Genomic DNA, 72,089 nt, shown 5'->3' with positions numbered 1-72,089 from the left:
TGACTTGTATAAGATATAATACAATACATCATCAAAATATAAAATTTTCATGATCTAGCTGAGGCGAGCATTCCCATGCTCAGCTTTATAAATTCATTTCATGTACATAGGACAGATAATCGTCTGCAGTTGCATACTGGTGATTCTTCATATGTAGAGTCATCTTCCCTAGCTTAGATGACTATCTGTGCAGCTTCTGTGTACATTTGATGTCTTTATATCCCTGAATATATCACAGCCTGGATGGATGAAACTAGATCCGGGGTCTTCAAACTCGTTCAATCTTCGCCCGTTGTACAAGTCGATCCATGTGAAAATATGTTCTGAAGTCGAACATGGAAAGACATCGCCTGATTACTAGCCAATAATGTGAGCTGTTAACAGACGCGACAGGAATCACCGATAATGATGATGACCCTCAAGGTACTACAGTACAATTCACGTGGTGTGAATATATGATCCGATGTCGAACACCACGCAAAATCTTTCGATCGAAGGCCATTGATGTCAACCTGTCGCTGGAAGTGAGAAACTTGCCATTGAGGCATGCAAGCTTCAAAGTACTGAAAGGGTTGTTTCTAAGTCAACTTCTTGGATAATGAGATAATGTCGAAAAGAAGTGACCTGTCGTAGGAGGGCCTTAATGTATCCCACATCTACGACATGAAATGAAGCAAATGATTTTCTCGAGGTGAAAACTATCTGGTGATACAAGGTTCAGGAATAGTGGTCATGAAAACGGAGGTTAAAGGTATTGCAGTGGATGAGACATTAACTGGATGGTGAATTCTCGACTGAATGACTTCTCTTTAACATATCAGTGACACTGAGATGGATTGGTAGCATTAACCCCAAAAATGGATGGTGTGAAAGACCAATGGTGAAATGACCGGTGAACGGAATATCCCAACCCGACTCAATCATGGTGATGGAGTGAAAGTGTCATGTTCAAGAGCGACCTGCTACCATAAAATTCTTCAAGTTTTCTTCCCTTTTTCCCCAGTCATTGCTGACCAGTACCTCTTTATTTTTGTCAATCTTGAGGAGGATAACATATGCTTGTTCTATAATTTTCCCTTCGGGCAAACCTGTCGCTATGTTTTAGCAAGTCTAGCGACAGTGAAACTCGTTCTTGTCTTGGTGGACAAGTTTGTCGCTATTGTTTTAGCGAGTTTAACGACAAGGATAACTCGGTCCTTTTCATGTTTAGAGAGTTTGAAAAGGGATGAAAAGGAAACTCCAGCAGTTCTTTTTCGTAGCATAATCCCTTAAGTCCGAAAAAGATTAAAATAATACAAAAGGGATGACTTTTCGATCACTTTAGCGAGCCGAAAAAGACAAACGCTCGATCTTTTTCGTGAGATAATCCCTCAGGTCCGAAAAATATTAAAATATATAGGATGGATGGCACTTCCAATCACTTTAGCGAGCTGGAGAGGTCAATAGCTCGACAATCTTTTCATATTTAGCGAGTCTGAAAAGGGTTTAAAGAGGACTCATTTTTTAGGAACGAGTGGTGTTTAGGGTAGCAACTGGTTTCGAGTAAGCTTGGAACTTCTCAAAACATGGTGATGTGAAGAGGTTGATTGTTGAAACCACTCATCACATCTGTTCCTCAAAAGGGTAAATAATCAAGTGGAAGCATATGATTGGCCAAAAGGATGGAGGTGATGGCAGGAACACAACCAAGGCTCAAAAGGCTGATAGCATGGCAATCACAGAGGTTACTTACCGAAGGTGGGTTCATTTTTTAATGAGCTTGAACTCTGGGGGAACATATGCTCAGTGGGATGCGGGTTCATTTTTTAACAAGCTTGAACCTTGCGGAAACTATGCTCAGATGGAAGCGAGTTCATTTTTTAGCAAGCTTGAACCTTGCGGAAATTATGCTCAGTGGGATGCGGGTTCATTTTTTAACGAGCTTGAACCTTGCGGAAACTATGCTCAGATGGAGGCGGGTTCATTTTTTAGCGAGCTTGAACCTTGCGGAAACTATGTTCGGTGGGATGCGGGTTCATTTTTTAACGAGCTTGAACCTTGTGGAAACTATGCTCAGTTTTTAGTTTTTCTTTTTATGCGAACTAGAAATGACCAGACTAAAAAACTAGAAAAGACAAAAACTAAAAAGCTAGAAAAACTAAAAAGCTAAGGAACTACTGAGGTTAGGTAGGATGGTTTCATCAGCAGTTGGACAAAACACTTCCTTTGCTTCGTCTGCGGCACAGAAAAAGGTGAATGGTGTGTCAGACCAATCACCTAACCTAAGAAGTTTAAAAAGCTAAAAAAAATTGAAATTGGTCGTTTTTGGCTTGCATAAAATGGCTTGCATGCCCCCAGACATCAAGAAAAGGAGAGTCTCTAGTAACCATATGGAGATCATTGTGGTTAAGCAGGATTGTTTTCGTCAACAGAGCAGACAAAACACTTCCTTGGCTTTGTCTACAAAATAGACAAAGGTGAATGGTGTGTCAGACCAATCACTTAACTTATAGGGAAATTCATATGGTAGGATGGTTTCGTCAGCGATTAGACAAAACACTTCCTGGGCTTCGTCCACATAATGGACAAAGGTGAATGGTGTGGGACAGCACTTCCAATCACATAACCTACAGGAAAACCTATCTTTTCAGCTGGGTTCGTCTTAAAATAGACAAGGGGGCATGCCCCCCTAAGCTTCGTTACATTCACCAGTTTACTCGCGGTAATTAGGTGGATGGAATGAAGGTTGAAGAGACACTCTTGATGCAAAAGGACCATTTAGAGATGATGTTTGACTTGGAGCTGTGTTTGAGCCCAGAAATGAAAGCTGGTCAATAGTGACAATTTTGCCTTCATGCGGGAAACACATCACTCGAAAGAGTGTCTTGCTAGTCGATTCCAATCAAAGGAAGTGACTAGACTACTTGGAGGGGGTACCGAATAAATGGTAGAAATGACCCCTTGAGTCGCGAGAACTGGGGGATTCCCTTCCTGTTGTGAAGGAATGGGCGGATTGCCGCCAAGTTCATCGGTCTCTGAGTTAACAAAGAGAATTTGAACGGTATCGTTCTCACTCTCTCGAGGATGAGTATGATCTTCTGAAGGTAAAACTGGGTTGACTTCCATCTCAACCTGTTGACTCTGGTCCAGTATGGACTCAGAAGATTCACTCTCAGTGATAGATGTTTCGACCAACGGTTGAATTATGTCAGTCGGATTTTAAGCTAGTAAAGGACTTGGGGAGAGTTTCCCGTATCCAGATGGAAGTCGCTGCGGTGAAGCAGGATGGTTATGCAAGACTCCTTTGGCTTCATCCAAAAAAGGACAACGGGGAAGGGTATGGTCCCCTTCACATAACTTACATGGAATTTGGACCTTTCTTCTCTGCCCATTATTACTAGTTGATGGTGTGCTGTCAACTTTATCACCAGAGGTTGACGACACTGCTTGGTGCGAATGGGGGGACCATTCTCTACAAATTATGCATGGATCTTTAGGTTTGAAAAGCTTAGTGTGCGAATTTTCACCAGATGCTACATGGTTTCCCCCTTGCTTAACTGACTTCTTCTTCTTCTCCTTCCCTTTCTTCTTCTTCTCAGGCACTTGGTTACTAGCATCACTATTTTCACCAAGCAAAGATGAAGAAGGGGAGGGGGAAAAAACAAAGAGGAAGGTGAGGGGTCAACTTCAGTATCAACTGGATGCTGATTCGATTGCTAAGGAATCAGGGTGTTTTGAACGAAAGAGGTTGAGAATAGCCGTACTGGCAGGCCAATTGTGATTCCTGGAAGGGACAATGTAGCCATATACAGAGCACCAATATTTCCCCAAGAAGAAAATGGACTATGATTCCCCTCAAGAGGGATTCCTTGATTGGTGGACTCCATTATCTCAACCTAAGATCAACATAGGAACAAGGATGTTATTCTGAAATAAATAAATTTTAATGACGCTTTGACACAACTTTGCTTTTTCAATTTGTAAGAGTCGAGAAAAAGCTAAAGATGACTCTAGTCCCCTTCGATTTTTAATGAGCCTAAATTGGCAAGTGCTTAGATGGACCTTTTCTTTTAAGGAGTCGAAAAGGAACGAAAGTGACTACTCTGAAAATCTAGACAGAGGGATTACCAAACCAATCGCAAAACTGCAAAATACACCTTGGTGATAAATTAAAGAGAAATTACCAAGGACTTATGTACGGCAGTCAATCTTCTCGAATGTTGTGTTTAGTGCATTGCGATCGATAGGGCGGCAGACATGGCTTCCTATGGATAAAGGATATAAGCCTATTGTGGTCTCCCAATATATACACGACGGTACGGGGAGCACAAGTCCGTGCTAGCACTTGTTGTATCAAGGAGGAGGAATCACCCAACCTTCAATGAAAACGATAGTTACTATATTTTTACGACGCCGGAACACGTCTCTAGCCTAGACCTCTAGATGTGTTGCGTTAAGTTCCAAAGCATTGTTAAGTTCACTGAAATTTATTTTAGAGTTAATCTTGTTTAAAAGTTTCCCTTGCAATGGTTCACCGTGTGATGGAGATTTAAAATTCATAAATATGTAGTTTACAATGATAAACAATCGTTGTTTATTTTGAGCAATGAAAATCCTAGCTACTAAGGAAAGAAGATTACGATTCTTTTAAACAAAGAGCAAACAACACACACTAAATGCACTTTTCCTAAATCATTTTTCACACACAGTCTAAATGCAAATGCATGTATTTGTTTTCATTCTCTTTAATGTGTAAATGCCAAAAAAGAAAACTAAATGTAGTAAAGATCTGAAATATTTTTACTCGAAGCGACATTTCGACAATTTCTTTTTCAAAATAGAAAGGAAGTCTAAATGACACTTTTCAATTTCAAATAGAAAATGCTTTTGACACTTCAAATATCTAATAAATCAAATCAAATACATGACAAAAAGTTCAATCGACTATCCAGGGAAGGAAGACTCAACGACACTTCTCTTTTTGACACAAAACGACAGTTACGACACTTTCTATACCAAAATGATAGATTGATTTAAGCAACTTTTCGACAAAGGATCGTAAATGATGGACCAATACATAAAAATATTTCCTAATCCTAATCAATGGAGGCTGATCTATCTGATGCAAGGAGGCTTCAGTAATGAGATACTATTCATAACAGCAAAACAACTAAACATAGCTGAAAACAAGGACAAAAACCCCAAATTTCAAGGAGGGAAATAGGCTCAGTCAATCATCGCACCTGGGCTTCAGAGAAACAAGGATGCATCGCACTTTTCAGACTTGGGAGGTGCGATGCATACCGGTAGACAGTGACAGACAGTGCAATGGGCCAAGGAGTGCAACTGAGATGGGTTTTGGCTCAAATTTGCAGCTGATTTCAGTGAGTTAAGCTGAGCTATGATGGACAGTAAAGAGCAAAGTACATAGGTATGATCTTGAGAGGTTATTGAGCTACCAAAAGGGCATATAGAATACTTGTAAGTCAAATTTTCAATTCATAAACTAAACCGAAGATTGACTGAAGCAACATTCATCTACTATGCAATTGCAGAGCAAGAGCAGTTCGAAGGCTATCTAGCTAACTTCAAGCTCCATCTATAGTTTATAAAATAAACAACAATAACAAACAAACATCTATTCGATACGCAGTGGAGTCACCATTTTGTTTCTGGGAAAACTAGTGTCTTTTTGACCTACTAGCCATCTAGGATTAGCAGTTATCCTAGCAAACAAACAATCAAAGCAATTTGGGATTCCCTCTATGATCTTCCACTTAACTCCTTGCTTGATCTCTCTCCCCCTTGACAAAGCTTGCACTTCCTCTCCTATCCGCTTAGAGAATACCTGTAGAAACAAAGTAACAAAGCACCATCAAAGCATCTTGATCTATTATATCATAAGCATTGCAGAATCAGAAATACAATGAACATACAATGGCATTCACAAATACACAATTGTATGGAGGAAAAGTCAAATAACTTTATTAAAATAGAAGGGAGAATTACAACCCAGCTGTTTGATCCAGCATCATCCTCCCAGCATCAAAGCCCTCTTCACCTCATGAAAAGCAAGATCACCCAACAATACAATGCTCTTTCTCAGATACAAACTATCAACACTTCCTTACAAATTACAAAATTCCAGCCTCTAGATCTCTCAGATGAGGGATCCATTTATAGATGTATGCAAGGGTTTGAGTCATCTCTAGGTTTTTTATTTGTGTCATTCCACTTGTTGTTCTTGATTCCACTTGGAGATTTCTTGAATCTCTTACTCATTCCTGGGTGAATTCAGAGAGGCAAGTGTCATAGGAGAAGTTTCTCGAAGATTCCATGAGCATCCACTTAGTAAACTGTCTCAGACATTTGTCCATCCTCGCTCATTCCACCCCACAGAAGGCCTCTTCAATATGCATCGCACCTGGCTAGTGTAGAAGTCAGTATGCATCGCACCCTAACAGTGAAGCAGTCAGTATGGTCCTGTTTTGGCCAGTTCTGGATGGTTTTTCAGGTGGAACTTTTGGGGAATGATGTAATCAGTTGACCATAATCTTTTAGGGTATGACACAACACTTTTAGGGGTTAAAGAGCCCTAGTTTATCGACATATAAGATTGGGGTTGAGGTGCCCAAATATGTCTATAACAAATTCTTACTAGGGAGATCCCCTTGACATGTTGGCAGGTCCAGCATCGTCAACATTTATGGCGCTAGAAGGAGGGCTTGATGACAAGTAGTGTCCTCTCATCCAATTTTGAACCTTTGCATATCTTTCATGGAGTCTTGCACTCTTCTTCTCCTGAGGTGTTTTTCAAATCATGAAGATGTCTCCATCTCGGGGAAGCTTTTCGAATCGTGAAGTGGCCTAGCCTGAGCACTTACATAACTTTCTTTCCATGATTCATGAGGAAGATGAGTTTTCTAACAAACAGGTCAGTTTCCTGCTTACATACACACTTCGTGAATCTCCATTTCGTTGGGTGCTTAGCCTACCGGCTGACACCGTGCACTCATTTGAGCACTTCTGTGATCTTACTGAAGACATGTTCTATGATTTTGATCCAAACCATCTTGACTGGAAACTGTTACAGCAATGGTGGGCTTCGCATGAATCCATCATTGATTTTTGGCAGCGCCTCCATGACTTGCAGTTTCAAGCTCCGAGGAGCTAGATGAAATTTTCTTATCTTTGGGACCGGTTCGAGTATTACCTTAAGAAATATGCCCATCCCAAGAGGAAGCTTGAGATCAAGCCTTGCTCAACATTCTTCATTGATGGAACTGCACAATCTCATGTGGGAGCCGGCACTGTCTCAACTGACTGTCTGCCTCCCTCTCATTCAACAACTCCTCCACTGCCCAGGGATGTTGAGGATCATGCTCACACACCTGTTCATCCTTCACACTCTCCTAACATCACTCCACTCAATTTTCACGCAGATTTGGTTGTGAGTCCTTCAAGTTCTCATTTGCACTCTTTTCTTCGACCTCCGTCTTCACACTCAGGTGTTCCTCCGAATGATGTTGCCTTGTGTTCATCCATTTCAAACTCTTTGCTTGTTGTGAACGAGGAACAACCCATTGACGGAGTTGGTGTTGCACAACCAACATGCACTATCATCCATGAGGAGTATGAGTGGGAGCTTGAACATCAAAACTCGGCGAAGGATGATTCCCTTCGGTCTGATCCCCCTCCATTCTTTCCTAACCTCTTTGGTGAGCCTACCATCCATGATTTTTCATGTGTGTCTTCGTCCATGGGTGCACCCATTGTTGATCACTCGCATAACTCACTATATGTTAGTCCATCATTCGACAATGGAGAGGATAAGTTATTCATTGAAGATCCACTTGATCCTTCATATGTCTTTTCCGGAAACACAGAGGATGAGGTTGTTCACTTTTCATCTATCCCTCTGTTTTATTTATCTAATCATAAGGATGTCGAAGAATTCATTGATTTTTCGGATCATGGCGGTCATGATCCATTTACTTCCATTGTTTATCACGATCATGAATATATTGTAGTTGATCTTTCGAAGCCACCGATTTGTGTTGATCTACCCAATGATGAAGTTGAGACACCCAAGACTGTCGAAGCACTTCAGCTGGAGCTGATGGTTATGTCAGGCCCTCGCTCTCTTGGGGTTAGTCTCACTTCCGATCATGAAATTTTTCAATCACCCAAGGCTCCTCATCACTCGTTTGAATGCATTTAAGATCCATCTCACACACAGATCACACTTCCTCCACTCGAACTACACGATCCCATTTCTCATGCATTGGAGGAGTCTTATATTGCAAGCACTCATGCGCGATGCAAGTTATCTTTGTTTCTTTCGTTTGCTTGCATGTCTCAGTCAAGAGTGTTCTTATGCTTCAAATTTCACGTAGTGTCACACAACACCATGATAAGTCCACAGACTGACCGTCATGCACATGCACTCACTTATGTCCCGTGGGCACTTTGAAACACGAAGTGTGGTTGTATTCATTGTTATATATTTCTTGTTTGTTGGTCCGCACAACTAGGTTACTCACGGACCAAGCCTTCACCAACATGGATCTACCAATGTGTCAGTGGTTGCATTGGAAGTATCACTTCACGTGATCAGGCCCATGAACTGTTAGTATAGGAGTAGGAGTAGTGTTTGCTTTCAGTTGCTTGCGTGCATGCTTGTTTTCTTACATGCTTTGCTTGCTTGTTTGTGTGCTTGATGGTTTTCTTACTTGTTTTTCTTTCGCTTTTACTCCTGCTCTTGCTTTGCTTTGTTGTTTGTTTCGTTCATAGGTTAGTTTGCATGAAGCCATGTGTGACTCATGAAACAAGTTGGGTAAAGTACAAGAGGGCTTGTACAACTATCACTACTTGGTTATCTGTCATCTTGCCTCTATATGATGAGCTTGTTACTTTTAGTCCATGATATGTCGAAGGAAAATACATAATATTCGAAGTGAACCTTGGTGAAAACACAATGCTTGCACGCTAACTAGTGTCACCTTCTCTAGTCGGTTGTTTTTGGGTTAACCCTTGTCAGCTCAGTCAAGTAGATTAAGGTGAGGGGGGAAACCTTAACAGGTACGTCAGAGATACAATAAATTACTTCTCTTCTGGAACAACCTCCTCTGCTCTCAATAAGTTGGGATCCCTCTTCCGCCTCTAAAATGAATAAGTGTTATGCACAATAAAAATGAAAAAAGGAAAAGTTAAAAAATTCAAAATGAAAATGAGTAAGGCGAAATAAGAGAAAGGCTTCTTACGCAGGGAGGTGATGCAAGTAACTCTGCTAGGGTACCGACCAGGCTCGTTGGCAGCGAAACCATGCTTGTGTTCCTATGCGACTCCACTGGGGTACTGTCCAGGCCTGCTGGCAGTGGAGCAACACCAAAGGTGAAACTAAGACTCTGACGACTATACTGCTTGTGCACCTATATACCCCTCAACCCTAATCGAAACAGTTGTGTTGCCTTGCCTTGGAATGTGTGTCAATCGACCAAGAGTCTGGTAGATGCTACACCTTACATCAAGCTAGTGTTAAGTCAATATGAGCTGAGAACTGAACAATACTTCCGGAGGTGTTAGAATTGTTTTTCACGAACAAGGTCCATTCAAAGAGCTGGAGTTCTACCAGTGTGTTGCCAAGTGTTGTAGCGGCTATAACCACCCTCCAAAATTTTTCCTTAGCTTGTTTTGGAGCCTCCCTACCAACCTTACACATCACTTTGTCTTACTTCGTCAAGTACTCAAGATTCAAGTGTTTCCCTCGCACAAAGGCAACTTATCGATCACAGTTGATCCATTCCCCTCATTGGCTGCTCACACAGACTTGGTCTAGCTGCAGGCTGAGAAGCTTCCCCTTGAAAATTGCGCATTTCTGGAGGGCAACCAACCTTCCCTCCATGAATTGCGCAATCTTGCCAGCCAACCCTCCCAGTAGGATTTGCGCAAATCTGGGCAACAGTCAGCTGCTCTACCCAGAAATTGCACAATCCCCTTGGGCAGTCAGCCCAGCTCACAGTCAGGAATGCACATTTTTCCCAAGCAGTTGAGCAACTGCATGCATGGATAGTCTGGTTGACCAATTCCACCCAGGACCAAGGAAACTTGACTTGCATGCTAGCATGACTTGATCTTCCTGGAATAGCAAGAGACATCATGCAAAGGGAATCCCATGATTCAAGGAGCTATTTTTAGTAGCCAGGGGTTACATGCAAATTTGTTTTAGAAGTTTCCCTCCAAGTGTCGCTTTTTCCTAGATTTGTGGCATGCGCGTCATGAGACCAAACTTATTTATTCAACACATCATAGCTCATTAATTCACATCGATCTTGGAGTTCTAACATCCCACAACACATCCAGGACTCCTCGACACATCGGGCTCAACTATTCATGGGTAAGTGGCCTCAACTTGTCTTTTTAAACATTTCTGTCGCTTTTGGTGTATTCATTTGTGTGAGTGTTGTTTTCTTGATTTCTTTGAACACCTGTTGTCATTTACATGTATTCTTGTTTGTCCTAGCTCTGTTTCAGTTTTCGTTGTTATCTCACTGTTGTCGCATGCATGAAATTGTTTTGCATAGACGTTCGCCCAGCTGACAAACTACCTCACCCACATGCATGTTGATATGTTTGATGAATCTTTCGTTCATGTTTTGCATGCATTGTTTATCACTTCTTCTATCACTTAGTGTCACCATGCATTCACTATCTTACTTGCTTTCAGTTGCTCGTTGGTGAGTTGGGCCAACCTTGGCCCGGGCTCTGCCTTCACCAAGGTTGTATTGCGCAATTAGGGGAAGGAAGGCTCACCTTCCTCTCCAGTTATGCACATTATTGCCCATCACTGGCCTCCAGGACTATTTTGTGCATTTCTGGAGGACAGTAGCTGCTTGGCCCAAGAAATTGCGCAAATCTATCCCTGGGCCAACAGTCCTTCCCAGTTGGAATTACGCAATCCCAGCAACATGACTGGATTGCACATTGTGCAAATCCAACAACTAGTCCTGCCTCCCAGACAACTCAGACTACCTTTTGCGCAGTTCTGGCATTCAGTCACCCAGCCTCCCTGGGAAATTTGCGCAATCTTGCTCATCAGTTTCCCAGGTATGTGTTGTTTCCTTCCCCGGATTTGCTCTGCTTTCACTTACATATTTCTTGCCATGCATGCTGCTTGTTTTTCGATATTTCAGGTGTTCATCTATCTCAATGGCTTTTAAGAGAACAGGATCTCAGGACACTGATGGTATTGCAGCTGGAAAAGCAGTCGAGCAGGTGTCCTCTGGTTTGCGATCTATGAAGATACAAAGTTGTATCTAGACAAGGACATCAAACTGAAGTGGCAAGAGGTGAATGAAACATTCGCAGGTACTTTTGGGGAATACCTTGAAGATCGTCAGGTGTACGTGAACATTCATAAGTCTAGCTTGTACCAGATTGCATGCAGATACCCCGTGTTCCCATGCACGCACATGATTCACTAGATTGTCTCTCACATTGACCCCGAGACGATGACCTTGAGTAGTGTCAGTGGGACGAAGTTTGCAACCTTCTGGGCATGAAATTACAATGAGATGTATCATATGACCGAGCCCATGTCTGTCATGACTCCTCTATTCATCTTGCCCAACAACATAGCTCACTCCAGAGACATTCTGAAGGATTGGGTAAAGGAGTCAGCTCATTTCAGGATGACACCCAATCAGATCTACAAGACAAAGATATTGAGGAAGGAATAAAAATACTTGGTCATATTCGCATGTCAACTGAGGGCCAAGAAAGCAATGAAACCTTTCCTCAGAGTTGGGTGATCGCACTGGACTAACTGCCTAAAGAAGGAAGACCATGCAACTGGTCCGGCATACTAGCTCATCAGTTGAGGGAACAAGTCATGAAGGCTCGACAGACACCCGAGGGTATGCATACAGAGATTTATATGTCTGCCTACATTCTAGATGCAGTTTGTGCCTGAAATGAGTTCCCGGGCTTAGAGTGGGCATGGTCACTGGCGGAGACTGTTGTGAACACGTATTTCAAGTTGTTGTCCAAATGTAGCTTCAGAGGAGTGATCATACGGTTGTCCGATCATTTTGTCACCCAGTGTACAGTGTTGGGTTGTGTTATATTCTTTCCAGGACTAGCCCACATAGTTAACCAGGGGGTTAGAAGGAAGGCATAGCCCCCCCTTCGTTGCGTCGATTGCATAGCCAGGGGGGTCATAGGGGGTTTGAGGGGTGCAGGTAACCCCACTCTATGGGGTTCAGGGTAGCGCCCCAGAAAATTTTGTTTTTGGACCCCATATTAGGTTGGGTAGACCTACCTATGGTTTTGTGCATGATTTTTCACACATGGTTTTGGACGCGATGGTTTTTGGTCCATGGTATTGGATGCTTCGGCATGTATAAATATGTATTGTAACATTGAAAGGAACATAATGAAAAATCAAACTGGTAGTCCCGATTTTGGGATCCAGGGGAAAATCTTTGTGTATATGTGTTTTATGTGTTATGCTCTCGCATTGTTTATTTTCTGTGTTTTAGAATTTGTATGCAGGTAATTTCTGTATGGTGTTAAAACCTACATTTCGTATCAGAGTTGTTTTGGCTTCAAGGGGACGCCTTTGTTTCTGAGGGGTTTCACTCGAGCCTATGGTATACCCTGTTCAGTGGGAGATCTGCGGGATCGATTCTAGTGGTGAAAGAAGATGGCGAGCAGTGGAAAGATAGAGATCGAGAAATTTAATGGTCAGAGTTTTGAGTTATGGAAACTCAAGATGGAGGATTTGTTGGTGGATAAAGATCAGTGGATCGTGGTAGATCCAGGTACTAAACCAACAGAGTGTCCGATGAAGAATGGAAGCAGTTGGATCGGAAGGCAAAGAGCACAATACAATTGTGTGTTTGATATTCAGTATTGCTGAATGTATCAGGGGAAGCTACGATGAAGGTTTTGTGGGACAAGTTAGGGACTTTGTACCAATCTAAGTCTCTGGTGAATAAATTTTTCCTACTGAAAAAGTTGTATAACCTGAGGATGAAAGATGGAGACTCTGTTGAAAGAGCATCTGAATGCATTTAATAATGTGGAAAGTCAGTTATTATCTGTTGAGATTAAAATTTCAGATGAAGATAAATGCATCAGTTTGTTGTGTTCTCTACCAGATTCGTGGGATAGTCTGGTTATTGCAATAGGTAGCAATGCAACTGCCTTGCAGTTTGATGAGAGCCAGAATGGTGATGCCTTGTCCTTTGTGTTGTGTGTTCCTAGCCGAGTTGGGACTGATCCCTTTCAACCTGGAACTAACCTTCACCTTCTTCTCCCTTCGAAGTATTAGAACCTCTCATGCACCTTCCTTGACTCTTTACATCATTCACACCCTTGCTACTGACATAGTTATCTTACTTGCCTCTGTGCAACATCGTGGTTAAGGCATTACCTTATGACCCAGTGCTGGGACTCCTACACCAAATGGTCTGAGGTCTAGTTGGGACTTATTATCGGGGAGATCCCCTTGACATGTTGGTGCGTCCAACACCATCAACAGGTTGAGATATGGTGTTCAACAAGGGATGATATGCAACGTCGTCTTTATTGCAACCCTTGATCAACATTATGGAGGGGTATGCAACTCTTATGATGTAATGTCTTATATTTATGGACCCTAATTCAAATTAAGGGGAGATGTTGAAATTAAGGGAGAATGTCACTCTTCTAATATAATCTCTTCTCTCCATGTTCCCCGATTCAAATCAAGAGAAGATGATGAAATTAAGGTAGTAATATTTGTTTAAATGGTAATAGTCTTCAATTGTGATTACTTGGTATAATGACTAATTGACTTCATTATTGTATTACCAAGATAAGGTTTAATAACTAACCTAGTCAAGTTTATTTTATATTACTCTAGGTGACTAAGGCCTGCGTAGGCATTTATGTGGGCTTATAACCCCCTCATGGGGGAAGGGAACCACCACATAACTTATACATAAATGAACACCTCATGATCCATTCGCAATTCCATATTCAATTATTTCAATCATTTAGTGATTGATTATTTATCTTATAGTCACTTACACTTTGTGTTTCATCTTGTTTAAGGGTCATCTTGCCTTCTCTTTTCAAGCTTAAAATTTCACTTGTGTTTGGAATATCTCACACTGCAACCATAATTCTTTATTTTAAGGGTTTAATAAATGATTCTCTCTTCATTTCTCTCTCTCTCTCTCTCTATTACTGTCTGTTGGAGGGTTTGTTAGTGTTCCATTTGTGAGAAAATCAGAAAGGTAGAAAGATTCTTTTGTTTTGACAATTACTTGTGATATTATTGTATTCTTATTAACTTTCTTTATGTTCTTATTTTATCTTCTTCTCATCAAGAAATCATCAAAATAAAAGCATGGATATCAATGATACTAGATATAGGCAGTCAACCAGGGCTAAAACCCCTCTAAAGGGGATAACCCAGTCAAACTCTTCCACTAGTAGATTCAAATTAAAATTGAGACAATACAAGACCTTAGACCAAACCAAACGATTCTCCTCACTCCACCAAGTCATCCTTTCAAGATGATTAAACAATCTTCAATATTTAACCTTAGTCTAACAACTTCAACTCATAATTTTGTCGCTCCAGCTTCCAGAATTTCGACCCTAATGTAGATGTGAAATTTCAGCCCTCCTGCAGCAACCCAAAAACTCACACTTGTGGCAGAAAAGAGACAGATTTAACTTATTTTTTCTTGACAAGTGTCTCCTTCTCCTTCGTTGGGGTTTTCTCCTTCTCGATACGTATTTCGCTCTTATTTTTCTTCTCTAACAACTACATATCAAACTTGATTTTCTTGTGCTACAAATGAGGTCAATTTGCTTATATATAGTGGTTTATGGCTCCCAATTAGGCTTACTTGTCTTCTTTGAGGTCGATTTGCTGGAGGAGGCCTAATTGACACATTTTACATCAAAATATTTTTCTCTCTTAATAGATAAATCCCAAGAAGGGTCTATTACATGATGACAAGAACTACGACTCATGACATAAACCCTAGAAGCCTACAATGGAGGCTTTGACCTAAAAATAAATAAATAAAGCATGAAACACATGCTAATAAATGATTTTTCTTTTACAAATAAATTTCCTTTTTATTTCTTTTGAAAAATATATTACATCATGACCCAAGTACAATTATGAAGACTGACACTAGTTACATTCTTCAACACTTCCTCTTAATTAGGGAGGTATTCATAATTACATATATACAGAGGTATATGGAAGATATCAAAATGATATTCTCTACGAGGAGTCACATCTCACACAATGCTACATATTATATACTTGAACAAGTTATCTAATCAGGTGGGACTAAGGTGTGTTCCAAGCTTCAACTACTCAAGGTACCATCATGCTTTAGCTCCAACACAACTCTAGGGATCTAGGCATCACATTTAAGGTCAGAGCTCAACAAGACCAATGATACCCTCCCTACTTTGGGATCTAGACATCATCACAGGGCAACCAAATGTCCTCCCAAGCAGCTTGTTACCCCAAGATGATTCATCTCTCCTTATTAACTAAATCAGATATATCCACCAATCCAAGCATTATTCAAAACGTTCAACCTACTTATGGAGAGATCCTGCATAATCACAACCCCATTTAGTAATAAAATTTCAAATATATACAAGTAAGCACAAACCTTCGGGGTCTTCAATCATTTTGATGCTACTTAGATTACTATCAAATTATCCAAATACATCTTGGTGAAAGCTTTCTTCGTTAACTTTTTCAACGACACCAAACACAACCTTAACATTTTTTCAACATGATTTAGTCTTTGTTAACATATTTATGCATCTGTAGTACTTTCATTCCTTCTTTGATCTCATACTTTCTTCAAGGTATTCACTATATCTGTCATAATCTTCCCTCCCTCTTAACTGGGGAGATATACTCATTCTTTATATCCAAGCTCCCTCTCAACTTGGGGAGATCAACAACTTCATAACATTGGAGAAACTTCAATCTTTCAATTTTTTCAGAAACATTATTCTTTCTTATGGTAACACGATCATCTATACATCATTCTTGTAGCTTCCTTTATCTATCATCATCATCATTATTATCAAGTCATCTCCAACATCTTGAAGATTATGTACCCCCAAATCTTCAACAACAAGTACAACCAGGTAGAAGCATGAAATCAACTTTATCAAAATTATTAGAATAATCAATTTTAGACATCAAAAGCCTAAACCTAGTTAGGTTCATCGTCAACAAGGGTTACATCTTTTATATACTCGACTTCAACAACTTGCTAGGGTTTAGTCACACACGAGATTCCATAACCAAGACTTAAAGTCTTATATATCATCAAGAGAAACAAGTTAGTAATCCAATCATATTATACATCTAAGGTTTCAAGAATATGTTATTAGAATTTCATGTCAAACTTTACTAGGGTTTTGTTACAAACCCTAAATTTCTTTAAACCAAAACATGAATAATAATCAAGTTATCATTCTATTATTTCATATCAAACTTCAAAATTAAATATACAACAAATTTTGACCATGATAGGGTTTATATTATACAAAAATACATACACCTAGGGATTTTTTTCTATAATCTCACATTGACTATAGCAAGGATCTTGTCATAAACCCTAATTTATCAAAACCTAAAGATATAGGGTTTCATTATATAACATAGACATCAACAACAAACTTTAAAAAGGGTATGGTTTTATCAAAAAGATTATCAAAATCCTAAGCATTAAGAGAATAAGATTTCATCATATGTTCTTGATTTTATCTACAAACCCTAAGTAGACAAGGATTTCATTATTAACATCGACATACCCTCAGCAACAAAAGGTTAGGGTTTTACAGTGAACCCTAAAGGTTAGGGTTTCAACAAAATGAACAAATGGTAAAAGATAACCAGGGTAGATTCAATCTAGTGGTTAATCACCCTAACAAGAATCTTTATCATTCAAAACCCTAGACATAAGAGAGTCAATAATATAAAGGAATTTTCAAATGAAAAAATAATCATACCTCCTTATGTGAAGAAGATGTGCAACGAGTTAAATCAAATCAAACATACCTTGAGTTGTTATATAACAAACCTTGTAGAGTTTCTTTGATAACAATCTTACTTTCATGATACAAGTCATTCTTTGAAGTTTCCTCCACAACCTTTATGTATTTTGTAAGCTTTCCTACAAAGGAAAAATGCAAAGAAAAACTTATGAGTATGTAATACAAGCCAATCTAGATGTATGGAGGAAAACAAACGTGAAAGAGGAAACAATGGACAAGATACTTATCTTTTGGTAAAATGGTGAAGGCTCCCTCTCAATTCAATCTTTCTGAGGGATACCTACAACTTATAAAAAATAATTCAAGAATTTCTATCAAGACATATTAGATCTATGAACTATAAAAATCAAAACATAAAGCATTACAAAATCAAAAGTAGAAGGATATTAGTATCCCTAAAATACTTAAGAAAATAAATCTCCGACTTCAACTTTTTCAATTTTATTTTTCTTGGGTAGAGGTTAATCAACAAATATTGTATGTTCTCTTTCTCTCTTCTTATTCCTAGGATTTTCAGGACATTGATTCTTGTAGTGTCCCATCTTATGACAATTGTAACATTCAATTTTTGATAGACCAACCTTCTTCTTTGGTCCTTTAAATTTATTTTACTCTCCCTTCTTCTTGTGTTGAGTGGAATATGCATTGGAGCCGTTGTTCTCTTCATCTTCATTCTTGTCAACTACTAATGAGATGCAGGCTTCTTATTGACTGCATGCATGCCAGATTTATTCAAAGGATGGTGTGTCTTTTCCACTGCTAATACCTGATGCAATAGAGCTCCATGATTTTGGTAAACCTAATAGTGCAACAATCACAAGTTCTTTCTCTGGTACAACTTCATCAATGGCTTGTATTTCATCTCTTATTCGAGAGATCCTTACAAAATAGGAAGATATATTGTCATCTTTCGTCATCTTTATTCTTCTTAGTTCATTCTTGAGACTAGCTATTTGACCAATGTTCTTGATGGTAAATAGTTTGGAGAGAGCTTCATGCATCCCTTGTGCATTATTTTTGTTGGATATGTATGGGATTATATTGTCCTTCACTCCATCTACAATTTAGATTCATGGCCAAGATGTCAGTTTCCATGTACTTTTCCTTTCCTGTATCATCCATTGGTTTCTCAACTTTTCCTTGCACAAAATCCAATACTTTTCTTAGTAAGGATGAGATCTATCCTCTTCTTCCATTGCCTAGAGTTGGAGTCTCTTTCTACCTTATTTTCTATCTTGATTGAGGTTGCCATAGACTTTATAATGTCTTCCTTAATTTGAAATACTTTCTTCCCCGAAAACCTTTTTCTTAATCCTTCCTTCAATAGATTTTCAAGCTGCCTTTTTCATTCTCTTCTTTCACCTTAGATTTGATACCATGTTATAAAATAAAAAAGGCAAAAATATTCTCTTATTTTGACGATTACTTGTGACATTTTTGTATTCTTATTAACTTTTTTATGCCCTTCTTTTATCCTCTTCTCATCAATAAATCATCAAAATAAAAACATGAATATCAACGACACCATATATAGTCACTCAACCAAGGCTAAAACCCCTTATGAAGGGGAAAACCCAGTCAAAATCTTCCATTAGTAGATTTAAATCAAACTTGAGGCAATCTAAGACCTTAGATCAGGCCAAAAGATTCTCCTCACTCCACCAAGTCAGCCTTCAAGATGATTAGACAATCTTTAATAGTTAACCTTAGTCAAACAAATTCAACTCATAATTTCGTCCCTCCAGCTTCCAGAATCTCGACCTTACTGCAGATCTGAAATTTCGGCCCTCCTGCTTCAACCCATAAACTCACACATGTGGCAGAAAAGAGAGAAATTTGGCTTCTTCTTGCTTGGCAAATGTCTCCTTCTCCTTCACTAGGGTTTTCTCCTTCTCCTTAGGCATTTCACTCTTCTTTTTCTTCTCCAACAATCGTAGATCAAACTTGCTTTTCTTGTGCTCCAAATGAGGCCGAGTTGCTACATATATATAGTGGTTGTTGGCTCCCAATTAGGCCGACTTGGTGGAAGAGGCCTAATTGACTCATTTTACATCAAAATATTTTTCTTTCTTGATAAACAAAGTCCAAGAAGAGTCTCGTACATGATGAAAAGAACTACGACTCATGACATAAACCCTAGAAGCCGACAATGAAGGCTTTGACCGAAAAATAAATAAATAAAGCATGAAACCCATGTTAATAAATGATTTTTCTTTTACAAACAAATTTCCTTTTTCTTTCTTTTGACAAATATATTACATCACGATTCAAGTACAATTTTTAATACCGAAACTAGTTACATTCTTCAACACCATTCAATCCTCACCTATCTCTCATTATCTCAACATGATATGAGAACCAATGTGATCCTCCTTGACCTTCTTCACTATAGAGGAACCACTTCCCATGTAACTGGGCCTATCGTAGCATTAAGAGGTGTTAAAATGATGACACATGGATTGAATTTCAACTACAATAGATAGGAAATTGCACGTCCCAGAGTCTATTACCTAGAGGAATCTTTACGCAATGTTGAAGGGAGAGCTGAGATGACTCGACGCCGACCTATTGCGACAAGAATGAGGACCAATCAGAAGCAATATCAGCAACGATTTGGATCGACCAAGGCACGTAAGCCTAAAGATTCTTCCCCGGGAGTGCAATTGAGACATAAGTGGAGGGGAGTGGGATGATGCTAGCCCAGGCTGTGATGGCATAAATGCAGGCCTGACAACCCATTCATTGGAGCATGGAGTATGTGTGGACCCATAGACAGGTATGCCCATAGGGTCAACCTTGACACAAATGTTAAGGGTGCAATTGTAATAGGTCAAGTAATAAAGCCCGAGTGACAGGAATATTAGTGGCATATAACAACTCATTGTAAGTGGAACCACTTCCCATGTAATTGGGCCTATCGTAGCATGAGGAGGTTTAAAAATGGGGCCACATGGATGGGAATTTCAATGACAGCTGACAGGAACTTTCATGTCTCGAAGGAGGCCTCACACAATGTTGTAGGGAGAGTCACAATGACTCAACACTGGGCCGTCGTGATAGGAATGTGAACCCATCAAAAACATTGTCAGCACAATGGTGTGGACCCGCCTGGGCACGTAACCCTAGAGGTTATTGTAGAGTCTCTACTTTACACCTACTTGTCTATCATTTCCCTTAGTTTTTCCTCAGCTTTTCTTCACTTTTGCCTCATTTTCACTGTAAAACCACCCAGATCATTACATTAGGTGTCATTAGGCATGATCAAGTAAGTTTTGCTAATGGGTGACTGTTTGTTTAGATTTTGACATACTTGGAGGAATCCCGCAGCTATCTGATGATCCCGCAGCTATCTGATGATCCTGCAGCCTTTTTGTTAAACGCAAGGTTCCACGTGTCAGTTTTCCAGATGAGCCACATGGGCACTTAGGTATCAACGTGCTCGAGGTTCCTGTCCCATTTTTCCAGCCATCCACGTCATCTTTACCCCTGGTCAAAGCTGGTCAAGTTACGGTCAACTAAAGGCTGTTTAACGGTGATTGTGAGCTGCTAGGTCACGTCAGCTTAAACGGTGACTTGTCCACGTTTTGCAGATGGTAGGGGACATGATCCAACATGGGATTCATTGCCCATGACGACAGAAGCACCAGCTCATCCACGCAGCCGTATGATGTGTCTAGGAACCATAATTACGCATTACAGTTAGTTGTTTTTCAGTTAGTAGCTGTACGTGTTAGGCTATCCTAGAAATGCCTATAAATAGCTGCGTCTGCGTACGCTCAAGGGACTTTTTATCAGTTGTAATTTCTGAACTTGTGTTAATTTTAAGAGCGTTGTGAACTCTGTTTTTTTAGTGCTATTCTAGCACTCTGTTTTGTACACTTTTGCAAATGAAGGAATAGACATAGTGCTGTTTTGAAGCTTCCAGATCTCTGAGTTTTCTTGTGGCTGAATGAATAGAGGGCCCCTGTTCATCTTAGCCTCTGTAAAGTATTTTATGTTCAGTATTTACTTATTTTCTCATTCAGCATTCCTTTAAGCATGTATAGTTTCATTTATTTGATTTCTTTTCTTTCAAGCTGATCAGTATTACTTCTTTGCAGGTTTCTTTTAGCCCGGGATTTGTTTTTATGTGTGTGTGTTTGCTTTACAAACTAATGGTATTTGAAGTTGACAGATTCAAGTTGCTGCCTTGTTTTTATAGCTGATTTTTAATCTTATTTCTCAAAGAGCTGCTAACACATGAATGATCTTCTATCATAAATTGTTATCTTTTAAGATCAGAATACCACTAACTTGCAGCTGGCTTTGAGTGCTTTTTAGACTATTCTTTCACTACTTTCTAATCATACTTTGCATAGTACATATGGCTGAAGTAGAGAGTTAGAAAGAGCAAAACGTTATCACTAGTCTTTAAAGCAGATTTTCTCATTTTTAATCACTTTTCTAATTCAACTTAAGCTACTTTCTTTCCGTGCTTTACACAGTACATGTGTTTGAAGCAGCGAGTTAGAGAGAGATAATCTTTATCTTTGGTTTTAAAAGTGACTTTCTTTTCTTTTATTTGCAGCTGCATGAATGGTGTCTAGTGCCATTGGAAGTGGTTATTTGCTTTCAAAGTTATTTCAAGATCTTTCAAGTCATTTATTTCTTTCAAGCATTTCCTTTCAAGCAAGTAGTTAAAAATCACTAATCACACACTCTCACCCATTTAGGATTCACACTACACACACACCATCACTCACTTGTTTATAAATCATCATTCCATCTTAGGAACATAATTAACCACAACAACACCCCCAACGATAAGAAAACTCTAAGAGGTTACTTAAGTACATATAGTACACCTTCACTTCATCAGCTTACGAGCCCCGGGTTGACAATTAATACTAGCAATTTAGACAACACTAAATTGACTAAACATTTTGGCGCCGTTGCCGGGGAAGTGAAATTAAGTAGCCATATTCTTAGAAAAAAAAAACATAAAAAAAAATTTCAAGGAAAGAAGTTAATAGCCTATCTAAGTATGCTCTCCTCTTGCACTTCAAAGTGATCTGGAGGATCAGAAAGGAGAAAGTTATTGATTTAGTAGTTTCTTGAGTATGCTCTCTTCTTGCACCTAGAGTGACCTGGAAGATCAGAAAAAGAACTATTAACTTGACTTGAAGAAAAATAAAAAAAAATGACATGCATAGAGCTAGAGATTCTAGAGGAAGGTTTTTAGCTAGAGCTCGAAGTTCAATCTTTTCAAGTCCATCTGCTTCAAGAGAGAGACAAGAGACACCTCCCTTATCTCCAACCGAAACTCCTAGTCCTAGAATTCTTGGAATTCAAGAGCCTAGAGTTGATTCTCCTACACCTTCTATTGAGTTTGAACCAGGAAGAGACTCTTCTCTTTCTCCTACAGGAAAACCAATTGTAATTGAGGAAATAGACTCACCTGAAGAAGAAAGAGAAATCTCTTCTCATTCACCCTTTGTAGAGGAACCGGAAGATTTTGAAATCCCTAGGAGAATCATCATGGCAGAGGAAGAAGGAGGTGGTAGAGGTAGAGGTAGAGGAGGAGGAGGAAATAACAATAATAATGGAGGAGGTAGAGGTCCCATTGGAGGAGGAAATAGAGATGGGGATAATTCATTTGGGTTTCCCATTGTTAATGAGGATTCCCGAGCCACTATGAAAAACATATCACCATCCGTCCTCCCAAATTTCCATGGGTTAAGAACTGAGGACCCTGAAACATTCTTGTTTGAATTTGAAGTTGTGTGTCGAACCTATGACTATCTGGATGATACTCAGAAACTCAAGCTGTTCCCCTCAACATTAAAAGATCAAGCTTTGAAATGGTTCATGGGGTTACTTACTCGATCCATTAGGACTTGGGATGAAATGAAACAAACCTTTTTGGATAGGTATTTGGACTATTGTATGCCTACTAATCACAAGGACGAGGTATTTAAAATGATGCAAAAAGAAGATGAGAGCTTAGAAGATTTGCTTGAAAGGTTTCAATATAACTTAAAAAGAGCAAAGATGAGTAGCCTGGATGAAGAGACCTTAAAAGCCCTCTTATTAAAAGCCATTAGGGATGAATGGATATATATCTTAAACATGATGGGGAAAGGGGATATCTCTCAACTTTCTCTCAGCGATATAGCAGAACTTTGTATCCCTCTCTCAAGGGGCAAATCAAAAACTCAAAAAGGGCCTAGAGATCCTTCTCTCCTTAGGGCAAATAAATCTGCAACAGGATCCGTGAGTAGGGCTGAAATCGGCAGTATGCTTGATGAATTTAAAACTGACATCTTAGGGAGTCTTAGTGAACAAATTGATACCCTTAAGATCCAAAACAAACAAAAAGCAGAAGCTGAGGCTATGACCATTTTTTGCCCGAAGTGTAGAAAGAAGCATGCTTTAAGGGAATGTCCCTTGGAAGCAAATGTTGTAGAAACATGTGTCATTTGCTCAGAAACTCATGAGACCAAGGATTGTCCTTCAATCCCTGGCCTCAAAGCAGTCTTTCAAGAGGATCCAAACACACTTGAATCTCTCTGTTTTGTTGCAAGGAGACCTTGGCAAGGACAACAGAATCAAGGGTTTAACAACTCTATGAATTCTCAATCCCAACCAAATTGGAATCCTTGGCAACAACCTTGGCCTCAACCACAAAATGCTTTTCAAGCATGGTTGCAAAGCATGCAAAATCCTTATGCGAGACTTGCTCAATTCTATCAATATCCTCCATCATTTCAGAATCAGCAAGCTCCCCAACTTCCAAATCAAGGTCAACAATTATCATTGCCATACCCTCAACAACAACAAACTCCTCCACAAAATCAAAATTCTCAACTCACCCAGCAGAAGTCAAATCAACTTCCCTCTCAGCCATTACCAAACCCAAATAATAGGAACCCTCAAAATGCTTATGTGATGGAAGGTCAACCATTCCCTACCTATATGGTTGTTCCTCTCAATGAAGTACAACTCAGATCAGGTAGAATCTTAGATCAACCTTCCACAAGTGTTCAAGAACCAAGCATTTCTGAGGAAGAATCTCTCAAAGTCAATAAAGGTTCTGAAGTATCACTTCAAACCCAAAAAGAAAAAGAATCAACTCCCTTAGTTGAGCAACCCACATCTTCAGCTACTCCTCCTTTTCCTGAAAGATTGCAAATTGACAAAGGAGTGGAGAAGCAGATTTGGTTGCCTGACTATAGCTTTCTAGATGAATTGAAAAATGTATGTATCAAGATTCCCTTGTTAACAGCCATTAAGGAGATTCCCATTCTAGCAAAGACGATAAAGGAGTTGAGTTTGAAAAAAACAATAAAAAGAACCAGAGATACCAAAAGGATACATCTAGTTGGAAAAATTGCAGACATTATGATGGGTAAGATTACCATGCAAAAGTATGTGGATCCCGGTAGTCCTATTGTCAAAACTCATATTAATGGGGTTGAAATCCCAAATACCTTGATTGACTTAGGAGCCGCTATCAACATCATGAGTAGACAGACCATGGATCAGTTAAAGCTTCCTAACCTTCTCTTTACACCTACTTTGCTGCAACTTGCAGATAGATCAATCATTAAACCTGATGGTGTATTAGAAGACATTCCTGTCTCTCTAGATTCTTGGGAATATCCAGTTGATTTTATGATTTTAACTCCCAAGAACAATCTAGGAGGACATCCTCTTATTTTAGGAAGACCTTGGCTGGCCACAGCTGATGCTTTCATAAGTTGTAGGTCTGGGGACATGTACATATCAGATGGTAATTCTACCAAGAAATTCAACTTGTATCCTCCCGCAAAAGCAATAACAGAAATAGGAGAAGATGAGTGGATTGATGATGAGGATACCCTTCAACCTGTTCTAACCATCTCTGAGATTAGTGAGGACAGTCAAATTCTAAATACATTAGAAAATTTTGAGATACCTTTAGAATATGACTCTTCACAGTTTCAGTTAGATGCAGACATTGAATATCTCTCCTCTAGACAGATGTCTCTCTTCTCAATGGAAGAGTTTGGTAGTTCTACAGTTGAAATCTTTCCTGGAAAAACATTAAACATTAACAAGAACTTGGAAAGACTACAACAAGAAGAATTAACTAAACTGTTGCAAAAACATTCCACTGCCTTTGCATGGGAATACACACACATGAAAGGAATCGACCCTAAGACTTGTATTCATCACATTTATATTGAAGAAAACAGCAGACCTATTAGGCAGCCACAAAGACGGATGAATCCAAATCTTAGGGAAATTGTGAAAGAAGAACTTCATAAATTGCTCAAGGTAAACTTCATTTACCCCATTTCAGATAGCCAATGGGTTTCTCCCTTGGTTATAGTGCCCAAAAAGAATGGTAAATGGAGAGTTTGCATTGATTATCGAGAATTGAACAAAGCAACCTTAAAGGATCATTTCCCTTTACCTTTTATTGATCAGGTACTAGACACTTTAGCAGGTAAAAAGTATTTCTCATTCTTGGATGGTTTTAGTGGTTACAATCAAATTCAGGTAGCACCTGAAGATCAAGACAAAACCACATTTACTTGTCCTTGGGGAACTTTTGCCTACCGAGTACTCCCTTTTGGATTGTGCAATGCACCCGCTACATTTCAAAGGGCTGTACTAGGAATCTTTTCAGATCTGATTCATGATTGTGTAGAGGTATACATGGACGATTTCACAGTTTATGGTAATACATTTGAAGAAGCTTTGGCAAATTTGGAAAAAGTACTGGTAAGATGCAAGGAAACAAATCTTTCTTTAAGTCATGAAAAGTGTTTTATGATGTTTACTGAAGGGATTGTTTTAGGACATCATATTTCAGGAGATGGAATCAAAGTTGATAGATCTAAAGTTGAAGTCATCTCTAAGTTACCTATTCCTAATTGCCAAAGGGATGTTAGAAGTTTTCTTGGATTTACTGGTTATTATAGAAGATTTATTGAAAACTTCACTAAGATAGCATCCCCTCTTTTCAAACTCCTTACTAAAGATTGTGAATTTAAGTGGGATCCTGAATGTCAATCTGCCTTTGAAGCCTTAAAGACTAGAATATCTGAAGCACCCATTCTAAGGGGTCCAAATTGGAAACTCCCTTTTCACATTTCTACTGATGCTTCAGATACAGCTTTAGGAGCTGTTTTGGGACAAAAGGATTTGATCCCTTATGCCATTTATTACACAAGTAAGAATTTGACTCCCACTGAGTTAAATTACACTGTTACTGAAAAGGAATTTCTAGCCGTTGTTCATGCGATAAACAAGTTTAGACACTATATAACCGGCTATGAAACCTTTGTCCACACTGATCACTCTGCCATTAGATACCTCATGAACAAACCAGTCACTAATGGTAGAGTTACAAGATGGCTTTTGCTTTTACAAGAATTCAACATAACTGTGTTAGATCAACCAGGTAAACAGAACACAGTAGCTGATTTCTTGTCTAGAATCCAAAACACTAATGAGGACTCTCCTGTAGAGGATAAATTTCCAGATGAGTATTTGTTTGCAGTAACTACCAAAACCCCTTGGTATGCTGATATTGCTAATTATTTAGTTACTGGAAAGTTACCTTTACATTTATTTCCTAATGAGAAAAGGAAAATCATTCAGGATAGTTCACATTATTCTTGGATTTCTAATGAATTGTTCAGAACAGGGCCAGATTTGATGATCAGAAGATGTGTACGGGAGGATGAAATGCCTGACATCCTTAAGGCATGTCATGACGAACCTTGTGGCGGACACTTTGCTGATAAGAGGACTGCTTATAAAATCCTTTCATTAGGATATTATTGGCCTTCTCTCTTTAAGGATGCAAAGCAATATGTTAAAAGGTGTGACAGTTGTCAGAGAGTTGGGAGACCAACTCTTTCAAATGAAATGCCACTACAGCCACAGGTATGCATCGAACCCTTCGAGAAATGGGCTCTAGATTTTGTTGGACCAATTAATCCGCCATCCAAGCAAAACAGATATATATTGGTTTGTACTGATTATGTTACTAAGTGGGTAGAAGCTATAGCATTGACTTCTGCTACTGAAAATTCAGTTGTTCAATTTCTTTTTAAGGATATTTTCACTCGTTTTGGTGTCCCAAGAGAAATTGTAACAGATCAGGGGAGCCAATTTACATCAAGAATGATGGAGAAGCTGATGGAGGAGTATAAGATCAAGCATAGAACATCTACTCCATACCATCCGCAAGCGAATGGTCAAGTAGAATCTACAAATAAAGTTCTTGAAAGCATCATCACAAAGACTGTTCATCTTCATAGAAGAGATTGGGCGGAAAGGCTTCCTGAAGCCTTATGGGCCTATAGAACTACATGGAGGAATACCACAGGACATTCTCGCTATGAACTTGTTTATGGGAAGGAAGTCCTGTTTCCCATTGAGTTCCAAATCAAGACCTTCAAGACAGCAGTTCAATTGGGGATGAGCTTATCAGAAGCCCAGAAGCACAGAATGGACCAGTTAAATGAACTAGATGAAATGAGACAAGATGCAATTCTAAGGACCGATCTAGTTCAGCACCAAAGAAGCAAATGGCATGATCGACATATCAAAGAAAAGAAGTTTCAAAAGGGTGATTGGGCACTCTTGTTTGATTCAAAATTTAAGGACTTCAAAGGAAAATTTCAAACTCATTGGCTTGGGCCATATGAGATTGATGAAGTCTTTAATAATGGAGCAGTTAGAGTGAAGACTATTGATGAACTTCAAACTCCCTTTATTGTGAATGGCCACCGGTTGAAAATTTACCACAAGCCACTCTCAAAGGAGGAGTTTGTTAAATTGTTCCAAGGCGATTCTGAAATGAGGCTGGTGGAGAAGAATTCTTCTCCTCCATCAGCCTAATCTCTGTTTCTTTCAATTCCAAAAAAAAAAAAAGAATAAATGTATGAGCCTGAAAACCAATCTCTGATTGGCAGTCTCATGCAGAAAACATAAGGTGAAAATCAGGGTCACCTGACACCTCATGTTTTCCAAAAAAAAAAAAAAAAAATCTCTCTCTCTCATCTCATTTCGCCATTTCATCCATTCCATCTCACCATCTCATTCCATCTCACCATCCTCACTTCACCTCACTGTTTTCCACCCATTCATCCATTCATTCATTCCATTTCATTTCATTAATAAAGTTTTTTTCAGGAACTAAAGTTATTTTGTGCAGCTGAAGGACACCATTGCAGTTCCCGCAGCTATTTGGCAATTCTGCAGCCATTTAGCCTTTCTGCAGCCCTCTGCACCTGCACAGAGAAACACAGTCTGTCTGAGAAATATTTACAGTTCAAAAATCATCAATGACAAGTAGGAAAGAATCATGTAATAGCAATAAAGTTGACAAAGGGTTAGTGGCAAATTATCAGAAAGCAAATCAAACGCGGATCTGAGGTACGTTTTAAATCTTAAACCTATAGTTATTTCATTACGCAGAATTTTCTGGGTTATGTCTTTTTGGCCACTAATTGTAATGATTACCCATTTTCTCTACCATGCGACCACATATCCACGAATCCTCCACATCTATCAGTTCATGATAACCACGATTTCGAAAATCACCGTCGGCTGCTTCTGTCATTAAGGCTTTCGTACCCTAGTGACGTAACCTACCGTATTACGACTCTCTCAGTCCTCATCCCACAGCCATGTGTTAACCTACGACCGAAATCTGAGAATCTAGCCGTTTCACTCATTATTTCGAAACCCTCTACGCTCATAACACTCCATTTCACGCTGTTCCATTCTCTCATCTCCCTCATTCTGTTTCACTCACTACGATTGCCTCCATAAACCATACTCTGTTTTTCCTCTCTGCTCATTCTGAGAAACAGTGAATACGTATAGCCAGTAAAGCCACCGTTTCACTGTGTTCACACTGTTTGTCCACCATTTAACTCTGTTCAAGCCGTAAATTCTCTGAGTCTAAGGCTGTTACTGAACCCATACATCCTCTGTTCCATAAAATTCTGAACAAGAGCCAAGGATTTTCTGTGTAAAGCCACCATCAAAATCGTGTTTTAAGACAGAGTCGTAGGGTCAATGGGAAAACTTTTAAGGGCTGAACCAGAAGGTTCGAAATTCTTGGAGGCATATCCTCAAGTTGAGGAGGCATTGCAAAAAGCCAATTGGCTACAGTGCATCAAGAAGTTTAAAGGCTACCACAAGGAAGTAACAAAAGCCTTTGCAAGGTCATTCAAAGATAAAGACAGTCAAGTGGAGGTGGGTGATTTAACATTTGCAGTCAGTGAGGGGAGCATAGCAAAAGCTACATCTCTTCCACAAACTGGAGAACGGTGGTTCAAAAACCGGGCAGTCCAGGATCAACAATGGAAGCAGATTTTTAAAAACCCAGGTATGGACACAAGTATCTTCACCAAAGGAATCCCTGTCTCTCATGTTAAAGAAGAATGGAAAATTTTACTGTTGTTAGTGCAAAAGTTTTTCACATGTGAAGGGAGATTTGGGGTTTTATACGTTTATCATGGTAAAATTATGCTGCAATTTCAAGGAGAACATGATATAAATCTTCCCTACTTTCTATTCCAAAGCCTTAGAAAAATGTGTTCCATGGCTCAAAAGAATCCACGAAACATTGAAGCATATCTTGGTCATCATAGTCTTGTCAAGTTGTTAGTGGAGGAACAATTAAAAGCCAAACGAGACACCTGGGAGAGATTCCTTGTGAGAAATCATTTTGAAGAAGCTGGAGAAACCTCTGTGCCTAGAAAAAGTAGAAGAAAAAGAAAAGAGGATACCCCTGAAACTGATATCTTAGAGGGAACTGTCCAAGGACAGACTGTAGAGGAAATAGAAGTACATCATCCTGAACATGAGATTGAGCCTGAACCTACTGTGGACAGTGCTCAAGAGATTATCTCATAAACCCTCTCTGAACTTGCCAAAGAAGCTGCCAAAAAGAGAAGAGAAGATAAAAAGAAACAAAAGCAAGACAAGGGAAAATCCATAGTTCAAGAAACTTATCAGACTCCAGAGCATTCTAGTGATGAAGAGAGAGATAGCCAGCCCTTAGCACAAAGGTTAGCTAAACTCCATGAGAAAATTGCCCTCTCCAAGAAAGTAAAAGTACAAAAACCAAGGAAAAAGGCACAAAGAGAAACACAGAGTGTTGCCACTGTAAGAAGGAGTAGCAGATTGCAGAATAAAGATAAAACCACAAGGACACTTTTCATTGATCTAAGCACACCTGAGAAGGGTGCTATAAAATCAGATTTTGAAGGTAGTCCACAACATGATGAAGCTACCCCTCCAAGGGAGGACAGTCCATTTCAGCAGGAGTTTGAAACAGAAATTGAGCATGCACACAGTCCAAGAAAACCACCAATGATTGATCCAGCGCAGCAAGAAGCATACAATTATTTTGAAACATTGGAGCAGACCACTGCTGGTCCAAGTAATATCCTACCTCATGAGCAGCAAATAGATGTACTCAAATAAGAGATCTTTGAACTTGAAGTGCTAAATCGCCACATTAGGCAGGAAAATGAGAAATTGAAGGAACAAGCAAACATTGACAAAATGCTTCATAATAACACCATGCTGCACCTAGCCGTCTGCAAAAAGAAAAGCAATGAACTGAAGAAGAAATGTAGAAGGCTAAACAGAGCACTAATCAATTTGAAATTCATATGCTTGTTCAAAAGACCAAAAGTCAATATCTCTACACAGAGGAAGAAGAGGAGGTTGGATGTCCTAGCAGAGGCATCCCAGCAGATGGATTGAGCTGTGTTTTCATTGCATGAGGACATGCAATACCCTCGTAGTGGGGGTATGTAGAGTCTCTACTTTACACCTACTTGTCTATCATTTCCCTCAGTTTTTCCTCAGCTTTTCTTCACTTTTGCCTCATTTTCACTGTAAAACCACCCAGATCATTACATTAGGTGTCATTAGGCATGATCAAGTAAGTTTTGCTAATGGGTGACTGTTTGTTTAGATTTTGACATACTTGCAGGAATCCCGCAGCTATCTGATGATCCCGCAGCTATCTGATGATCCTGCAGCCTTTTTGTTAAACGCAAGGTTCCACGTGTCAGTTTTCCAGATGAGCCACATGGGCACTTAGGTATCAACGTGCTCGAGGTTCCTGTCCCATTTTTCCAGCCATCCATGTCATATTTACCCCTGGTCAAAGCTGGTCAAGTTACGGTCAACTAAAGGCTGTTTAACGGTGATTGTGAGCTGCTAGGTCACGTCAGCTTAAACGGTGACTTGTCCACGTTTTGCAGATGGTAGGGGACATGATCCAACATGGGTTTCATTGCCCATGACGACAGAAGCACCAGCTCATCCACGCAGCCGTATGATGTGTCCAGGAACCATAATTAAGCATTACAGTTAGTTGTTTTTCAGTTAGTAGCTGTACGTGTTAGGCTATCCTAGAAATGCCTATAAATAGTTGCGTCTGCGTACGCTCAAGGGACTTTTTATCAGTTGTAATTTCTGAACTTGTGTTAATTTTAAGAGCGTTGTGAACTCTGTTTTTTTAGTGCTATTCTAGCACTCTGTTTTGTACACTTTTGCAAATGAAGGAATAGACATAGTGCTGTTTTGAAGCTTCCAGATCTCTGAGTTTTCTTGTGGCTGAATGAATAGAGGGCCCCTGTTCATCTTAGCCTCTGTAAAGTATTTTATGTTCAGTATTTACTTATTTTCTCATTCAGCATTCCTTTAAGCATGTATAGTTTCATTTATTTGATTTCTTTTCTTTCAAGCTGATCAGTATTACTTCTTTGCAGGTTTCTTTTAGCCCGGGATTTGTTTTTATGTGTGTGTGTTTGCTTTACAAACTAATGGTATTTGAAGTTGACAGATTCAAGTTGCTGCCTTTGTTTTTATAGCTGATTTTTAATCTTATTTCTCAAAGAGCTGCTAACACATGAATGATCTTCTATCATAAATTGTTATCTTTTAAGATCAGAATACCACTAACTTGCAGCTGGCTTTGAGTGCTTTTTAGACTATTCTTTCACTACTTTCTAATCATACTTTGCATAGTACATATGGCTGAAGTAGAGAGTTAGAAAGAGCAAAACGTTATCACTAGTCTTTAAAGCAGATTTTCTCATTTTTAATCACTTTTCTAATTCAACTTAAGCTACTTTCTTTCCGTGCTTTACACAGTACATGTGTTTGAAGCAGCGAGTTAGAGAGAGATAATCTTTATCTTTGGTTTTAAAAGTGACTTTCTTTTCTTTTATTTGCAGCTGCATGAATTGTGTCTAGTGCCATTGGAAGTGGTTATTTGCTTTCAAAGTTATTTCAAGATCTTTCAAGTCATTTATTTCTTTCAAGCATTTCCTTTCAAGCAAGTAGTTAAAAATCACTAATCACACACTCTCACCCATTTAGGATTCACACTACACACACACCATCACTCACTTGTTTATAAATCATCATTCCATCTTAGGAACATAATTAACCACAACAACACCCCCAACGATAAGAAAACTCTAAGAGGTTACTTAAGTACATATAGTACACCTTCACTTCATCAGCTTACGAGCCCCGGGTTGACAATTAATACTAGCAATTTAGACAACACTAAATTGACTAAACAGTTATTCCCCAAGAGTGCAAGTAAGAAGAAATTTGAGGGGAGTGACATGACGCTAGCCCATGCTGTGGTGGTATACAATGGCCTTGACAACTCGTTCATTGGAGCATGGAGTATGTGCAGACCCATAGATAGATAAGACCGAAGGGTCAACCCTAATGAAACTGTTAAGCATGCAATTGCAATGGGCTGGGTAACAGAGTCCAGGTGATAAGAATATTGACAACAAAGAATGTATGTATGTATGTGTGTATGTATGTATGTAAATGCATATGATTTTCATTTTAATGGGTAGCGTGCCGTTACAGAACCCAAACCCATGAATGGATCAACAACAAATAAACAATTTCCCAGTGGTGTTGAGATGCTAGCCAAGTTGGTATAGCCACGTGGTTGCCACTTGGCCAGGTTGATGATGTGGCATTTTCTTATGTGTTAGAAATTCAAATGGTCACAAGTCGAATTGAAGTAAAATTTTATATCACCAAAATCGTCTTGACGAGACAAACATAATGATGATGTTGAACTAAGGTTTTAAGTAATTTGAAGAGACTAAAATTTTTAGATCCCATTTCCATAATGACACCTTGGATCTTGGGAGAGTATAGTAACCACCCCCTCTTAATCGGTGTTATGGTGAGGATTAGGAGGGGGCAACTATATACACCATTTTGTTTACATGGCACCCATAGAGACTACATAGGGAACCCAAAGCTAGCATTTGGACGCATGAAGATGCTTTAAGGCTTGATTTGAGGACTCTTCTTCAAATTGATGGTTGATCATGATGTTTAGAAAATCATTTAGCCCTTCTAGTGCACCTTTGGAGCATTTTGAGCCCTAAAAGGTCATGACATCATGCTTATTGAGGGCTTACAGCTCAAACATGTGGAAATTTATTGACATATTTTAGTTGTTGAGCTATTGGGTTGGCTTGTAACCCATTTAATTTGTGTTTACTCAAAATTAAACATGTTTTAGTGGCTTTTAGTGGATTGTTATATGTTATAAACCTCCTATAAAAGGAGATCACCACTTTTCATTTATGAGCATCACAATTATGGATTTCAACCTCTCTAGAAGAGCTCGACTTAGCCTATTATACTTCACTACTTGAGGAGATGTGATCTTCTATGGATTTTTGCTAAATGGAGACTAGTTTTTGCGTTGGATACATCTTTTTAAGATTGAAAGAAGTCATGTTCTATGATAATTTGTGAGTGTTTATTGCATACCTTTTATGGTTTTACACATAACAAAATATTGCTAGGATTTCTATTGATTCCTTGTATAACATTTTTTATTGGAAAATCTTGGTAAATTCTTGTCTGTTTAATCTATATTCATTGAACTCCCTAGAAAACCTCCTAGAGATCATTTTTCTAGTTAATTTCTCCCCTCATAAAAATATAGCTAAGGTTAGAAAGTGAAAACTAAGGCTTTCCCTCTTAGTCCTTGCAAAAGGTTGATATATCCATGGTTTGAATCCTAAAGACTCTGTCACCCAAGTAGGGAAAAGGCATTGGGATCCCTCTGATGATAAAAAAAAATGAAAACTTTTACCGTCCCTTTCTCTCTCTCTCTCTCACTCTTTTTCAGTCCTTCAAGGAACGTTACTAGGGCTAGGGCAGGGGTTGAATTAAATTAGGACTTGAGCCACTAAAGCATTGGAGCTAATTTGGCATCTTTTCATTTTGTTGGACCTCACAAACTCAAAATTTAGCAGTTTTCTTGGTGAAAAATTCTTTATTAGGGTTGACATCATCAACCGTAGGTAAATTAATGCCCTAGTAAACCCTACTTCTACACAAGGCTTCTACTTAGGGCTTATTAAAAGTTTACCATTCCATTTTGTTGATTACATCTTTGAAGTAAACCTCTTCATTGTGGTTTTATGACTAAAGGCACCCTTATTGAGTCATATCGTGAAACCCTAGAACTCAAGTACACTTTTATAGGCTTATTTTATGGTATGTTGCTCCTTGACATAAATATTTCTACCCTAATCCAATTAAGAAGTACCTTTATTAAGCCCTTCTCTTGCATCACCTTAAACCTATTGACTTAGAATACCTCTTAGGTGACATATAATGGGAAGCCTCCTATGTGGTGAAATTCCATTGGGGAGCGGGAAGTGCAGTGCTAAGGTGACAGTGACATCCACCTTATTATTGTGTCTTAGCATGTTTCTTCCCCTTGTAAGGCTTGCTAGACTTTTAGGCAACAAGACCCTAATGTCTTGCTCCTTAAAAGACTTCTCTTTAAGACAATTATAAATATATAATGGAGATGGAATGATGATGACATCATAAGTGCTCTCTTCTCCCTTATATATACAATAGGAGAGGGAGCCTAACATAAAATAAGGACACATTTCCATATGAGTAACCAACAAGGAAACCTACAATGAAGCACTCTACAATACAAGGATATACAAATGTCATGCAATGGTTTATCCAACTACTATTATAAAATGCCATTTGTACATAATTCTCCTTGGGCTCAACACCGCTCCTCCAAGCTAATGTGCTCTCCAACAAGTTGTTAGCCCAACACTCCCTCTTCCATAATTTTTCGCCATCCAAGTGTCCTCAGGTAAGGCACTCCTTTAACAATGTGCCAAATTTCTTCCCATGCACAATTCTCCTCAACATGTGTGCCAATGTGGCCACTAAGATCCAATGCTCACCCTTGACATATGTGCTTAAGTCCATCACCAACCTCCATTAGTATGATTTTCAACCCAACCATGTTTGAGGTGTACACCAAATGACCCTAAGATCCAAGGGCTAAGTGCCCTCCTCCAAGTACCCAATAGTCCTCCCCCTAGGTGGGTACCTATCTTAATCAATGTATCTACTCCTCCATTGTTTGAATTCAATGAGTTAGTCATCATACCAATTAGAGTAACAACCTCCTAGATAAGGGTGTCATCTCAACACTCTAACCAAGGTCCATCATCCACCCGAACTAAGACATCCATGACTCCATGAAGAATCACCAAGGGACTAGGAGTTATTATATTCAATTATGGCACGATGTTCTCTTGTAATGTTCTTATAAGCCTATTGTGTTTTTCTAATTTGAAACAAGGTTTGCTGAAGTATTCACCACATATCTTCTATCTCCTAGTGATATAAAAAAGTAACCATAGAAACAACTTGTTATGTCACTCCTTCCACATATGAGCAATTAAATGACAATGATGTTTTGAGCAATCCATCTCCTCCAACTACTCTTAAATCGTTTAAAGGCTATGCTCAAGTGGGCCATTTCCACACTTGTAGATGCTACAAATTTTCTTGAAAGCCCCTTAGGTATCTCCTCCACCATAGGCCCTCATTTCCATGGTCCATGACATGCCCAACAACTTTTGTATTTGTGCACCTTTGTCACTATGGAGCACATTATCTACCACTAATGATCCCATTACGTTGCTAAGGTTGAGATATGGTGTTCAACAAGGGATGATATGTAATGCCATCTTTATTTCAATCCTTGATCAACATTATGGAGGGGTATGCCACTCTTATGATGTAATGTCTTCTCTCTGTGGACCCTAATTCAAGTTAAGGGGAGAGATTGAAATTAAGGGAGTATGTCACTCTTCTGATGTAATCTCTTCTCTCCATGTTCCTCAATTCAAATCAAGAGAACATGATGAAATTAATGTAGTAATATTTGTTGAAATGGTAATAATCTTCAATTATGATTACTTGTTATTATGAATAATTACCTTCATTATTGTATTAGCAAGATAATGTTTAATAAATGACCTAGCCAACTTTATTTTATATTACTCTAGGTGGCTAAGGCCTGCCTAAGCATTTATGTGGGATTATAACCCCCTCATGGGGGAAGGGAACCACCACGTAAGTTATGCATAAATGAACACCTCGTGATTCATTTGCAACACCACAATAATTTAGTGATTGACTATTTATCTTATAGTCACTTACACTTTGTGTTTCATCTTGTTTGAGGGCCGCCTTGTCTTCTCTTTTCAAGCTTAACATTTCACATGTGCTTGTAATATCTCACACTACAACCATAATGCTTTAGTTTAATGTTTTAATCAATGTTTCTCTCTCTCTATATTACTGTAGGTTGCACGGTTTGTTAGTGGTTCCATTTGTTACAAAACCAGAAAGGCAAAAAGATTCTCTTGTTTTGACAATTACTTGTAATATTCTTATATTCTTATTAACTTTCTTTACGTTCTTCTTTTATCTTATTCTCATCAAGCAATCATCAAAAAAAAAACATGAAGATCAATGACACAAGATATAGGCACTCAAGCAAGGCTAAAACCCCTCTGAAGGGGATAACCCAGTCAAACTCTTCCATTAGTAGATTCAAATTAAACTTGAGACAGTCCAAGACCTTAGACCAGACCAAATGACTCTCCTTCCTCCACCAAGTCATCCTTTCAAGATGATTATACAATATTCAATAGTTGACCTTAGTCAAACAACTTCAACTCAGAATTTCGTCCCTCCAGCTTCCATAATTTCGGCCCTATTGCAGATTTGAAATTTCAGCCATCCCACAACAACCAAAAAACTCACACGTGTGGTAGAAAAGAGAGAAATTCAACTTCTTTTTCTTGACAAGTGTCTCCTTTTCCTTCACTAGGGTTTTCTCCTTCTCCATAAGTATTTCACTCTTATTTTTCTTCTCCAGCAACTACATATCAAACTTGATTTTCTTGTGCTCCAAATGAGGTCGAGTTGCTACCTATATATAGTGGTTTATGGCTCCCAATTAGGCCGACTTGTCTTCTTGGAGGTCGACTTGGTGGAAGAGGCCTAATTGACTCATTTTACATCAAAATATTTTTCTTTCTTGATAGATAAAGCCCACTAAGGGTCTATTACATGATGATAAGAACTATGACTCATGAAATAAGCCCTATAAGCCTACAATGGAGGCTTTGACCTAAAAATAAATAAATAAAGCATGAAACCCATGTTAATAAATGATTTTTATTTTACAAATACATTTCCTTTTTCTTTCTTTTGAAAAATATATTACATCATGACTCAAGTGCAATTATGAAGATTGACACTAGTTACATTCTTCAACACTTCCTCTTAATTAGGGAGGTGTTTATAATTACATATATACAAAGGTATATGGAGGATCTCAAAATTATATGCTCTACGAAGAGTCACAACACACACAGTGCTTTGAATTATATACTTGACAAAGGTATCTAATCATTTGGGACTAAGGTGTGTTACAAGCTTCAACTACTCAAGGTACCATCAAGTTTTAGCTCCAACACAACCCTAACAATACAAGTATCGTATATAAGGTCAGAGCTCCACAATACCAATGATACCCTCCCTACTTCGGGATGTAGACATCATCACATGGTGACCATATGTCCTCCCAAGCATCTTGTTGCCCCAAGATGCTTCATCTCTCCTTATTAACTAAATTAGATATATCCACTAGTCCAAGCATTATTCAAAATGTTCAACCTACTTATGGAGAGATCTTGCACAATCACAACCCCAATTAGTAATAAAATTTCAAATATATACGAGTAAGCACAAACCTTTGAGGTCTTCAATCACTATGATGCTACTTAGATTATTATCAAAGTATCCAAATACATCTCGCCAGAAAATTTATTCTTTAACTTCTTCAACAACGCCAAACACAACCTCAACATTTTTTCAACATGATTTTGTCTTTGTTAGCATCTTTATCCATATGTAGTACTTTCATTCATTCTTTGATCTTATACTTTATTCAAGGTATTCACTATATTTGTCATTATATGCCCTCCCTCTTAACTGGGGAGATATACTCATTCTTTATATCCAAGCTCCCCCTCAACTTAGGGAGATCAATAACTTCATAACATTGGAGAAACTTCAATCTTTCAATTTCTTCACAAACATTATTCTTTCTTATGGTAACAAGGTCATCTATACATCATTCTTTTAGCTTCCGTTATATATCATCATCATCATTATTATCAAGTCATCTTCAATATCTTGAAGATTATGTACTTGCAAATCTTCAGCAACAAGTACAACTAGGTAGAAGTATGAAGTCAACTTTATCAAAATTATTGGAATAATCAATTTTAGACATAAAAAACCTAAACCTAGTTAGGTTCATAGTCAACAAGGGTTACATCTTTTATATAGTCGACTTTAACAACTTTCTAGGGTTTAGTAACAAACCCTAGATTCCATCACCAAGACTAATGTCTTAGATATCATTGACAGAAACAAGCTAATAATCCAACCATATTATACATCTAGGGTTTCAACAATATGCTCTTAGAATTTCATGTCAAACTTTACTAGGGTTCTGTTACAAACCCTAAATTTATTTAAACTAAAACATCAATAATAATCAAGTTATCATTCTATTATTTCGTATCAAACTTCAAAATTAGATATACAACAAATTTGACCACGCTAGGGTTTTGATTATACAAAAGTACATACACCTAAGGATTTTATTCCTAGAATCTCACATTGACTATACCAAGGGTTTTTTCATAAACACTAATTTATCAAAACATAAAGATCTAGGGTTTCATTATATAACCTAGACATCAACAACAAACTTTAAAAAGGGTAGGGTTTTACCAAAAACATGATCAAAATCCTAAACATTAAAAGAATAGGATTTCATCATATGTTATTGATTTTATCAACAAACCCTAAGAAGACTAGGATTTCATTATTAACATTGACATACCATTAACATCAAAAGTTTAACGTTTTACGGTTAACCCTAAAGGTTAGGGGTTCAATAAAATGAACAAATGGTAAAAGATAATATAACAATGGTAGATTCAATCTAGTGATTAATCACCCTAACACGAATCTTTATGATTCAAAACCCTAAACATAAGAGAGTTAGTAATATAAAATAAATTTCAAATGAAAAAATATCATACCTCCTTATGTGAAGAAGATCTGCAACGAGTTAAATCAAATCAAACATACCTTGGGTTGTTCTTTAACAAAACTTGTAAATTTTCTTTAATAACAAGCTTACTTTCATGATACACATCTTTCTTTGAAGTTTCCTTCACAGCCTTTGTGTATTTTGTAAGCTTTCCTACCAAGGAAAAGTGTAAAGAAAAGTTATGAATAAGTAATACACGTCGATCTAGATGTATGGAGGAAAACAAACATGAAAGAGGAAACAAAGAACAAGATACTTATCTTTTGGTAAAATGGTGAAGGCTCCCTCTTAATTCAATCTTTCTGAGGGATACCTACAACTTATAAAATACAATTCAATAATTTATATCATGATATATTAGATCTATGAACTATACAAATCAAAACATAAAGCATTACAAAACCTAAAGTAGAAGGATATTAGTATCCCTAAAAGACTTAAGAAAATAAATCTTTGACTTTAAACTTTTCAAATTTATTATTCTTGGGTAGATCTTCATTGACAACTATTGAATGTTCTTTTTCTCTCTTCTTATTCCTAGGATTTTCTGCACATTGATTCTTGTAGTGTCCCATCTTATGACAATTGTAACATTCAATTTTTGATAGACCAACCTTCTTCTTTGGTCCTTTAAATTTCTTTTATCCTCCCTTGTTCTTGTGTTGAGTAGAATATGCATTTGGATGTGTTGTTCTCTTCATCTTCATTCTTGTCAACTACTAATGAGATGCATGCTTCTTCTTGACTGCATACATTCCACATTTGTTCAAAGGATGGCATGTATTTTCCACTGCTAATACCTGATGCAAAAGAGCTCCATGATTTTGGTAAACCTAATAGTGCAATAATCACAAGTTCTTTCTTTGGTACAACTTCATCAATGGCTTGGAGTTCATCTCTTATTCGAGAGATCCTCAAAAAATAGGAAGATATAGTGTCATCTTTCGTCGTCTTTATTCTTCTTAGTTCATTCTTGAGACTAGTTATTTGACCAATGTTCTTGATGGTAAATAGTTTGGAGAGAGTTCCATACATCCTTTATGCGGTATTTATGTTGTATATGTAGGGGATTATATTGTCCTTCACTCCATTTACAATTTAGGTTCATGGACAAGATGTTAGTTTCCCTGCGCTTTTCCTTTCCTGCATTATCTGTCGGTTTCTCAACTTTTCCATTAACAAAATCCAATACTTTGTGCTAAGTAAGGATGAGATCTAACCTCCTCTTCCATGCTCTATAGTTGGAGTCTCCTTCTAGCTTATTTTCTGTCTTCATTGAGGTTGCCATAAACTTTATAATGTCTTCCTTAATTTGAAATACTTTCTTCCTTGAAAGCCTTTTTCTTAATCCTTCCTTCAATAGATTTTCAAGCTGCCTTTTTCCTTCTCTTATTTCACTGTAGCTCTCATACCATGTTATAAAATCAAAAAGGCAGAAACATTCTCTTGTTTTGACAATTACTTGTGATATTCTTGTATTCTTATTAACTTTCTTTATGCTCTTCTTTTATCCTCTTCTCATCAAGCAATCATTAAATAAAAACATGAAGATCAACGACACAAGATATAAGCACTCAACCAGGGCTAAAACCCCTTATGAAGGGGAAAACCAAGTCAAAATCTTCCACTAGTAGATTTAAATGAAACTTGAGACAATCCATGACCTTAGACCAGACCAAAAGACTCTCCTCACTCCACCAAGTCAGCCTTTAAAGATGATTAGGCAATATTCAATAGTTAACCTTAGTCAAACAACTTCAACTTAGAATTTTGTCCCTCCAACTTCCAGAATTTCGACCCTACTGCAGATTGAAATTTCGTCCCTCTTGCATCAACCTAGAAACTTGCACGTGTGGCAGAAAAGAGAGAAATTTGGCTTCTTCTTGCTTGACAAACGTCTCCTTCTCCTTCTCTAGGGTTTTCTACTTCTCCTTAGGCATTTCACTCTTCTTTTTCTTCTCCAACAACCGTAGATTGAACTTGTTTATTTGTGTGCTCCAAATGAGGTCGAGTTGCTACGTATATATAGTGGTTGTTGGTTCCCAATTAGGCCGACTTTGTGGAGGAGGCCGAATTGACTCATTTTACATCAAAATATTTTTCTTTCTTGATAGATAAAGCCTAAGGAGGGTCTATTACATGATGACAAGAACTACGACCCTTGACATAAACCCTAGAAGCCTACAATTGAGGTTTTGACCTAAAAATAAATAAATAAAGCATGAAACCAATTTTAATAAATGATTTTTATTTTACAAACAAATTTCCTTTTTCTTTCTTTTGACAAATATATTACATCATGACTCAAGTACAATTATGAAGACCAACACTAGTTACATTCTTCAACACCATTCAATCCTCACCTATCTCTCATGATCTCAACATGACATGAGAACCAATGTGATCCTCCTTGACCTTCTTCACTGTTGGTTAGGAATGTTTCTACGAATTTCATGTTGGTTTTGTAGAATTTGCAAACCTCACATGTGAAATGAAACCCCAACTTGAAGAATTTTTAGGCTAATTTCTCTCTCCAATGCACTTATTCTAGCACATTGTTTCCATTTGAGGAGAGCAGTGCCACAAAGATGTTATCTTTCTCCTTGGTGCAAGTTTTATTATTTCCACTTGGTTGTTCTTTCAGGTATCAAAATTTACAACTGAGGATTGTCCTTAACCTATTGAGTGTGGGGGCATTTTTATCCTATAACGTTTGTTGGATAAGGGCACCGTATTTAGGGCAGTTTTAGCCCCCTTTTATGCATAAAAATGGAGAATTTATACACAATTTCGAATGCCTAGCTTTTAGGATTTTTTGTTGATTTATTTCACACCTATTTTTTGGATCTCGAAGACTTTTTGGCTGGTAGGACACACCTATGCATTGTTTCTACTAGGTGGTTTTTAATAATAAGTATGTGCACAAGGGTCTTGGAAATATTTCATGGAAGAAGATCATGCCTTAGGTACTAAAGAAAGATTTGAGGCATTCAAAACACTCAAACAATCCTACAATACCTTGTGGAATCACTTTAAACAACTTACAAAATGTGTCAAGTGATTAGGTAAAATGGAATTGGCCATAAGCTATTTTCCAAATAAACTACAAATGAGCACACAAACTTACAAGTATGTAGATACTTAAAAATGCACATGTATTTAGGAGCATGCATGTGCATAGAAGTTTTAATCACTAATAATTCTTCATACTAATTTTCTTCCTCAATTCTCTATTTTAAAATAATTCTCTCATCTTAAAATATAATTTATTTATATCTATAATATATTTTCATATCAATCTAATTTATTTATATCTATAATATATTCTATTTCGATAATGACAGTTTTTTTAAATTAATATTATAAAATATAATATTTTAACTATTTTTTCTTTTAAAATTGATATCACATTTTTAATACAATTATAAAAAATATATATTTTAATTAGTGATTCTTTAATACAATTATAAAAAATATATATTTTAATTAGTGATTCATCGTTACGTGATTCTTTAATCAATTATAAAAAATATATATTTTAATTAGTGATTCATCGTTACGGTTTCTCGTAATAAAACTGTGTTATAAACGTAACGGGTCATTTTTTTAATTTTAAAGACCGAACTTGAAACAGGTGGCATTTTAAATTTTTTTTTAAAGAGGTGACGTCATTTTTAAAGACCCAACTTGAAATTATGTTTAACTATGTCTTTCAAATCCACGTCACTTTCAAATCAAAATAAAACTGTCTTTCCAAATCCACGTCACTTGCTCGCATACAATTCGATGCAGGAAGCAACTCGTAACTTACTTGATCATATTCCACGTCATTTACTCGACCATATTAGCTTGTATGCCGATTTCAAAATTTAATACTCTACGGCTACATTGGGCTCCGTGCGCAGCGGTTAATAATCTCTACGGCTACATTGGGCTCTGTGCGCAGCTGGCGGATTTGAAAGGGAAAAACAAGAATGCATTTCAAATCCGATATATCATTATTACATTTAGACGGCAAAAGAAAGGGAAATCGCACTAGCAAGCTTGGCCGACAGATACAGGAAGAAGAGTGGCCAGTATCGGCTTTCATGGCTGGGAGTTGGTGGGCAAGCTACGTTTCATGGCTGGGAGATGGTGTAGAGTATCTGCGTTTCGATTGGCTGCTAAGTGGAGAAGGAGATTGGAGAAGGGCTGAGGAAATTAGGTCGTAGATAGAGTAGAACATATTTTGGGTTTGTTGGAGAAGGGTTGAAGAAATTAGCTAGCAGAGTGGAACAGATTTTGGGTTTGTTGGAGAAAGGTTGAAGAAATTAGCTAGCAGAGTGGAACAGATTTTGGGTTTGTTGGAGAAAGGTTGAAGAAATTAGGTAGTAGAGTAGAATTTTGTGTTTTAGAATTTGGATTTTAATACTGTGTTTTCTTTTCTTTTTGAGCATGGCCATGCTTATTTGTTTATACTTTGAATTTTGCCTATGCATTTTAGTTTTTTATTTATTTATTTTGTTTTTGTTTTGAAAATCTTTTGTTCCTCTAGATTGGGTAGTTTGCTGTTTATTTGGTTGTTTGCTGCTTATTTGGTTCTGCGTTCTGGCTTGAGAGGTGAATTGGTTGGTTGGGGATTAAGAGGGTTGATTGGGAGAGTGAGGCTGCCAAGAATATAAGACGGGATGACTGATTTAATGGTGAAAATTGAGAAGGTATATATTATTTTATTTGTTATATAAAAGTTTTGATGGTAATAGGTTATTATCTGAATTTTTAAATCACTATGTATTGAATTTTTAAATCACTATCTATTGTATGTCATTGTCTACTGAATATATATGGGTATTTTGCAGAACATTTTATCCTGTTTGTTTGTTTTTTTTTTTAAATAATTTTTGTTTGGGTGGGTTAATTGTCCTGTTCCCTTTTCAAGTGCAGAGGAAGGAAGAACTATACTACCAGGAAGGAAGAATTATACCACCAGTTAATAGTGGTGGAAAACACAGATGCTGTGTATTTTCTAGATTGCAGGTGAGCATTAACTTTTGGTTTCTCTCTTATCTAATTAATTTTTAATTAAATTTTAATGAGGAAAGTTAGGTGTACTTAATACGATTAGGGTTTACTTGCATATGCACCATGCATGCAAGGGTTGAGAAAATTTTCATAATCTTTCATGGGTTATTCAATGTCTCTGAATTTTATTTTTTGTACTGGTTATAGTAGGGTTTCATTATTGAGTATTATTTGTCAAAGTTCAATATATTGATGCTGAGTAGTGCAGCATAAAACCCTCTGATGCTTAAATCTAAAGAAGAATTTGGGGTTTCTAGAATTCTTCTTTTAGAAACTGTTTGTAGAACATTTTATCTTGTTGCTTTTTTTTTTGGATTAACTTGTCCTGTTTCCTCTTCAAGTGCAGAGGAAGGTAGAATTATATGATCAAGAAGGAAGAATTATACCACCACCACATGCTGTGTATTTTTTAGATTGCAGGTAGGCATTAACTTTTGTTCTCTCATATCTAATTGATTTTTAATGAGGGTAGGGTAGGCTTACTTAGCAAGCTTAGGGTTTAGATACAAACACACTGTGCATGTAAGGGTTCTTCCTTCAGGTAATAGTTCATTATCTGAATTTTTAAATCACAATGTAGCTCATGGATAGATTACTTTGTAGAACATTTTATCCTGTTTTTTTTTGGGTTAACTTGTGGAGTTTCCTCTTACTGTGCAGAGTATGGAAAAACTATACCATGAAGGGAGAATTAGAGCACGAGTTAATAGTGGTGGAAAACACACATGCTGTGTATTTTTAGATTGAAGGTGAGCATTAACTTTTGGTTTCTGTTAATATCTAAACAATTTTTAATGAGGGAAAGATGTAATTATTCAGTTTACTGTTTAGATACATACTGGTGTGGAAAAATTTCGTAGTCTTCGATTTTTTTTTGGGTTATTCAATGTCTTTAGATTTTATTTTCTGTAATGGTTATCATAGGGTTTTATTCTTGAGTATTGTTTATCAAATTTCAATATAAAACCCTCTGGTGCTTAAATCTGAAGAAGAATTTGGGATTTCTAGAATTTTTCTTTTAGGAATTGTTAACATATGTTTAATATGTGAGTAAAATTTAATTTCAATTTTATTATAATTATTTTCCTCCCTGCATGTTGCAAATAAATTTTGGTCAGTGAATGTTTTTTTATCCACAGATTTTATGTTTTGTACTAGTTGTCATAGGGTTTTATTCTTGAGTATTGTTTGTCAAAGTTCAATATATTGATGTTGAGTAGTGCTATCAGAAGGCCCTCTGATGCATAAATTTGAAGAAGAATTTGGGGTTTCTAGAAATTTTCTTTTAGGAACTGTTTGCAATGTTTAATATGTGGGTAAAATTTTATTTCAATTTTATTATAATTTTCCTCACTGCATGTTGCAAACAGATTTTGGTTATTGGATGTTTTTTATTTAAGCTAGTGACCCACAGTCCAAGCCATGTTTGGCTTATAAACTAACATGGTTTGGGGTGAGATCATTAACCATTCAGTGACCTATAACAGTCAATTCGTGCTAGGATAAACCTTCTAATGCTGAAACCTAAAGAAAATTTTGGGTTTCCAGAATTTTCTTTTTAGTTACTATTTGTAGAAGTTCAATACTTGAGTTAAATTTTATTCCGGTTCTATTATAATTCTTTTATCTCCGACATTTTGCATATAGAATTTGGTCATTGGAGGTTCCCTATTTAGCTGAGGAACCCACAATCCATGCCATCTTGAACTTATAAAGTAACACACATTTGGGGCGAGATTATTAACCAATCAATGACCCACAACAATCATATTCATCAATCTCCATTTGTTATTTTTCTTAACCAGCTTGAACAAAGTGGCTTTAGGGATCATGGATAGACTTACTAGTCCGGGAGAAAAAGTGCTGGTATGCCATCTAAGATGGATGGAATGAGACCTGCCAGGTCACACTTGCATTAGATGGAAACACACCCACCTATGCAAAAGCACATTGAAGCAAGACTTGTAGGAAGACATTTGGATTCAGCGAGACCCCATTATGTAAGCAAACACTTTGAATCAAGACCTATTTAGAAAATTATGGTTTCTCAAATGTGTCCTTACCTATCTAAGTGTAAGCAAGTAGCATGGGATGAACTAACAATAGGTGTGCTAGGGGGTGACCTAACCTAGATAAGGAAAGAAGGTTCAAATACTTGGCAGGGGTTAGCACCTCTGTTTAGTCTTACTCGAAGCAAATCCTAAGTATGCGATTTTTTCTAATGAGGAGTTCAGGGTAAGCTCATTCCTTTTATTTTACAGAACATTAACTCGAAGCAGATTCAGCTATCTTTGTCCAAAATCAATACCTAAGTTATGGTTTGGAAAAAGAAATATAGTTCCTACATTTTCCTTCATATTAAGTATGCTGTGAACATTTTTGTAGCCAAGGCCCATAAAAATGCCTTTTATATTTTTCAATTTAAGAGAGTACTACCCTAGTCTTTAAGCATTGCATTCCTTTGCATATTGATCTTATATGGACGGAACCCAATTCCTTGTGTTTCTAGTGTGTTTATTTATGTCAGTGACTGCTAAAATTGGAGAGTAAGAATGGAGTATCTTTTATCGATTGATAATCTTCCTTTAGGGACAGAAACAGTCGAGCCAAAGCAATTACTTATCTCCCAAACATAAGAAAATATTTGTAAAATTAAACAACTCCCAAACAACAATCCATTTCTCTCCATTCAACAATATTATAAGATTTACCAGTTCATTTTTAATTATCCAATTCCATTCATATATCTTATACCCATAACAAATTCCATCAATCTATTTTTGCTTAGAGCAATGTGAGGGTTTACCCATAAGGAAGTGCCTGGTTATCCATTAATGAGTTTGCTGAGAATGGGTAACTTAAGGACTTAACACTCCTAAAAGGTAAAAGGTTAGTGCATGAAAGAGTTTACCAAAAAGAATCCCCCTACATAGTCTTTTTACCTCCTCCTATAATATCCAACCATGGTAGATACCTCTCAGTCCATCTCTTGCTAAAGTGGAGAGAATGTAAAAAGGTTTGCACTCTTTGAACATTTTAATTCCACTATTTAAAATTTTGTGACCATAAAGTAACATAGGAGTCTTTAACATATAACATATGTATATAGGTAAGACAAAGAGTCCCTTCAATCTGTTCACAGTTATAATATAGGAGCCTAATGTATATAGGGTGCATTCAGTTAGATACCGTTAGTCTTTTAACTTTTTTTAATTGTTTTAAAATGTATCCTTAAACTTGCTTCAGGAATGAGCCAGTAAGGGACCTTAAAGGTGTCAGAAATCAATGGGTAAGGTAGAAATTTAATTCATCTAAAATGTATCTTTAAGGCTACTTCATGAATGAACCAGTAAGGGATCTTAAAGGTGTCAAAAGTCGACCAGTAAGGTAGAGCCAGAAATGAGCATGGATTTAGGTGGATGATGCAACCCAGTAATTAGTTGTAACTCACCATTTTGAACCTTTTTTTCCTTTAGCCTATCTTATGAGGTATCGTGAGTTAGTATTATGAGCCATCAAACCAAGCTGTTGGGGTTAGTTTTCTACTTTTTGTCCCTTCTGTTGGAGTTCTCCCTTCAACTAAGAGAAATAAGTGTAGAAAGTAGAATGGCAATGAAAATGATCAACCCATGAAGCTATGATCAAGAGGGGTATTCTGGATTGGGGAGGAAAGGGTGCAAGAGCATCAGGCACATTCAGATGAACCTGGCATTCTTGTTAGTTGGATGCCAATGGTGAGAAGATTTTTATTGAGATGATCACCTACCATGCACCCAATAATTAGGAATGGTGGGTTGACACATCGCTGTTAACCCATAACAGACCCAATTCACTGCCTTCTTAAAAATATAGATTTCGGTATTAGATATGTGCAATTCTTATTAAAAAATCAGATTGCCTGAAAATGTTTACCCATCGCCCTAGTCTTGGTTCCTTTTCTAGTTTTGTAGCAAATAAACAGCCCTCTCATCTTTTGCATATTCAGCTAATAATTTTTTTTGCGGCCCAGTTCTACCTTAGATATGGCACATAGCTCAGATAACATAGCTAAGAAATCAGCTGAAGCATTATTTATGCACTTATATTAATTTCAAAGTAAAAACCTTGTAGTTGACTTTCCAACTTCACCAAAATTCCACTAGGAAAATGAATACTCCAAAGTTTCATGCTCCATTTGGATTTTGAGGCGTTGTCGCAATAAATATGGCTTGAATTTTACTATAACATTCATAAGGGTCAACATTTCCTTATCATAGATGCATAACAACGGCTCCTTGTCAGTCAATTTCTACTTTGAAAAGCTATAGGCTGCTGATTTGCATGACCATAGTGTTCATGTCAGCGCTCAAAGCATCATATTTCACTTAAAAAGTCTGAGAAATTTGGAAGTGCAAATACAGGGCTGGGCCTTTTTCATGCGTCAGTAGTCCCCTTTACAGTCCCCATCCATTTAAATTGATTCTTATTGGTAAGATCAGTGAGGTTTGTCATGATGCTTCCAAAGCCCTTGACAGAACTTCCTATATAAATTGCATATTCTATCAAGTTCTCTCAACTGAGCCACATTCTTGGGAGTTGGCCACTCAAGAAACAAAGAGTGAAATTCAAAAAATAAAGAGTGAAACAGAGCCAGCCCTGGATGATTGAGAAAATTGTCAGGCCTCAGCTTCTTTGATCACCATTTGATAGGAAGCAAAACTAAATGATTTTCATTCTAAATATTTTGTGTTCTTTGCCACAATGATGCTGGGATAAATGGAAATACACTGAGAATTAATTTAGAAAAAAATAAGTTAGCAATGAAGCTATATAGTTTCACCTTGTGTACAAGTATTTAGCAGATGCCAGCTTGAGTGTTACAGTTTGCATAGATAAGAAGGGACCCCTTCTGCAGCCTCCATCCATTTGAATCCATCCTTATTGGTAAGATTGGTTAGGTGTGCCATGATGCTTCCAAAACCCTTGACAAGACTCCCTACATAAATCACGTATTCTGTTAATTTCTCTCAACCGAGTCACATTCCTGGGAGTTGGCTAGTCAAGGATTAAGGAGTGAAATTTAAGAAATAAAGAGTGAAACAAAAAATTGTCAGCGCTCAAAGCATCATATTTCACTTAAAAAGTCTGAGAAATTTGGAAGTGCAAATACAGGGCTGGGCCTTTTTCATGCGTCAGTAGCCCCCTCTACAGTCCCCATCCATTTAAATTGATTCTTATTGGTAAGATCAGTGAGGTTTGTCATGATGCTTCCAAAGCCCTTGACAGAACTTCCTATATAAATTGCATATTCTATCAAGTTCTCTCAACTGAGCCACATTCTTGGGAGTTGGCCACTCAAGAAACAAAGAGTGAAATTCAAAAAATAAAGAGTGAAACAGAGCCAGCCCTGGATGATTGAGAAAATTGTCAGGCCTCAGCTTCTTTGATCACCATTTGATAGGAAGCAAAACTAAATGATTTTCATTCTAAATATTTTGTGTTCTTTGCCACAATGATGCTGGGATAAATGGAAATACACTGAGAATTAATTTAGAAAAAAATAAGTTAGCAATGAAGCTATATAGTTTCACCTTGTGTACAAGTATTTAACAGATGCCAGCTTGAGTGTTACAGTTTGCATAGATAAGAAGGGACCCCTTCTGCAGCCTCCATCCATTTGAATCCATCCTTATTGGTAAGATTGGTTAGGTGTGCCATGATGCTTCCAAAACCCTTGACAAGACTCCCTACATAAATCACATATTCTGTTAATTTCTCTCAACCGAGTCACATTCCTGGGAGTTGGCTAGTCAAGGATTAAGGAGTGAAATTTAAGAAATAAAGAGTGAAACAAAAAATTGTTAGGCTTCAGGTTCATTGGTCACAATTTTATAGGAAGCAAAACTAACTGTTTTTCATTTTAAGTATCTTGTGTCCTTCGCCACAATAATGTTGTGTTAAGTGGAAATATACTGAGAAAATCAATTGTAGACAAACTTAAGTTACTAATGAAGTCATTCAGTTTTGTTTTCTGTTACACGTATTTGATAGATGCCTGAATGAGTGTTATAGTTTGCATAGATAAGAAGGGAGACCTTCTGCAGCCTCCATCTATTTGAATCGATCCTTATTGGTAAGATTGGTTAGGTGTGCCCATGATGCTTCCAAAACCCTTGACAGACTCCCTATATAAATTGCATATTCTGTTAAGTTCTCTCAACCTAGTCACATTCCTGGGAGTTGGCTAGTCAAGGATTAAGGAGTGAAATTTAAGAAATAAAGAGTGAAACAAAGCCAGCCCTGGATGATTGAAAAACTTGTTAGGCTTCAGATTCATTGGTCACAATTTTATAGGAAGCAAAACCAACAGGTTTTTCATTTTAAGTATCTTGTGTCCTTTGCCACAATAATGTTGTGTTAAGTGGAAACATACTGAGAAAATCAATTGTAGAAAAACCTAAGTTACTAATGAAGTCATTCAGTTTCATTTTCTGTTACAAGTATTTGGTAGATGACTGCTTGAGTGTTATAGTTTGCGTAGACAAGAAGGTAGCCCCTTTGCAGCCTGCATACATTTAAATCTATTCTTATTGGTAAGATCAGTGAGGTGGGCCATGATGCTTCTAAAACCCTTGACAAACTTCCTATATAGATTGCATATTCTATTAAGTTCTCTCAACTGAGTCACATTCTTTGAAATAAAGAGTGAATCAGAGCAAGCCCTGGATAATTGAGAAAATTGTCAGGCTTCAGATTCCTTGATCACAATTTGATAGGAAGCATAACTAGCTATTTTCACAAGTATCGTGTGTCCACTGCCACAATAATGTTGGGATAAATGGAAAGATACTGAGAGAATCAATTGTAGACGAACTTAAGTTACTAATGAAGTCATTCAGTTTCACTTTCTGTTACAAGTATTTGGTAGATGCCTGCTTGAGTGTTGCAGTTTGCATAGATAAGAAGGTAGCCCCTTTGAAGGGTCCACCCATTTAAGTTGATCCTTGTTGGTAAAATCAGTGAGGTGTGCCATGATGCTTCCAAAACCCTCGACAAAATCAGTGACCATTTTGGCATCCACAAAAATGAAATTTTAAAGGCAGGACAATTATTCCAATTAAATGGACATTGGTTAAAACTTAAACCACATTAACACAAGATGTCAAGTAAATTCAGAACTTTGAAGCCAAAACACAATCACTGAGAATGAAGACCTAACTTGCCACTTTCTATTACTTCAATAATTTCGCCTTACATAAACTAGATCTGGAGAAGAAATCTGTAACTGTGAACCTCGATGAACTGTAATTCAAATTTGAGTACTAAAACCTAGATGAAAAAACTGAGAGCTGTGAACTAGACAGAGATAGAATTAAGTAACATAACATCATATGTACTATGTCTTCTATATATATAGCCCCTCTTTCTTCTTGGACACATACTAGCCTTAACAAAATAAACCAGATTTGGAGAAGAAATCTGTAACTGTGAACCTCACTAAACTGTAATTCAAATTTGAGTGCTAAAACCTAGATGAAACTGAGAGCTATGAACTAGACAGAGATAGAATTAAGTAACACACATGATATGTACTAGGGCAGGGGTACTCCACCGACCGGATTGGAGTTCTTATACATGTGAACAGGTTTGTCTCCATCTGGATTAAAGACCCGCGTCAAATCAACAGTCTCATCTCCGTGGGTGTAGCCAAAAAGCTCAATGCTATATAAATTGCATATTCTGTAAAGTTCTCTCAACTGAGTCACATTCTTGGAAGTTGGCCAGTCAAGGAAGGAGTGAAATTCAAGAAATAAGGAGTGAAACAGAGCCCGCTCTGGATGGTTGAGAAAATTGTCAGGCTTCAGGTTCCTTAATCATAATTTGATAGGAAGCAAAGCTAATGGTTTTCTTTTCTAAGTATCTTGCGTCTCTTGCCACAATAATGTTGGGATAAATGGAAATATTTTGGGAGAATCAATTTTAGACGAACTTAAGTTACTAATGAAGTCATTCGTTTTCACCTTTTGTTACAAGTATTTGAAAGATGCTTGCTTGAGTGTTACAGTTTGCATTGATAAAACGGTAGTCCCTTTGCAGCGGCCATCCATTAATTGAGATACTTATTGGTCAGTGAGGTGTGCTATGATGCTTCCAAAACCCTTGACAGTATAAATTGCATATTCTATTAAGTTCTCTCAAGTGAGTCACATTCTTGGGAGTTGGCCAGTCAAGTAAGGAGTAAAATTCAGGAAATAAGGAGTGAAACCGAACCAGCCCTGGATGACAGAAAATTGTCAGGCTTCAGGGACCTTCATCACAATTTAATAGGAAGCAAAACTAACAGTTTTTCATTCTAAATATCTTGTGTCCTTTGTCACAATGATGTTGGGATAAGTGGAAATCCACACAGAGAATCAATTGTAGATAAACTTGAGTTACTAATGAAGTCATTTAGCTTCACCTTCTGTTAATGCCTGCTTGAGTGTTAGAGTTTGCCGTGTAGAATGGGCCTTTTTTTGGTCATAGTAATTCCTTTGATTATTCAGATCTTCAGTCTGATGCTCTCCAAACTGAGCTATCACACTAAGGGGGATTTTACTAGGCACTATATGGTGCATGTCCAATAATTCTTTTACTGCTCTTTCTCTGTCATCTTTAACTTAAGATACATGTAGGGTGAACATTCTACTGTTCCAGGGACCCAAAAATATATTTCTACTGTTCTTCATGGTAAATAGCACATCTCCTCTGATGCATATTCACTTTATTCATCCTGTATAGTTCAACAATGAGTATATCTTTGAATGTGGTTGGTAATACCAATTGCACATCTTCTGATGCATATTCATCGTATTCATCCTTTATAAATGAACAATGAGTATATATTTGAATGTGTTTGCTTTTCATATAAGCAAATTCATCAACTCCTTTGGACTTTGATAGCTTGTGGGATGGTCACGGAGGAAAGAAATTGAGACCCATCATCACAGTTGTTGAAACCCGTCATGGCCAGTATCGGTTAGTTTAGAAAAAGTATTGGATCCTGATCAAATAAAAATAGGTCAATTGTTGCACCATATGTAAAGAGTTACTTCACTGAGTGAGTTCTGTGAGTGATGAAACGGAACCAGCCCTGGATGACAGAAAATTGTCAGGCTTCAGGTTCTTTTATCACAATTGGATAGGAAGCAAAACTAACAGTTTTTCATTCTAAATATCTTGTGTCCTTTGCCACAACGATGATGGGATAAATGGAAATACACAGAATCAATTGTAAAGAAACGTTAGTTACTAATGAAGTCATTCCACTTCACCTTCTGTTAAAAGTATTTGACAGATGCCTGCTTGAGTGTTACAGTTTGCCATGTAAAATGAACTCTTTTTTTTGTCATAGTAATTCCTTGGATTCTTCAGATCTTCAGTCTGATGCTCTCCAAACTGAGCTGTCACACTACTGGATAGGCAAATGGGCTTTTTACTAGGCACTATATGATATATGTCCATGTCAAGTAATTTTTTTACTGCCCTTTCTCTGTCATCTATAACTTAAAGATACATGTAAGGCGAACATTCTACTGTTCCAGGGACCCAAAAATATACTTACCTGTTCTTCATGGTAAAAATTGCACGTCTTCTGACGCATATTCACTATATTCATCCTATATAAATCAACAATCAGTATATCTGCATATTCACTCTATTCATCCTGTATAAATCAACAATGAGTATATCTTTGAATGTGGTTGGTAAATTGCACATATCTTCTGATGCATATTCACTATATTCATCCTGTATAAATCAAACGAGTATATATTTGAATGTGGTTGCTTTTCATGTAAGCAAATTCATCATGCATAAAGCAACTCCTCTGGACATTGATAGCTTGTGGGATGGTCATGGAGGAAAGCGATTGAATCTTTATCCAGATACAGAGGTGTGTAAACCGCTTAAATGGCCACATTAACCCCCGAATAGGGTTTTAGGCGGTGGCTTCCTCCATTGATGTCGACGGGATTCGTTTCGGTCTTCATTAAGAACTCTCAGCCAATTGGATTTTCCCGTAGACAGGAATTCTGGTCATGATTTCTTAAGATAGTAATATCATTAGGCAAGGATTTTCATTTGATAGCACTTTCAATACCTCGATACAAAATAAAATGATAATAACATTTACAACATTTACATTTACAGGTCTTTCTTGAAACTTGAAATGCTTTAAGAAGAAGAGATGGGATGGGTTGCTTAGGTTTTCTATTTAGTTTACCTTAGGGTAGCCTAGATATTGTTTCTGTAATTTATGACTATTTACTTCATACCTGAAATTTACAATGAATTAATTTTTATTATATATAATAGTTATTTGACTGGGAATGATAGTTAATTATTGTTTTTTGTTTTTATTATTATTTTTAGTAAATTTGTAATCAAAAATTTGTTTTACCATCTTCTTATGAAACAGGTGTTAAACAATTGGATGGGGTGAGGGCTTTTGACCAAAAGTCATAGAAGATGATGGAATTGTCTTCCCAATTTCATGTGAGATTATTATAATATTTATAATAGATTAATTTTTATTATTTATAATATTTATTTATTTTGAAATAGATGTTGAAAAATATTTAACTAGTTTTTTTTCAAGTTTGTTAAACAGATGCAGACTGTTGTGACAGAAAGCAATATATGAGAAGGTAGATTAAATTTTCTCCCAATTTTGTGAGATTTTTTTTCCTGCAATTTTAGGGGAGTGGAAAACTATTTTTTTATTGTTTTTGTTATTTATTATTTTAAAATAGAAATATTATTAAAACTTTAATTTTCTGATGGTATGAAACAGAGATCAATACAAGAAGAGCGGGCACAGCAGCAAGATGGGAAGTGCTTCACAAAGGCTCAAACTCTGTCAAATAATCACATATTAGGTGTAATTGTAAATTGTATTATGATTTTTGATGTACTCTCACAAACTATACTTTAATATATAATCAGATTTTTTTTTTTGAGAGGGGCTAGACCCTTCTCACAACCTCCAAGATAGCTTTGGCCAAAGCTATCTTGGAGGAGTCTCTTTCTGGAGTTTTGTTTATTTATTTTTTTTTTTCCAATTTTTTTGTTTTATTTATAATTATAACTTTTTTTTTTCTTTGTAATAAAATATGTGTTTGATTTTATAATTTATTCCAGTGATATAATGATGTTTTGTTTATAATTGTTTAATTAATTAATATTTTTAAAATGAAAAAAAAATAGAACTTCATATTTTAAATTTTATTGAGCATATTCACATTTTTTTTCACATTCACATTCACATTGCTTTTGCATGACACTTACATATAATAACCTCAAATGATTTAATAAAAACTGAACTCATAAAATTATATTATTTCTAATTTTGTTTCACGTTTACAATTCTTTCACTTTCACTTGATACCTCTATATAAGAAAACATATAATTTAGTAGAAATGAACTCAAAATTATATTGCACAATTCTTTCACTTGATATCCTTATATGACAACCATAAATGATTTAGTAAAATTGAACTCGTAAAATTACATTCTCACATTCACAATTCTTTCAGAAAAATAAACTACATTTAAAAATGTTGATTCAAGATAAACTGCTATATTTAAAATTTTGTTATCTAATAAAAAATAATATTTAAAATTTATATTAAATAAGAGACTAAATTTTTATATTTATGTTGTGTTGTGTTGTGTGTTGTATTGTGTTATGTGTTGTGTTGTGTTGTATTGTATTGTGTTATGTGTTGTGTTGTGTTTGTGTATATATGATTATACACACATGACATTGCTTAATATGATGTATTTTGTATTTTAAAGTTATGAAGATTTAATAAATATTAGTTTCAAAAGTATTTGTACAGTTGTATTATCTTGTGTTATCTCATATGCATAAATTTGTATTTTTTATAAGCACATATATGGTTTTCAACTTTACATTTTAAAATTGTACATTGAAATTTGTGCGATCTCATATAGTTACAAATAATTAATTCTTCATAAATTTGTATTTTTATAAACACATATAAAGTTTTCAACTCCACATTTTAAAATTGTACATTTAAATTTGTGTGATCTCATATTAAATTTGTACATTTTAAATGTGTATGATTTAGTAAAATTGAACTCATAAAATTACTCTCACATTTTTCACATTCACAATTCTTTCATAAAAATAAACTACATTTAAAAATTCTGATTCAAGATCAACTTCCATATTTAAATTTTGTTATCTAATAAAAAATAATATTTAAAATTTATACAAATAAGAGACTAAATTTTTATATTTATTTATGTTGTGTTGTATTGTATTGTAATGTGATGTGTTGTGTTGTGTTATGTATTGTTTGTCTATATTTGATTATACACACTACATTGTGCTTAATATGATGTATTTTGTATTTTAAAGTTATGAAGATTTAATAAATATTAGTTTCAAAAGTATTTGTACAATTGTATTATCTTGTGTTATCTCATATGCATAAATTTGTATTTTTTATAAGCACATATATGGTTTTCAACTTTACATTTTAAAATTGTACATTGAAATTTGTGTGATCTCATATAGTTACAAATAATTAATTCTTCATAAATTTGTATTTTTATATCCACATATATAGTTTTCAACTTTACATTTTAAAATGTACATTTAAATTTGTTTAAAAATTCTGATTCAAGATCAACTTCCATATTAAAATTTTGTTGTCTAATAAAAAATAATATTTAAAATTTATACAAATAAGAGACTAAATTTTTATATTATTTATGTTGTGTTGTATGATGTGATGTGATGTGATGTGATGTGTTGTGTTGTGTTCTGTTATGTGTTGTTTGTGTATATATGATTATACACACATGACATTATGCTTAATATGTTGTATTTTGTATTTTAAAGTTATGAATATTTAATAAATATTAGTTCCAAAAATATTTGTACAATTGTATTATCTTGTGTTATCCCATATGCATAAATTTGTATTTTTTATAAACACATGTATGGGTTTCAACTTTACATTTTAAAATTGTACATTGAAATTTGCGTGATCTCATATAATTACAAATAATTAATTCTTTATAAATTTGTATTTTTATAAACACATATATAGTTTTCAACTTTACATTTTCAAATTGTACATTTAAATTTGTGTGATTTAGTTAAATTGAACTCATAAAATTACATTCTCACATTTTTTTCATATTCACAATTCTTTCAAATACTTAATTCTTCATAAATTTGTATGATTTAGTAAAATTGAACTCATAAAATTACATTCTCACATTTTTTCACATTCACAATTTTTTCATAAAAATAAACTACATTTAAATATTTTGGTTTAAGAGAAACTTACATATTTAAAATCTTGTTATCTAATAAAAAATAATATTTAAAATTTATACAAATAAAAGACTAAATTTGTATATTTATTTATATTATATTGTATTGTAATTGTGTTGTGTTGTGTTATGTGTTGTTTGTGTATTAATATGATGTATTTTGTATTTTAAAGTTATGAAGATTTAATAAATATTAGTTTCAAAAATATTTGTACAATTGTATTATCTTGTGTTATCTCATGTGCATAAATTTGTGTGATCTCGTATAGTTACAAATGATTAATTCTTCATAAATTTGTATTTTTATAAACTCATATATAATTTTCAACTTTACATTTTAAAATTGTATATTTGAATTTGTGTGATCTCATATAGTTCATAAATTTGTATTTTTATAAACACGTAGCTTTTAACTTTATATTTTAAAATTGCACTTTTCAATCTCCTAGTATTTTTTATAGCAATAATTGAAATATAAAAATTTTTAATATGTATATCATCACACTATTGCCAAAATGTGGGAGGTGGGAAGTGAGCGTCTTTAAGCATTTTTTTTAGTGTTTTAATTTTATTTATTTTAATTTTCCAAATAATATTTTAATAATAAAAGTTGGATGTATGTAAGTGACATAGTAATGATATTTGATTTTCTATTTGTTTAAAATATAAAACTAGTTTTATTTTAAATTTGTGATTTAAAAACTAAAGATTTCAACTCACATTTTGTATTCAAAACTTTGATTCATTACATCTCATTGCAAAACTTTGATTCATCACATCTCATTGTTTTTATATCCAGAAACCACACTTTACAAAATAATGTTGATTTATAAAAAATATAATTAAAAATTTAAAAATTAAAGAAACTTAATACCACTTTAAATTTACAGATTTATTTAAAAATTAACAAGGCTTCAAAATTTATATATTTATTTATGTTGTGTTGTGATGTATTATATGTTTGTGTGTATATGACAAAAAGCATACAAGGGTTTTTTTTAATCCAATAAACTACACTTAAAATTCAAGATTAACTTCCATATTTAAAATTTTGTTATCTAATAAAAAAATAATATTTAAAATTTATACAAATAAGAGACTAAATTTTTATATTTATTTATGTTGTGTTGTATTATGTGATGTGATGTGATATGCTTTATTGTATTGTAATGTGTCATGTGCTGTGTTGTGTTATGTGTTGTTTGTGTATATATGATTATACACACATGGCATTGTGCTTAATATGATGTATTTTGTATTTTAAAGTTATGAAGATTTAATAAATATTAGTTTCAAAAATATTTGTACAATTGTATTATCTTGTGTTATCTCATATGCATAAATTTATACAAATAAGAGACTAAATTTTTATATTTATTTATGTTGTGTTGTATTATGTGATGTGATGTGTTGTATTGTAATGTGATGTGTTGTGTTCTGTTATGTGTTGTTTGTGTATATATGATTATACACACATGACATTGTGCTTAATATGTTGTATTCTGTATTTTAAAGTTATGAATATTTAATAAATATTAGTTCCAAAAATATTTGTACAATTGTATTATCTTGTGTTATCTCATATGCATAAATTTGTATTTTTTATAAACACATGTATGGGTTTCAACTTTACATTTTAAAATTGTACATTGAAATTTGTGTGATCTCATATAGTTACAAATAATTAATTCTTCATAAATTTGTATTTTTATAACACATGTATAGTTTTCAACTTTAAATTTTAAAATTGTACATTTAAATTTGTGTGATTTAGTAAAATTGAACTCATAAAATGACATTCTCACATTTTTTTCATATTCACAATTCTTTCAAATACTTAACTCTTCATAAATTTGTATGATTTAGTAAATTGAACTCATAAAATTACATTCTCACATTTTTTCACATTCACAATTCTTTCATAAAAATAAACTACATTTAAAAATTCTGATTTAAGATAAACTTACATATTTAAAATCTTGTTATCTAATAAGAAATAATATTTAAAATTTATACAAATAAGAGACAAAATTTGTATATTTATTTATATTGTGTTGTATTGTAATTGCGTTGTGTTGTGTTATGTGTTGTTTGTGTATTAATATGATGTATTTTGTATTTTAAAGTTATGAAGATTTAATAACTATTAGTTTCAAAAATATTTGTACAATTGTATTATCTTGTGTTATCTCATGTGCATAAATTTGTATTTTTTATAAACATATCATATATGCTTTTCAACTTTACATTTTAAAATTGTACATTGAAATTTGTGTGATCTCATATAGTCACAAATGATTAATTCTTCATAAATTTGTATTTTTATAAACTCATATATAGTTTTCAACTTTACATTTTAAAATTGTACATTTGAATTTGTGTGATCTCATATAGTTCATAAATTTGTATTTTTATAAACACGTAGTTTTTAACTTTATATGTTAATATTGTACGTTTCAATCTCCTAGTATTTTTTATAGCAATAATTGAAATATAAAATTATTTAATATGTATATCATCACACTATTGCCAAAATGTGGGAGGTGGGAAGTGAGTGTCTTTGAGCATTTTTTTTTAGTGTTTTAATTTTATTTATTTTAATTTTCCAAATAATATTTTAATAATAAAAGTTGGATGTATGTAAGTGACATAGTAATGATATTTGATTTTCTATTTGTTTAAAATATAAAACTAGTTTTATTTTAAATTTGTGATTTAAAAACTAAAGATTTCAACTCACATTTTGTATTCAAAACTTTGATTCATCACATCTCATTGCAAAACTTTGATTCATCACATCTCATTGTTTTTATATTCATATGATATTATATATATCCACAAACCACACTTTACAAAATAATGTTGATTTATAAAAAATATAATTAAAAATTTAAAAATTAAAAAAACTTAATACCACTTTAAATTTACAGATTTATTTAAAAATTAACAAGGCTTCAAAATTTATATATTTATTTATGTTGTGTTGTGATGTATTATATGTTTGTGTGTATATGACAAAAAGCATACAAGGTTTTTTTTTTTTTGTCAATAAACTACATTTAAAATTCAAGATTAACTTCCATATTTAAAATTTTGTTATCTAATAAAAAAATAATATTTAAAATTTATACAAATAAGAGACTAAATTTTTATATTTATTTATGTTGTGTTGTATTATGTGATGTGATGTGATATGTTTTATTGTATTGTAATGTGTCATGTGATGTGCTGTGTTGTGTTATGTGTTGTTTGTGTATATATGATTATACACACATGACATTGTGCTTAATATGATGCATTTTGTATTTTAAAGTTATGAAGATTTAATAAATATTAGTTTCAAAAATATTTGTACAATTGTATTATCTTGTGTTATCTCATATGCATAAATTTGTATGTTTTATAAACACATATATGGTTTTCAACTTTACATTTTAAAATTGTACATTGAAATTTGTGTGATCTCATATAGTTACAAATAATTAATTCTTCATAAATTTGTATTTTATAAACACATACATAGTTTTCAATTTTACATTTTAAAATTGTACATTTAAATTTGTGTGATTTCATATAGTTACAAATACTTAATTCTTCATAAATTTGTATGATTTAGTAAAATTGAACTCATAAAATTACATTTTCACATTTTTTCACATTCACAATTCTTTCATAAAAATAAACTACATTTAAAAATTATGATTCAAGATTAACTTACATATTTAAAATTTTGTTATCTAATAAAAAATAATATTTAAAATTTATACAAATAAGTGACTAAATTTTTATATTTATTTATGTTGTGTTGTATTGTATTGTAATGTATTATGTGATGTGTTGTTTGTGTATATATGATTATACACACATGACATTGTGCTTAATATGATGTATTTTGTATTTTAAAGTAATGAAGATTTAATAAATATTAGTTTCAAAAATATTTGTACAATTGTATTATCTTGTGTTATCTCATGTGCATAAATTTGTATTTTTTTATAAACACATATATGGTTTTCAACTTTACATTTTAAAATTGTACATTGAAATTTGTGTGATCTCATGTAGTTACAAATAATTAATTCTTCGTAGTATTTTTATAAACACACATGTAATTCTGAAGCTCAGAGCTAGGGTTTTCAGGGGCCATCACTTTGTTTTTCTCACAAACCGGTATCGGATTCGAGGTCGGATTCTCCCAAGCCTGCATCCGCCAAAAACCCAGAAGCCAAAATCCAAAAAACTCTGGCACCAGCATGCCAACACACTGGCTCCGAACACGTGATTCACCATCGCAGAGCTAGGAATCATCACCACAGAGCAAGGGCTTTGCAGAAGTAGGGAAAAACTCGCAGCTAAGGTTTGTTAGAGCTAGGGTTTCCAGAGCTTCATGGCGGTTTGCAGAAGAAGAGAAACTCGAATGAGATCACTCTCCACTGATAACCACACCCAGAATAAATCACTGAGAAACTCGAATGAGACGCTAATAATCTCGTTGTCCTCTCTGCTCTCTTTGCTCGACGCTCAATCATTGCAGGAGGCTGTCTGCCCTGAGATGACGTACCTCGTGCCTGTCTGCCATGCTTCTGAAAAGAACTCTCCATTGTTTTTTGTTTTCAGATGATAATTTGGTCATTTCGCCGGAAATTCACCGGAAACTGGATAAGTTATCGGAGAACTTATCGTTAATAGATAAGTTATTTCTGAGATCTTATTCAGAATGGATAATCTATCCTTGATACGCTATCTGAAATGGATAACATATCGTTAATACGCTATCTAGAATGGGGAACTTATTGTTAATACGCTATCTGGAATTGATAACCTATTTCCAATACGCTATCTGGATTTGATAATCTATTCCTGATAAGTTATCTAGATTTGATACGCTATCTGCGATACGCTATAAGGATTTCTTAACTTATCTCTAATACGCTATCTTGATTTGATACGCTATTGTTGATAGGCTATCTGTATATGATAACCCCTCTGATAAGTGCTCGTTATAACCTATTCGGATTTGATAACTTACCATTGATAAGCTAGTTGGATACGCTCTCTGATATTGATAACCTATAGTTGATACGCCCTCTGAAATGCTATCCAAATTGATAACCTATCCTTGATATGCTATCTGAAATTAAGAACTTATCGTTGAGACGCTATCTGAAATAGATAACCTATACTTGATACCTATCTGAAATTGATAACCTATACTTGATACGCTATATGAAATTGCTATTTGGATATCAGTAGATGAACGGCCCAGATCTCAGTAGATGAACGGCTCAGATCTGGAAGATCTGACGGATCAGATTTTAGGGATCCGACGGTCGACATGTAGCTAGATCCGACGGCCCATATTCCCTGATATTAGACGGGCCAAATTTGATGATATTGGACGGTCTAGATCTACTCTAGCCGACGGCTCAGATCTGTCGATATTCGACGGTCCAGATCTTAGTAGATCAACGGCCCAGATTGGCCTAGATCTAGCTAGATCTGACGGTCCGTATTGCCTGATATTGGACGGCCCAGATCTACGATAGCGGAGGGCTCAGATCTGTTGATATTCAACGGTCAAGATCTGTGAAGATGAACGGACCAGATTGGCTGAGATCCGACGGCCCATATCGCCTGATATTGGACGGCCCAGATCTGCTAGATCTGACGGTCGAGATCTAGATAGATTCGACGGCCCAGATCTACTCTAGCCGACGGCTCAGATCTGTCGATATTCGACGGTCCAGATCTTAGTAGATCAACGGCCCAGATTGGCCTAGATCTAGCTAGATCTGACGGTCCGTATTGCCTGAAATTGGACGGCCCAGATCTACGTTAGCGGAGGGCTCAGATCTGTTGATATTCGACGGTCCAGATCTGTGAAGATGAACGACCCAGATTGGCTGAGATCCGACGGCCCATATCGCCTGATATTGGACGGCCCAGATCTGCTAGATCTGACGGTCGAGATCTAGATAGATCCGACGGCCCAGTTTTTCCAGGTCCGACGGCCCAGATCTATGCTAGCGAACGGCTCAGATCTGTCGATATTCGACGGTCCAGATCTACTCTAGCGGACGGGTCAGATCTGTCTATATTCGACGGTCCAAATCTGTGTAGATCAATGGTCCAAATCAATCGATATCCGACGGTCAAGATCTGTGTAGATCAACGGTCGAAATTGGCCGAGATCCGACGGTGCAGATCTGCCTAGATCCCAGGACGCCTGCTCCAACAATGGCGATCGAGATATTGCTGAAAGATCTATGAAGGGGGACCCGACTTCCTCGCCTGTGCCGAACTGGGTAACAGAGGCGAATCCTCGCGAGGCAGAGAGCGAGTCGCGCTCGTGCCCGCTTATATGCACGATAACTTCTCAGTGCGATAATTTATCCCCGGGAAAAAAAACTTCCTTATCTGCCGCCTAGCTTATAGCTTTTAGCTTACCTATCGGTCCAATAGACTTCTGGTAATACAGCAAATTGAGGCGTGCCTTAATTTTGTTGGAATTCCTTACGAATTGGACGCCTGAGATGAGACAGATGGTTGGTGTGGTGTACAATGACTGCTCTTTTATTAGGATATTGCAAAGTTGTGGATCGGCTGGTTTGGCCTCATCAATTGGAGGATCTCTCTCCAGAGATATTGAGAAAACTTGAAAATGGGGAAATGGGTTTTTTGATTCGCTATTTTCCTGGGGAAAATTGATTTAGTGTCTGAAAATCTTTCCATTTATTCATTTGTCTGCGAATATAAGTCCTATCACACGAACTGTGCCATAGGTTGAACTGGTAATATTTCCAGAATTTATCTGGAGGATCGTTTGCATGGTTCTGCTGAGCGTAGGTGGAGATTGGTTGAGGGATCCGAAAATTACTTTGATAGACTGTCAGAAGAACGAAAGAAACTTCAGTGTTCCTTGTGTTTCAAAAAACTATAGTTTGCATGGTTTCACTTCTCTCTTTGAGCATCTGTAAAAGCTCCATTCCAGCGTGCAATTTGACCATGGTTTTGTCTGGTTTGTATGACCTTTTCCTTAAAGGTATGACTTCTTTTCTTTAATTGGTCCTATTATCTGTCAATTATCGGGCTATTAGATGACTGCGAAAGGGCAAAGGGAATGTGTCAAATCACGTCTAGGGTAAGACCTTATTTGGTGATCTGCATATTGAATAATGTCGATGTGGGGGGATATTGGCTTCAGACATTTACTTTTCTGGACACCACTGCCATGTTTGGAGCTGTTCCTCCCCAGCTATGGCTTTGCTGATGGGGGATATTGGCTTCAGACATTTGCTTTTCCAGAGGATACGCCACCGTCCCTGTAATGGAGATGACCAAATGGTTTGATCCATGTTCTAAATTGAAATCTTTCTTCATGTTTTTGGAAGTTTTATTAAGTTGAAATCTCCCATCCAGCACTGTTTTTAAAATTTTTCTTATTAATACAATTTTTGAAATTTTTTTGATAAATACAATTTGGAATTGACATGATAAATGGTATTTGAATTTTTTTTATAAATACAAATTGGAATTAAAACTTAAACCCAAAAAAATCAATAATTATGTATAAAAAATATTTTCTTTGGATAAGAGGAAATATAGAGTTATATATCATGATTTTTTCGTGGGTCATTGGCACATTTCAATTAGAAGTTTGGAGCCACATATTTAAATGAGTTTCTCATAGTACAAAGTGTAGGGGTATAATTACTAAAAACAATTTTGTAGTGGTAATGATTCATTGACTCCTAGTACTTTCTCATTAATAAAGTTCCATCCAAAAGGGAAAAATAATAGTAATGTTTGTAGTGAGTTGTTTTTAATATAAGATATATTGTTAGTATTCCTCATCTTATTATGTTAAATTGCTTGGACATAATACTAAAAAATATGATAAAATATATTAAGTAATTTATTAATGGGTGATATTTTTTTTTTTTTTTTTTTTTTTAACAAAGGAGAATAGGAAAAGACCAAATGCAAATTCAACCATTTAATTGTTATTAAAAATAACATTCATGTTATTTGTTGTTATAAAATAAGATAAAGTTTAGAGATAAGATTAGAATTACTCATAGTGTATGGGTTTCAATTTTCATTTTATGACAAGTTGTAGTTTGTTTCTTAGAATCAATTACAAAACAAAATGATGTGGAAAAATTAATATTAGAAATAACATTCATTTTTTGATTTTTATTTTGTTATTATAATTTATAATTAAGATGAAGTTTAGAGAAATAATGAAATTACTTAGTGAAGTTATAATGTTCGGGTTTTAGTTTTCATTTTACGACATATCTTCTTGTTTTGTGCTAAAGAGGTTTATGTCATAATGCTACATCATCATGTTGTTTTGTGCTAAAGAAGGTTTGTGTTAGTCATTCTTAATAAACAATCTCGTGTTAGTCATTCTTAATAAACAATCTCATTTCCAAATGATGTTGAGGCTATTACTTATATGACAAAAATATATGCATGTTATCAATTACATTGTAAGGCATTACAATAGTGACCCAACAATCAAATTGATAGGTCGTAGTTGGCTAAACATAATCATTTGGAAAATAATATACAGTGCAATAATGTGACCAAGCATAGTGAATGAAGCAATAATTCTAGAAAAGTTGGGGCATTATGATAGTGGTATTAAAGACTAAAATTATTTAAAATAAATAATGGTAATGGATCTCGAGATAAGCCAATACTAGGGAGAAATGAAATTCATGCACATGAAACATTTGCAATCATAATTTCGGTATTCATCTATTCAAAACATCACAATTTTGATATTTATCTATTCATGTCATTTAATATGCTATTAATAAATATTTTTCATTTGGTTATATCAAACATTTTTCAATTAAAAATAAATTTTAATTCAATTCATTTCTCAATTAGCAATAAATTTTAGTTGTTCATTTTATGATTAAAGTGGAAATGCATTTATAAATTTAAAATATTGATTACAAAACATTAATATGCATATTACTATTAAAATATTAACTTTAGTTTTTGAAGAAATGGAATGCCCTATTTTATCTAACCCTACTTCAATTTAAGTTTGATAATAATAATAAGGTATAATGTTGATATTTAAGTTTGATAATAATAACAAGGTATAATATTGACTGTCAATTCAACAAACATTCTAATCCAGTGCAAGATACGATATTATGGACTGTGCAACCCAAACCAATTGTAAAAATCTAATATAAAATTGTTGTAATACATCTTTTAAATGACTCACTTAACAAAATTCAAATTCAAAACATAAAACTTAAATAAAATTCCTAGAAAGTTAAACATTAGATATAAAGCTAGATGGTTAATATTATATAATAAAATTACAAATAATATTACAATAATAATAATTATTTACAATAATTAAGACATCCAAAGATTGGCAATCATGCAAGCTTGGAACATTGGTAATAGTTGGATAATGATTTTTTTAAAAGAATAAATAGATTCTATTTCCTTTCTCAAATTAGAAAATTATAATTATAATTATAGTGAGAATATAATGAAATATTATTATTCTACAATGCATAACATTAAGATATTATTTTTACATGGTATTAACATTCTCATATACATTGAAATTGTTTAGAATAGCAACAAAAAAAAAACAAAAATGTAATTTTAGTCTTTTTATTAAATGTTCTCTGTATTTTTGAAAGGGGTTTTAGAACTTTATAAGAAAATCATGTTGATCTAAGAGTATCATCATTCAAATATTGCAAAATATTTCTCTACCATTCTCATGCACACATTATTTACAATGGCAACAAGAAACAAAAGGTGTAAAATTTTTCTCCACTCTTTATACATAGCCTTTTGTTTAGTCTAGTCTGCGTTTTTGAAAGGGATTTTGAAACCTAGATATAGGGATACTGTGCGAAGTAAAAACTAGCCCATGTTGACTTCACTAGCATACCATCTTTATTGAAAGGGGCTTTAAAACTTTAATAGCAAATCATGCTAGCATAAGAGTATCATTGTGAAGATATTTTGTTTACATGGTATACCATTTTTATGCACATTGAGAATATTTACAATGGCAACAAGAAATAAAAAATGCAAATTTTTTCTCTTGCTCTTTATACAAATCCTTTTCTAAAATCTGCTCTACATTTTTCATTTTTGAAAGGGATTTTGAAACATTATAGGTAAATCATGCAGACTCGCCGGAAATAGAAATACTCTATGTTGCACCAAGTAGACTAAATGGATTTTGAAACCTTATAGGAAAATCATGCTGGCATGAGAATATCATCATTCAAATATTGCAAAGATATTCTCTTTACATGGTATACCATTCTCATGCACAGAAGATTAAGAATATTTACAATGGCAACAAGAATAAAAATGCATTAAAAAAAAAGATTATATTCAAATCTATAATAAAAAATTAACAATGTTAATAAAATCATAGGTAATTTATATCGATAGTCATGTGACCTCGTAAATTTTTGAAAAATGAAGACAGAAAGGAAGCCCCTCCATCTTTCTATTCCCAGGGGTTATGAATAATTACCAATGAAATTAAAATCAATGCCAATTAAAGAAGAGTTGAAAGCATTGATTCATGATCATGAAATTTAGCTCTGCTTTTCCATATATTTAGAAGAATTTCATGAGCAGCTTTTCCGTATATTTAGAAGAATTTCATGAGCAATAAAAAATCTTGTTAAACCCTATCAATAAGTAATCAATGTTTCATCAATTAAGATTGTGTTTAAACCTATAAGAACATCGACATTATTTCCGTTTGAAAGCAATGTAGTAATTCAAAATGTCTCATTGCAGACATCTAGATGGTATCAAAGCTTCTAGTTGAACGGTTTAACAAGAAGAGAAAAGGAAACAAGGTAATAAATCGAAATGTTCCCTAACAGACATGTAGATGGTATCAAAACTTCCAATTGAACGGATTTTTACTTTCACTAGTTTAATTGTTAATCATATTCTAACAAAGACCATATTTGATTGCTTCCCAGCGAAACAATGATGACATCATATTCTAACAAAGCCCTGATTTGATTGCTTCCCACCGAAACAATGATGACATCAAATTAGGACAATGAAACTCACAAGTTGGCAGAACTATTGACAATTCAAAACAACTTCCTAGCAAGGGCTTTCAATAATAGTCTAAGGCATTTGAGACAATTCCGTTCCTCAGGAAGGTAGTGACTATTCCTATCTTAAAGGATAACTTCTGAAGGTAGCAAAGTACTATCCAGCCCGTGGAAACTTACCTGTCGCAGTGGTTCAGTTAATAATTCACTCAAGAGCCTATTCTTTGTAGGAGAAAGGCAAGAGTAGGGCAACATAGTACTCAGTACTCTTGGAAATGTTGCAAGGGATTACATTCTTTCAGGTCAGGACAGTAGAATAAGGCCAGCGTTGACTAAAGAATTTAAGTTACAAGATTTGTAAATTGGTTCCTTTGTATGAATTTTTTTTGGTGTGATGATATACTTGTTGTGCTTTCAATATTATCATTATTATGAATGTTAACTTGCTAATATTGTAATAGCCATAAGAGTAACTGTTAGAATTGAAAGTAATAGTGTAATAGCCATAAGAGTAAGAGTAACTGTTAGAATTGAAAGATAGGTGAACTATTATTGTATTGTGAAAAACTACTGCTATGCTATATCTATGCTATATATTGTCATATACGATATATCATTGGAATACAATTAAAATCAACACGATATATATCATTTCTGTTTGGAATACAATTAAAATCAACAGAAATTATCTTGTGATATTGTAACTCTAGGCAAAAATTCCCTTGGGACATACAATTAACATAATGTTTAAGTTTTTGGATCTTGTGGTTACATTTAGGCTCTTTTTATATATCTTTAATTCTAAGATACTTCACTAATTTGTGATGGTAATCTGCTCCACTACACATGACATTCCAATGCATCTAATGTCTCTTGAACAATAAATTGTTCACTATTACATTTCTGACCTTTGTCTCTGGGACATTAAATTGTTCACTGTTTTTACATCTCCGAGCTATGATAGCCCTAAAGATGTTTTACTTAACAAAAGTCCCTAGATATGTTTTACTTAACAAAAATAATCATCATGAAATGCACAAACATATGAAGTATCTCTTTTGTGAGTTAAAATAAGATTACTTAACAAAAATAATCACCATGACATGCACAAACATATGAAGTATCTCCTTTGTGAGTTAAAATAAAATCTATCTATCTTTATCTTTATTCAATCATGATGAATGCATACTCACAAGCATAATGTGTGGTCCATATCTCAACATTTTTTCTCTACTTAATCTTATATTTATCTTATCCTTTAAAATCTTATCCTTAAAGGATGAAGACGTTGAAATTAAAATAAGAAGGGACCAATTTGTGACTCCTCACAAGCATAATGTGTGGTCCATATCTCAACATTTTTTCTCTACTTAATCTTATATTTATCTTATCGACATTGAAATTAAAATAAGAAGACACCAACAACGACGAAAAAACAAGATAATATAATTAATTTAAGGAGATTGAGATCCACCCAAAGACAAATATCATATACACACTAAGCTCCTTGGATAACTGAAAGGGGTGGATGGAAGGGATAAATTTAAGTTGTGATTATATGGATAACTTAATGGATTACACAAACTTAGTGGCGAGTTTTGGTATTGCATTTTCTATACTTTTAACTGAATTCTTGAGTTGTTCTACATTTTGTTAATATTGACCATTCTATTGTTCTCTTAATTCCTATTTTTTCTTGAAATTTTATCTATTTGGGCATATAAATCAACATCCTTTCCTTATTTCAACATTTTGAATGCCAATTTCTTGGGCTTCAATTTCTTAGATCAAAGCCTAATTCTAAGAATTTCACCTCTACAATTGCTATACAGTGTGTTAACAATCTAAATTGCATCTCTACAATGTGGCGTCCCTGTCTAGATTTTGTATTATATTGTGAAGGAAAGGACTTGCCTAGATTTTGCATTATATTGTGAAGGAAAGTACAATTTGACAAGGATATGATTTAGCTATTAGAGAATATGATATTTAATTGGAGAACAAAGGTGTATACCTAACAATTAGAGTGAATATCTATTGGGAATACACCTCAACAACAACAACAAGGGTGTTTAGCTAAATAAGTTGAATAGATCTTGGATTTTTCATATCGAGGCATATTCATGATTTCATGATTTAATATCTGAGATAGACCATGGTGATGGTATTTGTAATAGTTATTTTTTTTGTTAATACTTGAAGTATAGTTCTAGGGAAACCTCCAGAAATATTGAAAATATTGAAAGGAGTTACAACATGTGAATACTTGAGTAGATTTTGAGGAAAATCTCCACCAGAAATTTGAAAGTCGGTTTCTTTAGTAGTTATATGCTTCTTGGGAACTGTTGGCCGATATCATTGGATTTGTTGGCTGGTATCATAATACCCAACGTGCTAGGGGTGTCAATATACATGGAGCTCTTTGTCAGGATCATTGGTTGATAAAAACATCAAGTCTTGCTTTTCATATGCATGGCACATTGAAGACTTGAGATGGCACTAATAGCGGATATGTTAATGAGAAGATCACATTGCGTGGTTGAAGAATCATGTTATGCAATGATTAAGTTGACAAATAAGAGTCATCTATTAGAATGATATCAATTTATGAATATGAAGTTGCCACCAAGGATTCCTTTGGCTCCCATTCATAAAGCTCACCATCTTCCAATAGGTTATCCTATGTTGCCACATCTCTGCATGATTCTGATGACTCGCCGACCATCCAACATTCTTGTGGTAAATTAAGCCTTTTTTTTGTTAGTTTGTTCAGTATAACTTCCCAGATTTTTTTTTTTTGGTAGGTAAGCACCCACGAGGGATTTGAACCAGTGACCTATCACAAGATGTGCCTTAACAGTGCACCCATTCACCGTCAATCCAAACCCCCGTGGGTAGAACTTCCCAGATTTTCAAGGGAACTTTGGAATAAATAATTTAATGGATGTTCAAATGGTATTGCAGTCACCTTCCATAGTCCACTACATTATCAACCATG

The 72,089-nt window shown here is 35.4% G+C and overlaps 1 long non-coding RNA gene across 10 annotated transcripts; it reads left to right on the top strand.

The window, feature by feature from the left end:
• Window positions 1-43,463: 43,463 nt before the first annotated feature.
• Window positions 43,464-55,516, top strand: LOC149200405 (uncharacterized). Of its 10 annotated transcripts, XR_016253835.1 has the most exons (8): window positions 43,470-43,913; window positions 43,967-44,310; window positions 44,537-44,629; window positions 45,021-45,094; window positions 45,335-45,423; window positions 55,113-55,189; window positions 55,293-55,341; window positions 55,488-55,516. It is a non-coding gene; the product is annotated as an uncharacterized LOC149200405 (long non-coding RNA). The 10 variants fall into 10 exon arrangements; XR_016253841.1 differs by having other exon boundaries at window positions 43,464-44,310; window positions 44,532-44,629; XR_016253840.1 differs by having other exon boundaries at window positions 43,465-44,310; window positions 44,532-44,629; window positions 45,016-45,094.
• The last annotated feature ends 16,573 nt before the right edge of the window (window positions 55,517-72,089 follow it).

Source organism: Pinus tabuliformis, chromosome 2_1, assembly GCF_031772625.1.
Source record: "Pinus tabuliformis cultivar Carrire ecotype Pingquan chromosome 2_1, CPIR1, whole genome shotgun sequence".
In the NCBI taxonomy this organism is placed as follows: domain Eukaryota; kingdom Viridiplantae; phylum Streptophyta; class Pinopsida; order Pinales; family Pinaceae; genus Pinus; species Pinus tabuliformis.
Note: the sequence above shows the minus strand (reverse complement) of the source record. Positions and strands in the feature narration are given on the sequence as shown.